Here is a 72,089-nt window from a genome sequence, read left to right on the forward strand (position 1 = left end):
CCTGGATGAATACCATCTGGCCCTGGACCTTTGTTAATCTTAACCTGTTCAAGTCTCTTTTGAATTTCTTCTTGTGTGAACCATGCATCATTAGTTGTATTACTAGAATTGGGAGTGTTAAGAAGGAAACCTTCACTTACTGGTTCTTCATTTGTGTAAACAGATGAAAAATACGAGTTCAGAATCTGCGCTTTTATTTTGTTTTCATCAACCAGCTGATCCCCCTCTGATAGTAAGGGTCCCACCCCTTCCTGCTTCATTTTTTTACTATTGACATATTTAAAAAATAATTTGGGATTTTTTTTACTGCTTGCTGCAATATCCTTTTCTATAGCAATTTTAGCTTGCCTTATAGCTTCTTTGCATGATTTATTGGCCTCCTTGTACCTTATAAATGTTTCGGCTGTACCAGCTAACTTGAAAGCCTTAAAAGCACGTCTTTTCTTACCCACCTCAACACCAACACTTCTATTGAACCAAAAAGGTTTTGCTTTGCAACGACGTTCCTTGCTTACAAGTGGAATATACTGACAAGTATATTTATTAAGCAGCATTTTAAAGACTTCCCATTTTTGTTCTGTGTTTAACCCTGTGAAAAGCATTTCCCACTTAATATGTTGCAGAGATGCCCTTATACTGTCAAAGTTTGCACGTCTGAAATTTAGTGTTTTAGTTACTCCCTTATAGAATTGCTTCTGCAACAGAATCTCAAAGGAGACCATGTTATGATCACTATTCCCTAAATGCTCACCCACACAAATGTTAGAGATGAGTTCAGTATTGTTAGTTATTACAAGGTCCAAAAGAGAGTTATTCCTAGTAGGTTCTTGAACGAGCTGGAATAAAAAGTTGTCATTCAGCATATTTACAAACCTACTAGCTTTTTCTGTCTTAGCAACCCCATTACCCCAGTCAATGTCTGGATAATTGAAGTCACCCATAGCAACAACTTGACCCAGCTGTGAAGCCGCTTGTATCTGCAAGAGTAGCTGGGCTTCATACTCGACACTTATACGAGGTGGTTTATAGCATACACCAATGATAATTCTTTTTGATACCTTTTGCCCAGTCGAAATCTCTACCCAGAGTGATTCTACACCCTCACCAGTGCCAGCTATTTTTATTTCTTTAGCGCATGGCTTTAATTCAGGCTTTACATACAAACCCACTCCTCCACCCTTTTTAATCCCTCTGTCCCTCCTAAAAAGGGTGTAACCATTTAAATTCACAATCCAGTCACATGTTTCATCCCACCAGGTCTCAGTGATACCAATTATATCATAATTTTTAGAGCATGCAATTAATTCTAGGTCTCCCATTTTACCTGACAAACTCCGTGCATTTGCCAGCAAACAGCGGAGGTTACTACTTTTACTTTTGAAATGTGCATTACTTAGTGAAGAATTATACGTTAAGTTAGTATTATTCTGTTTTCCTTGTAACAGAGGGACCTCCTTAGCTGGTAAACTGTATGCCCCCCTCACTCCTCCCCCATGACCCCTTACTAACCCCACTACCCCGTCTACACTAGCTTCCCCATAATCCTTTATCTCACCCACCCCCCTCTTGCCTAGTTTAAACACTCCTCCAACCTCTTAGCCATTCTTTCCCCTAGCACCGCGGACCCCCTTCCATTGAGGTGCAAACCGTCACGGCTATATAGGTTGTACCCCAACGAAAAGTCAGCCCAGTGCTCTAGGAACCCAAACCCTTCCTTCCTGCACCAAGACTTGAGCCACGCATTAAGCTCCCTAATCTCCCGCTGTTTTCCTAAACTTGCACGTGGCACAGGCAAAATTTCAGAAAAGATTACATTGGAAGACCTTTCCTTGATCTTAGAGCCTAGATCCCTGAAATCATTCTTTAAGGTCTTCCATCTACCATTTATTTTGTCATTAGTACCGATATGCACTAAGACAGCTGGGTCGTGCCCAGCCCCACCCAATAATTTGTCTATCCGATCAACCACATGCCGAACCCTGGCACACAACCTCAGCAGGTCCGAAATGGGGATTTTCGGATTCAGGCTTTTTGCTGAATCACAAAAAATTTGAGTTTTGCCCCCAAAAAGCCCTACCGGAGTTTTGTAAATAACCCTAAGGGTGATGACACCTGTGATTTCAGTGGAAACATTGTCATATCAAAAAGGGTTTTTTATCTTACAGCAATAACACTTGATATGACTATGAGGGCTGACAGGGTTTAGCATAATGATTTATTTTCCACATGCTCTGAATTTCACTAACCTTTCACTAACGTTTACTAGGAGGGGCTTTGCTACATTGAATATAGTCTATTATTAAAGTATTGCTATTTCATAAAATGAACTACAGTGCCGAAGTACTTTCTTTCAACAGCCTCCATACATGTATAATAGATATTTCAATCACGCAAATCACTGCACACAAGTATTTGCCAGTGCAGATTAATTCAAGTTTTTCTTCTGGCTGCAGACAATGTACACTTCAAGGAATTTATAAGCCAGGGCTGATTACATTACCTGTAACCTTGTTAATATTGATATGACATTTGAAAAGATAATGGTAAAAAGAGCCCTCTTTTAAATGTTCATTCAGACAACTTTGTATTTGAAATTGTGTAGTATTTAAAGTACTTCCAGTAATCCACATATTTTTCTTTTATTTCTGGGTGGTTATGTCTGTGTTAATATACTTAGTCATAGCTATATGCTTTACTTTAACCAATACCTCTGCTACTGCTCAGCAAAGGAAGGATTAACTACTTCATTTATGGTGTTTTTTTCACACAAGGACCTTCCTGGCAAGTTATTTCTGCACATATTGAATTGTTAAAGCACCAGACAAAAGGACCCATTTAAAAAACAACGAGGGTGCCAAGTGCACTTTTTAACCCTTTCCCTGCCAGCCGTTTTGTCCTAGATGCGAACATCTACTGCCAAGCAGTTTTTAGATATTTTGCACTCTTTCACTTTAAGGGCCTTTCCTGGGGTGGTCTTTTAGTTAACCCAGGAAAACAATGTATTGTTTTTTTCAGGACAACCTGAACTTTCACAATATGCAAGAATTTTGGTGTAATTCTACTTCTCTAATAAAATATTGGATTCTAAGTGTCAAATAAAATGAAAAAAATCATGTTGCACGAAGAACAATCACATATATCAGAAACATCATTCATTTTATGTACGAGAACACAGCCGATTTAGAAAGGTCTATGTCTCCTGAATGCGACAATACCAAATATATATAGTTTTATGGAGATTTCTCACTTGTATAGCTCAAAATCTACAAGCAGTACACAACCAAATTTCCAAAGCAACACTTCCCAAACGGCATACTTTTGATTTCAAGGCCAAACATTCCGCTAACAGTAGGTTTACCCTAGAAAACTACCCATTACTAGAAAGAACAGATTCTGGTGAATCAAAAATGGGTAGAAATATCTTTGTACTCCAAACCACCAAGTTGCAATTGTTTCCTAAAGTTATAATGTTTTATAGAAATTGGTGAATTTTTTGAAAAATGACCTCAAAGCTTCCACTCTACAGCAACATATCTCCCACACATCATTAGGTATCAATGTAAAACACCCCAAATATAAAATCCTGGGTCCACTGAACAGTTTGATGCCCAATATGAATAGATGTACCCAAGCACGTGGCATAGGAGGCCCCAAAAGGAAGACCCCCCATTTGTTCTGTCATTTCAGATACTGCAAAATCAACACATTTACATCGTTTTGGGGGGCGGCAAAGGTAGAAAAAAGTATGTTCACCCCAGAAAACCATATATTTTCGGAAAGTACACATTCCCCTGAATCCAAATTGGGTATGCATGTCTTTCTACACCAAAGTACCAAGCGGCAAACCATTACTAAAGTTGGTGATTTTGGCGACATTTCCAAAAATCACTTAAAAATTTCTACCCTGCAGCATCGTATTACCCACATACTTTTAGGTATCAAGACAAATCACCCCAAATATGAAAGCCTAGGGTCCTCTGAACAGTTTGATGCCCAATATGTATAGGTGTACCCAAGCAAGTGGCATATAGAGGCCTGAAAAGGAAGACCCCATATGGTCTGTCATTTCAGATACTGCAAAATCAACACATTTACATCGTTTTGGGGGGCGGCAAAGGTAGAAAAAAGTAAGTTCACCCCAGAAAACCATATATTTTCGGAAAGTACACATTGCCACGAATCTAAATTGGGTATGCATGTCTTTGTACTACAAAGTACCAAGCCGCAAATCATTCCTAAATTTGGTGATTTTGGTGACATTTCCAAAAATCACTTAAAAATGTCTACCCTGCAGCATCGTATTTCCCACATACTTTTAGGTATCAAGAGAAATCACCCCAAATATGAAAGCCTAGGGTCCTCTGAACAGTTTGATGCCCAATATATATAGGTGTACCCAAGCACGTGGCATATAGGGGCCCCAAAAGGAAGACTCCCATATGGTCTGTCATTTGAGGTACTGCAAAATCAACACATTTACATCGTTTTGGGGGGGGGGCAAAAGTAGAAAACAGTAAGTTCACCCCAGAAAACCATATATTTTCGGAAAGTACACATTCCAACGAATCCAAATTGGGTATGCATGTCTTTCTACGCCAAAGTACCAAGCCGCAAATCATTCCTAAATTTGGTGATTTAGGTGACATTTCCAAAAATCACCTCAAAATATCTACCCTGCAGCATCGTATTACCCACATACTTTTAGGTATCAAGACAAATCACCCCAAATATGAAAGCCTAGGGTCCTCTGAACAGTTTGATGCCCAATATGTATAGGTGTACCGAAGCATGTGGCATATAGGGGCCCTAAAAGGAAGACCCCCATATAGTCTGACATTTCAGGTACTGCAAAATCAACACATTTACATTGTTTTGGGGGGGCAAAAGTAGAAAACAGTAAGTTCACCCCAGAAAACCATATATTTTCGGAAAGTACACATTCCCACGAATTCAAATTGGGTATGCATGTCTTTCTACGCCAAAGTACCAAGCCGCAAATCATTCCTAAATTTGGTGATTTAGGTGACATTTCCAAAAATCACCTCAAAATATCTACCCTGCAGCATCGTATTACCCACATACTTTTAGGTATCAAGACAAATCACCCCAAATATGAAAGCCTAGGGTCCTCTGAACAGTTTGATGCCCGATATGTATAGGTGTACCCAAGCACGTGGCATACAGGGGCCCCAAAAGGAAGACCCCCATATAGTCTGTCATTTCAGATACTGCAAAATCAACACATTTACATCGTTTTGGGGGGGGCAAAAGTAGAAAACAGTAAGTTCACCCCAGAAAACCATATATTTTCGGAAAGTACACATTCCAACGAATCCAAATTGGGTATGCATGTCTTTCTACGCCAAAGTACCAAGCCGCAAATCATTCCTAAATTTGGTGATTTAGGTGACATTTCCAAAAATCACCTCAAAATATCTACCCTGCAGCATCGTATTACCCACATACTTTTAGGTATCAAGACAAATCACCCCAAATATGAAAGCCTAGGGTCCTCTGAACAGTTTGATGCCTGATATGTATAGGTGTACCCAAGCACGTGGCATACAGGGGCCCCAAAAGGAAGACCCCATATAGTCTGTCATTTCAGGTACTGCAAAATCAACACATTTACATCGTTTTGGGGGGGGGCAAAAGTAGAAAACAGTAAGTTCACCCCAGAAAACCATATATTTTCGGAAAGTACACATTCCAACGAATCCAAATTGGGTATGCATGTCTTTCTACGCCAAAGTACCAAGCCGCAAATCATTCCTAAATTTGGTGATTTAGGTGACATTTCCAAAAATCACCTCAAAATATCTATCCTGCAGCATCGTATTACCCACATACTTTTAGGTATCAAGAGAAATCACCCCAAATATGAAAGCCTAGGGTCCTCTGAACAGTTTGATGCCCGATATGTATAGTTGTACCCAAGCACGTGGCATACAGGGGCCCCAAAAGGAAGACCCCATATAGTCTGTCATTTCAGGTACTGCAAAATCAACACATTTACATCGTTTTGGGGGGGGCAAAAGTAGAAAACAGTAAGTTCACCCCAGAAAACCATATATTTTCGGAAAGTACACATTCCAACGAATCCAAATTGGGTATGCATGTCTTTCTACGCCAAAGTACCAAGCCGCAAATCATTCCTAAATTTGGTGATTTAGGTGACATTTCCAAAAATCACCTCAAAATATCTACCCTGCAGCATCGTATTACCCACATACTTTTAGGTATCAAGAGAAATCACCCCAAATATGAAAGCCTAGGGTCCTCTGAACAGTTTGATGCCCGATATGTATAGGTGTACCCCAGCACGTGGCATACAGGGGCCCCAAAAGGAAGACCCCCATATAGTCTGTCATTTCAGGTACTGCAAAATCAACACATTTACATCGTTTTGGGGGGGGGGCAAAAGTAGAAAACAGTAAGTTCACCCCAGAAAACCATATATTTTCGGAAAGTACACATTCCAACGAATCCAAATTGGGTATGCATGTCTTTCTACGCCAAAGTACCAAGCCGCAAATCATTCCTAAATCTGGTGATTTTGGTGACATTTCCAAAAATGACCTCAAAATATCTACTCTGCAGCATCGTATTACCCACATACTTTTAGTTATCAAGAGAAATCACCCCAAATATGAAAGCCTAGGGTCCTCTGAACAGTTTGATGCCCGATATGTATAGGTGTACCCAAGCACGTGGCATATAGGGGCCCTAAAATGAAGACCCCTCCTTGTATGTTCTGTCATTTCAGGTACTGCAAAATCAACACATTTACATCGTTTTGGGGGGGGCAAAGGTAGAAAAAAGTAAGTTCACCCCAGAAAACCATATATTTTCGGAAAGTACACATTCCCACGAATCTAAATTGGGTATGCATGTCTTTCTACTACAAAGTACCAAGCCGCAAACCATTCCTAAATTTGGTGATTTTGGGGACATTTCCAAAAATGACTTCAAAATTTCGACCCTGCAGCATCGTATTACCCACATACTTTTAGGTATCAAGACAAATCACCCCAAATATGAAAGCCTGGGGTCCTCTGAACAGTTTGATGCCCAATATGTATAGGTGTACCCAAGCACGTGGCGTATAGGGGCCGCAAAACGAAGACCCCCATATGGTCTGTCATTTCAGGTACTGCAAAATCAACACATTTACATTGTTTTGAGGGGGGCAAATGTAGAAAAAAGTAAGTTCACCCCAGAAAACCATATATTTTTGGAAAGTACACATTCCCACGAATTCAAATTGGGTATGCATGTCTTTCTACGCCAAAGTACCAAGCCGCAAATCATTCCTAAATTTGGTGATTTAGGTGACATTTCCAAAAATCACCTCAAAATATCTACCCTGAAGCATCGTATTACCCACATACTTTTAGGTATCAAGAGAAATCACCCCAAATATAAAAGCCTAGGGTGCTCTGAACAGTTTGATGCCCGATATGTATAGGTGTACCCAAGCACGTGGCATACAGGGGCCCCAAAAGGAAGACCCCCATATAGTTGTCATTTCAGGTACTGCAAAATCAACACATTTACATCGTTTTGGGGGGGGCAAAAGTAGAAAACAGTAAGTTCACCCCAGAAAACCATATATTTTCGGAAAGTACACATTCCAACGAATCCAAATTGGGTATGCATGTCTTTCTACGCCAAAGTACCAAGCCACAAATCATTCCTAAATTTGGTGATTTAGGTGACATTTCCAAAAATCACCTCAAAATATCTACCCTGCAGCATCGTATTACCCACATACTTTTAGGTATCAAGACAAATCACCCCAAATATGAAAGCCTAGGGTCCTCTGAACAGTTTGATGCCCAATATGTATAGATGTACCCAAGCACGTGGCATATAGGGGCCCCAAAAGGAAGACCCCCATATGGTCTGTCATTTCAGGTACTGCAAAATCAACACATATACATAGTTTTGGGGGGAGCAAAGGTAAAAAAAAGTGCATTCACCCCAGAAAACCATATATTTTCGGAAAGTACACATTCCCACGAATCCAAATTGGGTATGCATGTCCTTGTACTCCAAAGTACCAAGCCGCAAGCCTTTCCTAAATTTGGCGATAAAAGCAACAGTTTTTACATTTTTGAAAATTGCCTAAAAATATTGCAATTGGCCGCATTTATCTCACCCAATTTCTTACATACAATTCTAAAACACCATAAATACTGATGCCAAGGGTCAATTGAACCGTTTGATGCCCAATATGCATTGATATACCAAGGCAGCTGGCATGTGCGGACCCAAAATGAAAATAGTGCATATGATTTTTCTCTGCTGCCGATTCGCCTTCTGTGAACATAGACCCTTGACTTCATATTATATGCCTCAAGACCCTCCTAACAGCAAAGACCCCCCCAAAACCATATATTTTTGGAAAGTACACATTCTGACGAATCCAAAAAAGATAAAGACGTCTTTCTACACCAAACTGCAAAGCTTTTCTAAACGCAGAGGTTTTTACATTTCTGAAAATCGCCTAAAATTGTTGCAGTTTGCCGCATTTATCACACACACTGTTTTACGTATAAAGAAAAATCACCCTAAATATGGACGTCAGAGGTCTACTAAATAGTTTGATGCCCAATATGCATAGATTTACCAAAGTATGTGGCGTGTACAGACCCCAAATGAAAAACATGCCTATGAATTTTCACGCTAGCCAACTAAGCTGCAGAAAAGAGAGCCCCAACTGTGCGTTATGTGCCATAAGACCCCAAAACTGTAAAAAGACCCCCAGAAACCCATATATTTTTGGAAAGCATATATTCTGGCGAATCAAACTAAGTAAAATAAATCTTTCTATACCAAAGCACCAAACAGCAAAACTATACTAAAGATACATAAGGAACAATAATGCATGGATAAAATTGCAATAAAACCACAAAAATAGCGTAAATCAATGAAATAACAAAATAATTGATCCGGCAGCGTAATTAGTGGCCGAAATCGATTATCCAATAGTCACGCTGTCAAAATAACATGCTTTTAGGCAAAACAAACAGTACAATGAATAAGTAAAAAAAAAAAAAAAACCCTGTTTGTGAGTTTTTGTGTATACATATTTGTGCACTAATAAAAGTTGTCTGAGTGTGCAAATACATGTAATTAAGTGTAAATAAGTGTACAAAATCGACTAAGTGTGCTAAAATAAAAAAATAAAAAATAAAAAAACACAAATTTTTACTAAAATGTTCATGTAAGTGTATAAATGTACTGTAGGTATGTGTAAGTGCAGGTAAGTGTGTAAAAAAAAGTGCACTTACCGTTTTTGTAGCAGGAGGATCGCTGGAACCGAAGGACGACTCCTGGCAGCGTGTCTGCAGAGTTACTGCGCAGCAGGAAGTGACTGGGCGCGTGGTGCGACGAGGAGGAGGTAAGCCAGCAGCAGCAGCGCTTACATTGCGCTTCTGCTACTTTGAAGTCGGATCTGCGACAATCGCGTCGCAGATCCGACTTGACAGCCCCCCAGCCACGTTGCCCAGGGGGCTGTCTACCCTCCTGACTCTCTGCAGAGGCGGCAAAAGCCGCCGATGCAGAGAGAAGGGCTCAGCTGCAAAAGAACGTACGAGGTACGTTCTTGGCAGCCTGAGCCCTGAACCGCCAGCACGTACGCCGTACGTGCTTGGCGGTTAAAGGGTTAAGGTTCATATTGTTATTTTTTCTGCAATACAAATTTCCAAAATTCCAGTGTCATTTATGTGCATATGTTATGTTGCATTTTGGCTCAATTGCTAATTAGTATCCAGCAGAAGCAAGCAATTTGTTTGGTGAAAGTCAGTTGTATCTATTGATGCAACATGCCAAGGGAACCCAGTCATTAGTAAATACCTCCAGGCTGGCGATAATTCAAGGCATCCTTTGGGCAAAATTAGTCATAGTCTGGGCAAGTGCATTGGTTCTACCCACAAGAACTCATAACTGCAAAGAATGTGTATGGGAACAAATACCTTTTTGGAATGTGTCCATTTTTTATTACAGGTATGAGACCTGTTATCCAGAATGTTCGGGACCTGGGGCTCTCCAGATAATCGATCTTTCTGTAATTTGGATCATCATACCTTATGTCTACTAAAAATCATTTAAACATTAATTAAACCCAATAGGCTAGTTTCACTTCTAATAAGGATTAATTATATCTTAGTTTGGATCAAGTACAAAGTACAATTATCACAGAGAAAAATTAATAATTTTAAAAAATTTGCATTATTTGTATAAAATGGCGTCTATGGGCTTTTCTGTAATGCAGAGCATTCTGCATAGCGGGTTTTTGGATATTGGTTCCTAAAAGTACTTTTGCAAAAAGGGTCTAAAACTGCCTCTCAGTTCTATTCAGAGAAACTGGGGCCCTATAATACACTGTTAGCAAATCTATTAGACCTCTGCAAATTAAGAAAAATGTGGCTAAAATCTTTCAAAAAACAAAGCTCAAAGCGATAGAGTTCACTCCCCTGAACAACTCTATCCATTCACACGAGACGCCCGGCCCCTTTTTAGATCCACAAACTGCTATGGCCGATTGGGCCCCTAACAGGCCTAGTACCTGGCAGGTCATGATCAGTAATACGGCATACACAATATCACTGAGAATCACTTTATGGCAGACAATGTACTTTTAACCCCTCCCCCTCACCCTACCACAGGTACAAAACTCCCTCATGTCCCACCATGTCCTGCCTGATAACAACTATAGAAATCCCCCTGTCTGCAGCCCAGCACTTACTTCAGGCAGAACAGGACTTCTGTCTAGACAGGTCTCCCTCTGCTCTCTCTGGGCTTCTCCCTCCCACACTCAATCTCTGGAATCACTGCAGGAAGCTTTCTCCCATTGGCCAAAGTTACAGGAAATTAGAGTTGAGGCAAGACTCCCTCTCCCATTGGCTAATGTTACAGGAATTTAGAGCTGAGACAAGAGCTTAGCCCATTGGCTAAAGTTACAGGAAATTAAAGCTGAGGCAAGACTCCTTCTCTCACTGGCTGCGGGATACTCTCTTACACTGGCTAAAATGACAGGAAGTGACCATTTGCAGCCATGATGCAAGATGCTGCTCTCCCATTGGCTGCAGGTTACTTTCCTCCCCCTCACTGGCTAAACTTGCAGGGGATGGCTTCTCTCACAGAAAGCCCTCCATAATGTGCTTGTGTGTGACACAGGAGTGGGGGTGGGACTGTATGTGTTACTTTTATACCAAAAAAAGCATAAAACTGGTGTAAAATTTAAGCTATGTTTATAAAGCTGCATCGTGTGAATTAACCCTGCCCTTTGGCAATAATTCCATATAGTAAAATTGTGAGGCACTTGTTTATAACCCTGCGTATACCAGAGTTACACCAGAAATTACACAGAGCCCTTGTATATCAAAATACCTGCACTTACAATAGATGTTTTCTATCTGCCATAACACTGATGTATATCAAGAATCATATACCTGCCGTCTAATCTTGTAAAGTCTTTCATTGACTTTTTAGTATAAGCCCTTTATTTAATGCCACCTTTATACTTCCATTAATATCCCCCTATTCATGTTATCCTCTTCCTCTGCTGGGCAGAACTGCCATACCACTTGCCAATGTAAGGGCACCAGGAATGCTGCTGTCAATGGGCACTGGCAATTTACCTCATACAAAGTGTAAGTATACTGTAGTCAGTGTTGGACTGGCTCACCGGATACCAGGAAAACTCCCAGTGGGCCCAGGTGTCAGTGGACCCTAATGCTTTTAAAATATTTGGCCTATTTCATGGCCATTCCCTATTTCTATGAGAACAAAGAGGGTAAATAGATGGAATGTTAGATTATAATATGTAAAGAAAAGAGACGAGGAGAATAGAGGTTGAGTGAGGAGAGGAAGAATAATAGAACTGAGAGTTGGCCCCTGGTCTAATGTTTTTGGGTGGGCCCTTGGTATCCCAGTCCGACACTGACTGTAGTTGGTCTGTTCAATAGAAAAATAAATTAGGAACACAATAATATTTATACATTGATTTATTCATCTTTACTGTAACTCTAAAATCCCTGTGATTTAAAAAGGGTTACCCCCTCAGCAGGTCGCGTTATGAGAAAGATGAGAATCTTCATCCAAGGTGGGAGAGAGCATCACTGCAGACCTTCTATCAACAAGGAAGATCTATTGCAGAGATTTCTCACACCTACTGTGGGTCTGGCGAGGGCACCCTGGGAGATGATACTGTGGCCAATGGAGAACTCAACGAGGCAGATGAGATCTGTGAATGTGGCGTTTCCTCACCAGCCGGAGCCAATTTCTCAGGAAATGTAATTACCCCTATAATGTTCAAATCCATAGAGGTTCATGGGATATTAAATTAGGGTTAGCACACTGTAAAGTCTTATATTGGTAGTGAGGCCATAGCATTTCAATCTAGATTCTGCATGTATATGTATTGCGATGCACGTTTCTCTGTTTTCATTTTTTATTTTTTTTCAATTGTCTAATTTTAAAGACATGTCTTAGGTGCCATTTTCCCAGCCACCTACAGTCACTCTGTCACATGACCTGATTTTTCCTCTGACAGTTATAATAACGGTTTTCTCACTTTCATTTCTGGGATCAGAGGTGAGTGGACACTCAAACACACTAGGGGGATATTTTAACTACATTTACACTAATGAGCTTTCTTTTTTCCCTCAGCGACAAGCGGAATGCGGGTCCCTCTCCGAGACTTATAAGGTGAGTAGAAAAGAGGGTAAAATACATGACTCAGTAACGGTAGGGGCTGCCTGAGCATGGAATCTGGCAGTAGGTTTGGTGATGCCCCCACCTAGTTATAAAACCCTCCCACTTGGCATTTGCCTCTCTATTTCAAGTACCTTATTGCCAATACTCCCCTCTTCCTCTGTCTGTCCCCCCCAGGTAAGTTATACATTTTTTTGATACCCTGTGGCATATGTTATCAATAAAATTCCTCTATTCTATTCTATTCAATGTTCCAGCCTCCTGATGGTCGGCTGACCAAGGACGTGCTTCTCGGAGAGGGTGGAACTGGAGATGTGTTTAAGGTAAGGGGAAAACCAATCACTAAATGGCAGGGGGAACTGGAAGCAACTTCAAAGTGCTAGTGCCATGTTGTGGTCCCTGAATAGAAAAGACAGTAAACTCCATTTGTTCCCAAAATGAATCTTGATATTTGCAGCTAATGTTGAATGTCAGTTAAACCTTTTCTATCTGTGTTACAGGGTCGCCACCATCGCAAAGGAGTGGTGGCTGTGAAGATAGCCAACATCAGCAGGGTAGTGTATTTTTATAGTTCCATTCTCCATATCATTCCTATTTGTGCGGTCGACTATGTGAGCTAAAGTTTCCCGTTATCCCACTCCAGGATGAAGAGTCTGTTTGCCGGGAAGTAAATTTTCTCCGGAAGTTCAGCAGCCACAAGAACATTGGTGCTTTCCATGGAGCCTATTATAGTGCTCCACTTAATGAGTGCTCATCGGAGCTGCTTGAGGTAAGAAATTAGTTGCTGTATCACGTTTATCCCTCTTGTGCCAAAGGGATCTCCATTAAAGGTAATGAAAGGCCTTAAATAATTTATTTCTATTTTTCTACTGCAGATTGTCCTTGTATACTGTGGGGGCGGCTCCCTATATGACATGAAAAATTCCACCGAAGGCCAATCCCTGAGAGAGACCTGGATTGGCTATGTCTGCAAAGAAGTGTTAAAGGTAAGGCCAGACTTGCTTTACACACATCATTGAGCATCTTGTCTGGGTACCCAGACAAGATGCTCAATGATGCATTGGGGGTAGCTAGCAAACGCTGCCAAGAGCCCACCACTGGGAGGGCTAAACAGCCTAGTGTTGTCTTTAGCACTAAATATAACCAACTAAATATAACCAACATACAAAAATATGAGCAAATTTATCAGAAAACAATGGAACATTATTCATTCGTATAATGATCTGGCTAGAATTCTTCCGAATCCCCCACAAGTATGTTATAAACGGGGCACAAATTTGCGGGATATATTGGTCAAGAATGACCCTGTACTGTGCTATAATAATCCAATTCCAAAACGCACTTGGTTAACCAACGATAAGCCAGGTTGTTACAGATGCCCGACCTGTACTTCATGTCGTTATATGTCCCCAGGACAATCTTTTTTACACCCCCATACAGGTAAACGTTATGCTATTAGACATCACATTACCTGCAACACCACACATGTGATCTATTTGATCACATGTCCCTGTGGTTTATCCTATGTTGGGAAAACCGATTTGACATTAAGATTAAGAATGGATGCACATCGGTCCGCAATAAGTACGGCTTTCCGTGACGGGAAAACGGTCAAACCAGTGGCAAAACATTTCCTTGAACAGGGGCATAGACTTCCCACTTTTAAATATATTGGGATCGATCATATCCCACCCCTGAGACGCGGTGGAGACCGCTCCAATGCTCTTTTACAAAAAGAAGTGTTTTGGATTAAAACTTTAAATACTCTTAGCCCATCAGGTTTGAATGAAAATTGTCCACTTACCTGCTTTTTAAAACTAAGATTAATTTAACCGAAACTCTTCTGTCCTGTTGCCAGTTAATTTGAAATATGGATAAGTCGGTATAACGCTTTGCTACAATATGTTACAATTCTTTCTATTTCTTCAATATTGCAATTATGTTGCTACAATGAATTTTCATTATGCCATTTAAACAGGTTTTTTCAGCTGATTGAGTCTAATACTTATGTTGGAAAGTGATTTTGTATTTTAATCTTTCCCTCTTTTACAACAGTTTTTAAACACACTAAATGGTTAATAGACTACTTGGTGATTGGTTCTGTCCTCTTTGATCACATGATTCTATATGCGGCACGTGATTGGGTGAGTGTTTCTTCCCTTTGTCTATTTAAGGGTTTATTTTAAAACAGTTTGTATCTTGATAAAGGTCCTAGGTTCGGACCGAAACGTTGATCAGTTTTAATGTAACCTAATAAAATTATATTTTTATCAAATCCCAGTGTGCACTCATGCTTCTCGGACTTATATATATATATATATATACTTTTTGTAGAGCATTATTATTATTGTTAATGCTTAGACCTATGTCTGTTATAGTCTTATAACATGAATCTCAATTCCCCCAGGCACTCAAGCACATCCACAAGAACAGGGCCGTGCACTGTGACATCAAGAGCCCGCACATAATGCTTACAGAGAAAGGGAAGGTGAAGCTGAGTGAGTAAAACAGTTGATGGAAAGCTTCTGTGAATAGAGTCAGAGGGTTTCATAATACAGGTCTTTATGTTATTGCATTTAAAAATAAATTTTTCATTCATTTGTCATTTCAGTCAATTTTGGACTCTGCTGGGACCAGGACCAACAGACTGGAAAGTGCTAAGAGAGTGAAGGCACTGCGCACTGGATGGCGCCCGAGGCCATAAGGAGGAGAGGCAAACCAATGGTGTATGACACCAAAGTATGTTGTACTTATGATACTTGGTGCACTCACCTTTCATTGTTACTGTACATTTTTCTCTAACCTCTCCCTTCCTGGCTGCACAAATGAGTGCTGCATTCAGTTAACATCAATTTATGTTACAGAAGAGCTAAAATTGAAGCCATAGGGGCCAATTCTTCTGTGTTTTCCATTCATTGTATCAGTGGCGGAACTATGGGGGGAGCAGGGGGTGCGAGCGGGCCAGGGCCCGCACCCCCTCAGGGCCCCCCGGCAGTCCACGCGCCGCTGTGCGGCGCATATTCCCGGCCAGTTTCTGGGTGTACGGAGGGGGGCGGGGGCCCGGCTGCGCGTCCTGCGCCAGGGCCCGCCCCCTCTAGTTACGCTTCTGCATTGTATGTAGGCACTGGTGGAAAAACCAACTGGGCAACAAGTAACTTACAAACCCAATGTCTCCTTCTAATGCTTTTTGGTGTCTTTTTTCCAGTGTGACATCTGGTCGCTGGGGATTACCGCGATCGAAATGGCCGAGGGAGAAACATGTAACTGACTCATAATTGTTGTGGGTCTTCTGCTGCTCCAATGAATAATTGAATATCTTATATAGTATTTGTATGAATGGTCTAATATATATATATATATATATATATATATATATTTTTTTTTTTTTTACTTTTAGCATATGCCAAACAGTATCCAGTGTCAGACCTCATTCTGAACAACGATGCACCAGAGCTTCAATCAAAGACCTGGTGAGTCCTTCCCAGCTCATGATGTGCTTGTGTGTAGTTACTGTGTAAAACCTCTCTGGGAATAATGATCTTTTTCTCACCTATATACTGCTCTCCACTAAATCCTCTACATACCTGAGTCTGCCATCACCACACACCTTGGGTACTAACTGTCCATGTAGCCACAGTTGAACTGGATTAAAGTGGGTACATCAAACAAGGCAATACCCTGCATTTATAGCTAAACCCCAAAGTCATTGCATTTTGATGTTTCATTAGATAAAGCTAAAAGCTGTTCTCATTTCATTTTTTTACAGGTCACAGAATTTTGTGTCCTTTTTAAAATCTTGTCTGGAAAAGGAACCATCAAAGAGGTGGAGTGCAGAAGAACTTCTGCAGCACCCGTTCATTACTGAACTGCCCCCAAAGAAGACCATTAGGGCTGAAATAAAGAAACACCTTCAGGTGCTGCAGAACCATCCGACCAAGAAAGATGAGTGAATCCATTATGTTAAGTTTAAATCCCCCCCTTTTGCATAACTTAAATCAGCATTAAATTGAGAAGCCGATAATGGTGGTCGTATTATATTGGCGCTAAGAATAATGAACATTTTAAGAGGGACTTAAAGGAGAAGGATAGGCTTTATTTACTTTGGAGTGACAAAAATTAGCCACCCCCAAGTGATTGTATATACTTACCTTAATCCCCAGGCTGGTGCTCCTATCAGCAGAAAACTGTACTGGCCCAGGGTTTCAGGAAAGTATACACAATCACTTGGGGTGCCTATATTTTGGCACCCCCAAGTAAATGGCCCTTTCCTTTTCCTTTAACCTCATTACATTTTAGGATAACATTGACAATGGAATTCGAAAACAATTTGCATTTCTTGAACCATGCACATTTTGTCCTGTAGCAATTCTGTGCAGCAATACACACTCACTAGCTTACATCTGTGCAGCACTTGCGTCCGTTTTGATTATATCCAATAAATTAATATTAATTTTGGCTATTTCCTTACTGTGATTTTATTCATTTACACAGGACTGAAGGGAGCAGCTGCTTGGACCATGAAGAATCTGCAGAGTGCTTGTTCCTTCTGCACTCACCAGACATTGCCAGAACAAAGCGTGGCTGAGCAAATGGCACTGGAGGGCTCTTACTGATCTTGTGACGACTAACATCAATGCTCAAGATGAATCTCCTGAATAACATCCAAGGAGAAAAATCCACAGGGAAAGGTACCATCTTCATTAAATATTCCTACATATTGGTCCTAGAGAGCTTTAGGACAATATTTTCTCAGCAGGCGGACAAATCCCAATTTGGTCCCCTTCTATTCTTGTGTGTATGCATTGAGAGTAACTAAATCCACCTGTCACTGTGCACAAGAGGTGGATTTCTGCTACAAAAAGTCATATGTATTTTCCGATCAAAATCCTCTCCATGAGCTAAGTGATAATTGGGTGCATACACACACCAGGCCGTGGTTGATAAATGAACCAACCCTGGAAAAATAACTGATTTGCCATCTTTCCTTTCCTAGTCATCCCTGCAGACTTGGGAGCAAATTAACAGTAAAATTAATGGAATTTATCAATCTGTATATTTTTACGCCATGTGAATGCCAGATTTAAAGCCATTATTTTACATTGCTTCCAGCTTTAAGAAATACGCGCGTAAAAAAATGTACACCATTTTTTTACATGGCGAAGCCTGGCAATGTGTGATATATTATGGTCTATTATCCCGCTGTTTTTTACACAGCATAATAAATAAGCTCCTTATACTTGCACATGTGCGGTAAACTAATATTTTCTGATTTAACTATGCTGCACATGAGCGAATTGTGCCATTACATTTTATTTACTAAAGGAGCCCAAAAAAACAAAACTCCCTAACATGTTAGCACCCCACAGTGAATAAGGCTTTCCTTCTCCATTAATGCCATGCTACTTAATGAATATTCAGACTGTCAATCTTTTCACAGGTCCACTTGCCACACAAGCCGCTTTTTCAAGAACCACAGCTCCACTTGTGATGCCTAAGTTTCCATCTACTATAGTTCCAACAACAGCCTCTTCTCCTTATTCTTCTGCACCTCTACCAGCACATTCTACCATCTGCTGCACCTTCAACATCTGCAGCTCATCATTATGCTCATCATTATTCAGCATTATTCTGGTGTGTTCTCTTCATATTACTGAAGACTATCACCATTTTTTGTCTTTAGATCATGCAACTCCACCAGCATGAATGCGCAAAATATTTGTCGCTGGGCGACTAATCTCCCCAAATCTGAGCGTGTGTCTCTGCCCTGAAACTGTGAGTCTCAGTTTTCCCAATAGACTTGTTTATCTAAAATAGTTAAATGTGTATCTTAACTTATCTTAAATTGTTACAAATGTATCTAAGCTACAGAGTGTTCTGGGCTCTCTACCAAAAAGTCTCTTTTTTTAATTAAGTTTCAAAAAAGTATATTTTTCAGTGCAGGTGATCAAAGAGAAACTCTGAACTTTTTAATAAAAATCCAGGACTGCGGGCTGATATCTAGTCTATAGATGTGTAGGACAACCATGCAGTGTCTAGAAAACAGAATTATACTAGTGGCTTCTATTTATTATTATCACTTGCTCACAAAATAAATGTTATCCCCTGGAAGTATGACATTTATAAACAAGTTCCATCTTGCCTTTGCTTTATTTGTTAACGGACTATTATTGTTCTTGAAACAGGTTTTCATACAGAATATACATAGTTGTAAACCCCTTTTCAGTGTTTTTACTACTTTTGTTTTCTTATGTGTTAACGTTATATCATGGTTTATCAACAGACATAAATATGGTACTTACATTTAACCTTGAACTAGTTGTCTGGCTAGATCTTTTTTCTGCAAGAAGGTCTTTAACTGTGTGTTTTACCCGGACTCCCTGGTAAATTCTTTTATTGAAGTCACTTGGAACTATGAAAACAGATGGTTTTAGTATACAGCACCGAGTATTCCCTATATACTGTATCACAGGTAAACAAACAGCCTATTTTGAATGGACCAACAACTTGACCCAATTAAGAATTAAACTTTTAAAACATTTTGGATAAAATGATGGCCTTTGAGTGGAAAACATTAGATGCAGAAGAAAAAGATTGAAAACAATAAACCAGCATTACCTAAGAAGAACAAAGGTGTGGACGCCATACCCCATCATGAGTTAAATGGTGGGAAGGATTGCAGGTGGATGGCATATGGTTTGAGTTCTGCAGGAGATAGCTACTAGGGTGGGAGGCTGAGGTAGCAGCCCAGCAACACACACTCCAGTTCGACACTATATGCACACATGTTTTGGACACCATATTTTTTTTGAGGACAGCTCAAGAAATTATGTTTTTTTAAATGCTTTCCATAGTACTGAGATAGTAGACTGCAGGATCCATGGGTCATTTGCTATCCTGTTTTTGTTGAGCTTTTCCTTCTGTTACTATATACCTTGCAGGATCATTACTAGCCGTAATCAAGCATGCCTTTTTCACATAGGCCTCTTTGTTCTGACTCAGAGGAGCTAGACAAAGATGCTAGCATCTCTAACACCTCTTCGTAATATTCATTTATGGCTCCTTCATACTACCCAAAGCTATAGAAAATACAACCACAGGCTATCCTAAGTTGCCATTAAGCTGTATTCGTATGAAACACAACCTCTGGCATTTGATGGAAACTGGAATCCAATTGTAAATTGTCTCTGAATATCACTCTCTACTTCTAATTTACAGATCAACAACCCCTGTAATGAGACTTTAGTTCAGTTTAAGGCAGGCCATTATTTCTGATTTTCTCAGACTGCCCTTCATCTAGTATTTTACCAATTGATTGTAAAAATGTAATGCAAATGCAACATAGTTGTTTTGACTTTCTACCTATATTTTGGCAAGGCATTTTCATACAGTGCCAAAAAAACATTGATTTCTAAACTAAGTTCTCTTGTCTTGTTTGGTATGACGTATAGCACTGTGTACATGGATAGAGAATAGGCCAAAAGATTGTGTACAAAGAGATCAGTGGTCAATTATTTTAATATCTACTTAAGTTAGGCTTCTAAGGTTTTCTAAATGGTGTGGCATGGGCTTCTTTTCTGGATTGACTTTTGTTTATTATTTTCCTTTATTACTTTGATGGAGTGTTGTTTTTACAGATGTCACTAAATTATACAAAACAGTATCGTTGATCCATATTTTCACTATGATATTGATCAAGGAACTGGTTCAGTTGAACTGGTTCACCCTTTTGAATTTATAAGGAATTTATTTCTGTCTGGTCTATATGTCTTTCCATAGCAATTACAGGTACCGATTCCTTTATCTGGAAACCCGTTATCCAGAAAGCTCAGAGGACGGTTATCTCCCATAGACTCAGTTTTAATCATAATAAATAATTCTGAATTGTCTTTTCTCTATAATAATAAAACAGTACCTTATACTTGAGTCTGTTACAAACATGCTGTATTTATAAACTATATATAAAAGATAATGCATCGTATAATTCTTTTAGCAAAATAATATTTATTAATATATTACAATTTCTTTCCAGCAAAGCACATTATAATAAAGAACAGTATATGATGTTATATTTTAGAGCCCTTCAATTGAAAGGGTATGACTTAAGACATAGGACTCATTATCTGCATCTTCCTGCAAAAGTTTCTCCATACTACCGATAACCCTTCTTGTATCATCAAGATCTTGCTGCACTGGCTCTGGTAATGAAACGGGTATGGGAACAAACTGGGCTCCCTGAAATGTTGTTGGAGTTGTCTGATACGGAATTGTGTGAGTTGCTCCAGGTAGTGTTGATATTGGTTGGGCCCATGGAATGTAAGTGAGAGGTGCTTGATGATCTGTATATTCTATTTGTGTATCAACACCTGGATTTGAACTTCTTGTCTACAAAACAAAGATAGACATACCATTGAGAGAGAAGAAATATTCATTACTAAGCAAGCAAACATATTAGAGGCAGTAAATTGCACATAGCCATGTTCAACTGTACATGTTACCTTGTTTCCCTAGTTCCCGCTCCCAAACCCGACTCAGCAAGGCCTCTTTATTTACAGACAAACAGTAGAGAGGGGATTGATCAATGCATTTTAGTGTATATGCAAGTTATCAATAGATGAACTTTAGTTTGCTTGTACCTAATTAGGCCAGATCAGTCGCACTTCCATTGTATCTTTATATCTTTACTTGGCCATGGAGTGCTCCCACAACCTCCCTTTTTTTGTAATTTTATACTTTGTCAAAATTATTTTTCAGGAAGTTTAGCAGTTATGCTGCAGGCCAGGCCTCCATGTGGTTGTAGCACCCTCCACACCTGTTGCTCTAAATGTGGTCTTATGCTAAATGTGTGTTGGTCTGGGAGGTATTTTGCTTTTAAAAGACGCAAACAGGGGAGGATTAAGCCTCTGGAGACAATATTGCGGACTTGGCAATTTCTCTCCTTTAAAAGCTAATGGCGGGGGAGGACTAAGCCCTCTGACTGAACCAACCCAAGTCAGGAGACACTTATCCCAAGAAATGCAAACATGCAGGGAGGTGGCAATGCATAGAACTACAATATAAATAAAAGTACAATATATAAAAGTACACACAGGGAAAATAAGCCACACAATACATTCAATAAATATACACAGAGCTCATATAAGGACAAAGAGCCATTGTCCAATGGGTACCAGAATTAGACTAATGTTCAAGTGCTCTAAAAGGTAGATTGAGAGAGAACTCCTAAAGGAAGAATTCAGGATGGAATTCCAGAGGTAAGGAACAGCTAGATAGAAAAGTTTGAAACAAGAGGTGGCAGAGGATGTGGATGGTGTGAAAAGAAGGTGGCTCTAAGAGGAACAGAGGAGAGGACCAGGAACATACAGTGAAACGAGTGAATAAATGTATGAGGAGCAGAGGAGTGAAGTGCTTTCAATTTTAGCAGAATTATTTTATATGCTGGCCCTTGCTTAAAAGGCAGCCAAGAATTGTAATTGGGGTTTGAAAGGTTCCCTCTTAGGAGTGAGCAGGAGTAACTATGGTAGCAATTGTAACAATGGAAACAACAGTAATTATAGTAGCAATGGTAACTATGGAAACAAGAGTAACTATAGCAGCAGTAACTATGGTAGCAGTTGTAACTATGGAAATAATAGTAACTATGGTAACAATGTTAACTGTGGAAACAATAGAAACTGTGGTAGCAATGGAAATTATGGAAATAATAGTAACTATGGCAGCAATGATAACTATGGAAACAATAGTAACTATGGTAGCAATGGTAACCATGGAAAGAAAAGTAACTATGGTAGCAGTGGTAACTATGGAAACAATAGTAACTATGGTAGCAATGGTAGCTATGGAAACAATTGTAACTATGATAGCAATGGTAAATGGTAAACAAAAATAACTATGGTAGAAAAGGTAAGTGATAGCAGTTGAATTGAAAACAAGCACACTGATAATATACTTCTAGAAAACCATAGAAAATGTACTTACTGCAAAGTTCGTTAGAAGAGGTTGTGAGGTATAGGTCAGCACTGAGGGTGGCCCAACCACTGTATAACTTTGGCACATTGGCTGTACATACATATCACCAGTGTATGGGCAACTAACTGTTTCATGTGAAATGTAATCTGGGCAAGTTGTCCATTGAGTCAATGGTTGAAAAGCTGCAGATGGTGCCTGAGAGATCCAGCTAGTATATAAGGCTCCTTCATCATGGATAGGCAGTGCTGATGTGGGTATATCCATATCAACATACGGCAGATCTGTAAGATTAGAAACTCACAAACAATAGAACTAAGGATAAAGGAATAATATAAAATATAATGTTTACATGGAATACCAATTGGTGTGCAGGTTGGATATGTCTGGTAAGATGATGGTACCTAAAACATAAAAAAATGCTCAATCAATTTTAAATATGAAATATATATATATAACTCTTAATTTCAGAAAGAAATGCTTATTTTTAAATAGATGACAAAGGAGGCATTGCAGATTCACCCACAACAGGACATCCTTCAGCAGTTCAGTTTTTATACATTTAGAAAAGAGCTGCCATGTTGCTTGCCATAGCTGAAATATTCTTTACTGATATTGAAAAAACTCAATTTATTCTGACTCATTGGTAAATATCACTGCATATTAACAAAGGTTATTTTGCCATGTGCCAAAGCAAGAACCTTGGCTGAGTATATTGTAAAATATAGCTCTTTTTTATTTATTTAGCACTAAACTACAGCCTACTTAATGCACTAGAGATTATTATTGCTGGAAGAAGAATTTGCAGGGATCCAGATAGATGAACAAGGTAAAGCAGAATATTATTCTGTTCGCTACGTACTTAATACCACTCGTAGAGAATATGAATCGTATAGCAACCAAATCTTTTATTGCTACAGGTTTGGGCCAGTTGTACATAATTCATGATTAAAGAGCTAAACCTATGGTCAGACCCTGGGGATTAGAACTGGGGTCATTTAATTCATATGGTAATCTATTTATGTGCTGCTGGTTTTGACCCACTCAGTTATTACGGTATTCTTGTCAAGTAAAAGGGCAGAAGCATATCGTAGTGAACAATTTCATGAATATATGAGTGAGAGTCATAGTCTTCATTGCTTTCAGATATTTGAAAAAATGTATCTGTAATGTAATACTAAAAAATTAGCTTCAGGAACTTACAGCGGCACATGCAGAATTGGCATTGCTGCAGTTTCCTCTCTTCCTTTTCAGTAGTTCTTTGACTGGTTCCTTCACGCGTACTCCAAGGTATGGATGGGACAGGCTATTTTTCTGTTGCTCTGAATTCACAGCTTAAAGTACAAATGAAACCAGGTTAAACAGTGTATGCCACAGAAATGAGTTTATTCACTTCCAAATATTTGTAATGAATTGTAATTAATGACTATAAGAAAATAAGAAAATACACAAAATCACAAAAAAATAGATTGTTAGGTTAGCAGTGGCGTAACTAGAGTGCTCCGGGCCCTCTTGCAAAAAAATGGGCCCAGCGCACTCTGATCCCCACTTTCCCACCCACTTCCCGCCCTGACTCTGCCAACTCTCCACCCACTCCCCACCCAATTCCGCCCACTCTAAACACCCTGCCGACTTGTGCTCTTACCGGGGGAATGGGGGGGTTTCTTGTTAGCTATAGAGGAAGCAGGCCCCCATTTTCCCTGGGTCCCCCTTTAAATGCGGGGTCTGCTTCCTATATAGTTACGCCGATGTAGGTTAGGTTTATCTAGTGATTGCGAATGTCCAATTCTAAGCAACTTTTCAATTGGTCTTTATTTATTTTTTAATTTTTTTTCCCACTATTTGCCTTTTACTTGTAACTCTTTCCAGCTTTCAAATGGAGGGTCACTGATCCCATCTAGAAAACAAATGTATTGTTATTGCTACTTTTTATTACTCGTCTTTCTATTCAGACCCTCCCCTGTTCATACTGTAATCTCTTATTCAAATCAATGCATGGTTGCTATGGTAGTTTGGACCCTAGTTAGCAAAGTACTGAAATTACAAATTGGAGTGCTGCTGAACAAAAAGCTAAATAACTAAAACACCACAAATAATACAAATTGAAACATAAATTGCAAATTGTCTCAGTACTTCATACTAAAAGTTAACTCAAAGGTGAACAACCCATTTAAGTTGTTAACAATGCAAAACTGCAATAAACTCAGGTGAAATATATTTTATATCTCGTTAATGTATTACTTTGATCAGTAGGTGGCAGCAAACCCTAAATTTGGGCTCTTGATTAGGCCTTCTTCAGAAGTTTCTAGTGAATGAGAGGTCCAAAGGCTTTAACCATATGTGACTCGGTCAGTGTTACTACAATGCATAGCCCGAAAGTCAGGGAGCACAGAAATAAGCATTGGGCTTTTGGTACAGACATACCATAGCCAAGCCTTGGTGTAATGAATGAATGCATATAAACCGGTGCAGCAGATCTGATATAAAAAAAGCAAGCATATTAATTTTTTCTGTTTTTTCCAATACAGTAATAAATGAAATGAGTAACTAATTAATTATTAACAGACATAGACAGAAAAAATGTAATGGTTTATTTATCACAGGGAGGGGTAGAGTGCAAACTACAAACAATAGTTGGCTACAATACACCTGCCCCCCTCTCGTGCCAACGGGTGCAACTTTTTCTACTTCTGGAATGAATTTGCTGGATGCAGTGCAGCTTGCACCAGGAAACGCTGTGTGTAAGAGAAGGCAGCACTAGAGTACCAAAAGTGGGACAAGCAAAGGACAAAGGTGTTTCTTAACCAACAGCAGGTATAAATTCTAACTCTAACAGATGATAAGGGGGCAAAATTGCTTATACGTGGCACTGTGCTAAGCACCCACAGAGCACAAGGGAACTATGTTAATTTTAGTAGATTATACAGCACTTTATACATACCTCCCAACATTTTGGAAGTAAAAAGAGGGACAAAATTTTTTTTCCCGCATGTAGCGCAGCATTTTTTTTTACCACACCCCTTTCTGTGGCCACACCCCCTAATTACAATGTTTGTTTTACAAAATTTGGCAGGTTATGAAAGTTTGAAAATATTTCTCCTTATCTAAACTGTGTTTTTGTATCTCAAAATTGTTACAAAGTATCTTTTTTGCACCTGTTAGCTGTTCTGGGCTCTCTGCTAAAAGTCAATTAAGTGAGAAACTTTGTTTCTTTTTCTGGCTGTTCAGTGCATAGAAAAGAGGGACTTTCCAGAACAAATGAGGGACTGCGGGTTGAGCTGTCAAAAGAGGGACTGTCCCTCCGAAAAAGGGACAGTTGGGAGGTATGCTTTATATCCACTGCCATTCTATTCTGGGATTGCAAAAAAATGTGTGACAGCATCAGGATGTGCCATTAAATTAGCATTGAACAGAAGGGTAGGGAGCCCAGCTGCTCTGCACCAGTCCATACATCCCAACATTCTGGAAACGGAAAGAGAGAGAAAAAAAATTGCAGAGCGCGGCAATTTTGTTTGACCACGCCCTTTTTGCAGCCACACCCCTAATTACCATGCCCATTTTACAAAATTTGCCAGGTTATGAAAGTTTGAATGCATTTCTGTAGTTTTTATGTTTTATTACAGTATTACTAATGAAGGTGAATTGTCCTTTAAGCTGTGAGTCTAGCGTTTCCCAAGGGACAAAACTTTTACCAATGTATCTTAAGTATCTATTCTGGGCTCTCTGCCAAGAGCCAATTAAGTTAGAAACATTGCAACATAAATGTCCATTCAACTTTAACTTCCTGCCGTATGCAAATTAGCCAACGATATCGCAACTTCGCTCTGCTTGCCGAATTAATGTTAGCGTTCGGTGCCCTGGACGCAACGTTGCATGTTAGTGAATTAGCGTTGTCTGAGAGAATTTTCGCCTGGTGTTGCTGCCTGCGAAGCCATCGCTGGCAAATTTTCGCCGCTTAGTAAATTTGCCCCTAAGGTAACATTTGTAAATAGCTAACATTTGTCAATGCTAAACAATATGCGCACTAATAAACCAATGAATTGCTATTTACAGGTGGGTTGGAATTCACTAGTGTACTGCGGGGATTCCTATGAACAGATGTACAGTCAATTAAGGGGACATAACCTTCCCATTGCAATGTTCCTTGCAAGGATTCACTAGAATATTATCTGAGGTTAAAACAAAATATAAAAAAAAGAATAATAATTCTCTTTCTCCTTTTTTTTTTAAACAAAAGTTTGTTCAATATACTGTAACATATGCACCAAACAAATGAAAGTTAATTTCTCTGTATCCAGAACATACTGGTTCACTGCATTTCAAAGAAACCTGCTCTCTACACAGCATTCTGTTCTTTATTGATGCAGTTCCAACTAGAGAAGTAACTATTACAGTTTCACTTACAATTTTTTGTTGAGTTTTTTTAGCTTTCCCAAAAACGACACAAACAGACCACCACTCCTTACTGCCAGGACCTAGAGAAGGGGAAGCAAAGCAACATGGCAAATAACCCAACTAGTAAATATTCTCTAAACATTTCCACACATTACCAGAAGCAGAAAAACTGTCTGATTACTCATTCTGCACAAAATGAAGTAACTGCCTGGTTTTGTGTAACACTGGGTAAGAAATCTAAATGCAAAGCAAATCATAACTAATAAAACGCAGAAAGAACGAGCGATTGTCAGATACAGACTTATAGATAAGTCACAGGCTACAAAAAAATAAAAATTACACATTGACAAATTTAAAGGAGACATAAACACACCATTACAATGTTGCTCCAACCAGATGTTGGTTGACTACAATTCCCAGCATATTCTAAGTTTGCCACCTTAGCCGGTGGATAGACTGGACAAAGGGGCATATGTGATAATGTTGGGGGTGGGGCTATATTGTTTTGGGCTTGGAGTGATAACACGAGGCTGTGACATCAAGGGAGGAGTTAATGCATCACTTGGTCACAATTAGGTAGCCTAGTTTCCAGAATGTTGAAAAAATGGGCAGATATTTCTGAAACGGGCAGCCCCTTGAATAACTGAACTGTCTGATTTAAAACAAGACAGGTGGCTACCCTAGTATACATCTTATTCAGGATTATAAAGCATGTTGGGAGTAGGGGGCAGGATACTTACAGCAATAAATCTTTTCTCAGCTTTTCAGAGTCAGGAGCCCTGCCTTGGGGACAGTATGACTGTGGTACTACTACACACACCCAATCCAGTTACATCCAGGACTGCCCCTCATATCAATTCTAGCACCAGGAAATAGATCTGTGACAAGATGTTAAAGGAAATGTATTTCTAACAAATGAGTACTGCACAAAAAGAACATATAAAACAACCTGGGCATTGTGCAGAGTTCTGAGAAACAGAAACCCCAGTGCCACAAAACACCTGCTTATTCCAAAGATTAATAACCTCAGACAATGCCACAGTGTTCTTTTTTATGGATTGATGGGAAGTGACTCTAGTGGTAAATATTGTTAGGAGCACATCTACAGAAGGACCTCACAAAACTCAGATCACAGAAGAAATTATATTTCTTGTATGTAACTGATGGAAAACAGTGATTTAATGATTAAAGATGTAGTTCACCTTTGAGTTAACTGTAAACCCTGTTCTTAGCAACTCTTTATTTCATCTTCATTTTTTATATTTTTTTATTTTGCGTCTTTTTAGCTTGCAGTTTAGAATTCTTTATAATTGTTGAGGGGTCAGTGACCCTGGCAGACAAAGTTTCAGTTGCAGATTGCCCCAGAATATCACTCTCTCTCTGCACCATACTTCAAGCTCTATCTATTATGCAGAATGCTTTCCACATAAAGTACTGCATTATTATTATTATGGAGAAAAAATCTGGATAAGGATCCCATACCTGGATTGCTGAGGTTACCATCAATTTACTGTGTCTTAATCATTTTTGCATTGCCCGAGGTACTGTTGGGGCAGGTATAGGACCTTTTATCTAAAATGATAGGGACCTGGGAATTTCTGGATGAGGAATCTTTTTGTAATCACCAAACCTTAAGTCTATGTAAAAATCATGTAAACATTAAATAAACCCAAAAGGATTGTTTTGCATTCAGTGAGAATTAATTATATGTTAACTGGGATCAAGCACAAGGTACTGTTTTATTATTACAAAGAAAAAGGAAATCATTAGAGATATTTGCTTAAAATAGACTGTATGGGAGAAGGCTAGTGATTGGCGAAAAATTAGCGAAACGCATTGAAGCCATAATAATTTTGACACGCGACAATTGAGAAGCAAACGTCAATTTTTATACGCATGACTATTTTGTCCAAATGCATTTAAGTCAATAGGCGTCTGAATAATTTGGAAGTGCAATAATTTTATGCGCGCAAATTTTTTTTATGTTGCAGCAAATTTTCAACACCGTTTCGCAAAAACATTTGCGGGCAGAGAAAGCGGAAATTCACCGCAAATCCATGCCTGGCAAATAAATTCACCCATCACTAGAGATGGCCTTCCCAGAATTGAGAGCTTTCTGGTTATTAGTTTTCCGGATAAAGGATCCCATACATGTATAAAGCAGGGCTGCCAAATGTCAAGGGTAAAAGGGCAAGTTTGGAAAAATGAGCTTCCCTATGTGGATAGGCCACTGCACTTGGTCTTTGTCACACTCACAAGGAACACACTTTGCTGTTGAGAAAGCTACAATTCCTAATTTCAAGTGACAAATGGCAGTTACAGAACCTTGTGAGCAGTGCAAACAACCAGGATATTGCGACTCGGTGCCCCAAGTACCCCACTAAATAAATTATGAATATAAAATATAAAAGCACATTTACAATATACATTTATACTGTTAGTATAGTTAGGGTTATGTCTTTGAATGAAAGTCACCCACAAGAGAAAGCACTGGCGAGGGTGTGGAATCTCCATGGCTAGAGCTTTCAGCTGGACAAAAGGTTACAGTAAGAAAATTATCATTGGTATATATTAGAAACCACCCACTATACATGATCCGAATGAAGCCCAGCTGATATTACAAATGGAGGTGGCTCCACACCTATGTCAAGTTGTTATAATGGGCAGTGTGGTACTGGGGTGTCAGAGGCCCCATAGACAAGTAGTGAGTGTCAACCCTCCCCCCCACACATCTCTCGTACTCCTTGCAAATGCAATTGTGCAGTGGGGTCACAATACAGTTTCTAAAGGAAGAAAAGAAGGGGACCTATGTCCGTGGGGGCTGTGGGGAATACAGTTTTTTACCCGGTGTCCTGCCAGTCAACTCTGATTTTGGGTTACTTGAAATATCAGACATCCACACATTTCGTGTCACATGTGATTGGTGGTGGATCAGAGTTTCAATGCCTATGACTGTGTTGTGTTGTGAGAACACAAAATGTGTAAGGCTGTAATCCACATTTGTACTTCAATAAAGACCTTTTTATTACAACTGTCTGGAGGACTGCTCTTTGAGTGCCTACCCTATAAACAATACGGCGATGTCAGCTCCCTTTTGCTGAAGCCTTGGGACAAAGCACCTGAGCCTCCTCATTCACGTGGTGATTCTCTTTAAAAATAAGTTTTTATTTCCGCTAGTTCAAGAACTTACTGAGAATGGGTTTTTTTGGACCTGCCAATGCCTAATAATACCACATTTAATAGAAATCATAACATTATATCCCTTGACATTATGTTAAAGAGACAACCCTCTTTAAATAAGCACAACATTTTAGATTTGCAAACTTTGCCAGTATAAGTCCATCTCTGCTATACATAAATTGGAAAAGGCTTTTCGCAGGGGTAAACACAGGGAAAATAACAGACAAGCTAAAATAGAGATGGAAAGGTATTGCAGCAAAAAGCAAAATTAATCCAAAATTTAATTTTGAATATGTAAATAGTAAAAAAAATTAAGCAATAAAGGATGGGTCCCTTAATATCAGAGGGGATACAGATGGTGGATGAGAACAGGGAAAAAGCAAGCATTCTGAACTGTTATTCTTCATCTAATTAAGGCTTCCTTTATAATAAACCAAGTTCTAATAATATTGATACTTATTGGATAAGCATTAAAAAGAGTCTTGAATATTTTAAGGTAAATAAAAGTCAGGGACTGGATGGTATTCATCCAAGGGTGGTAAAAAAACCTTAGCTCTGTGATTGCCAAACCTCTTTACTTAATTTTTCAAGATTCATTTGGGTCTCACATGGTGCTGAGAGTATGGCAAATTGCTAATGTGGTGCCGATATTCAAAAAGCAATTTTCAGCATGTTGTCAGGGATAGAAAAGATTTTGAAGGAGTAATAAGGGATAAGATACTTAAATACATTGAAAATCACAATAATATGAGTTTGTGCCAACTTGTTTATGCGTAACAGATCTTGCCAAACAAATGTAATTGCCTTTTATGAGGAGGTGAGCAGGAAACTGCTCTGGGATGACAGTTGGTCTAATCCACTTAGACTTTGCTAAAGCTTTTGATACAGTACCATGCAGCAGTTTAACCTCTTTACTTAATTTTTCAGGATTCATTGAGATCTGGCATAGTGCCGAGAGACTGGCGAATTGCTAATGTGGTGCCTCTATTCAAAAAAGGTTCCCGTTCTCAGCCTCAAAACTATAGGCCAGTTAGTCTGACGTCAGTGGTAGGAAAGCTTTTCGAAGGGTTAATAAAGGATAAGATACTGGACTTCATAGCAAATCATAATACTATGAGTTTGTGCCAGCATGGTTTTATGCGTAATAGATCTTGTCAGACTAACTCAATTTCTTTTTATGAGAATGTAAGTAGAGACCTCGATCCTGGGATGGCAGTGGATGTGATTTACTTAGACTTTGCTAAAGCATTTGATACAGTGCCACACAAAAGTTTACTGGTTAAATTAAGGAATGTTGGCCTGGAACATAGTATTTGTACCTGGATAGAGAACTGGCTAAAAGATAGACTACAAAGAGTGGTGGTAAATGGAACATTTTCTAATTGGACCAGTGTTGTTAGTGGAGTACCGCAGGGCTCTATATTAGGTCCCTTGCTTTTCAACTTGTTTATTAATAACCTGGAGGTGGGCATTGAAAGTACTGTTTCTATTTTTGCAGATGATACTAAATTGTGCAGAACTATAGGTTCCATGCAGGATGCTGCCACTTTGCAGAGTGATGTGTCTAAACTGGAAAACTGGGCAGCAAACTGGAAAATGAGGTTCAATGTTGATAAATGCAAGGTTATGCACTTTGGCAAAAATAATATAAATGCAAGTTATACACTAAATGGCAGTGTGTTGGGAGTTTCCTTAAATGAGAAGGATCTAGGGGTCTTTGTAGATAACACGTTGTCTAATTCTGGGCAGTGTCATTATGTGGCTACTAAAGCAAATAAAGTTCTGTCTTGCATAAAAAAGGGCATTAACTCAAGGGATGAAAACATAATTATGCCTCTTTATAGGTCTCTGGTGAGGCCTCATCTGGAGTATGCAGTGCAGTTTTGGACTCCAGTCCTTAAGAGGTATATAAATGAGCTGGAGAGAGTGCAGAGACGTGCAACTAAATTGGTTAGAGGGATGGAAGACTTAAATTATGAGGGTAGACTGTCAAGGTTGGGGTTGTTTTCTCTGGAAAAAAGGTGCTTGCGAGGGGACATGATTACACTTTACAAGTACATTAGAGGACATTATAGAGAAATAGCAGGGGACCTTTTTACCCATAAAGTGGATCACCGTACCGGAGGCCACCCCTTTAGACTAGAAGAAAAGAACTGACTGATTCAGTTAATGCCTTTAAGAGTGGCTTGGATGATTTTTTGTACAGACATAATATCAAGTTATAATCTGCCCACATATATGTGAAGCTCTTAATGTTTCTTCTCTGAGTAGAGGAACCGGAATGGAAACAACTGGTCAATAGCACTCAGAAATGAACACAGAAAGTTACATAAATTCTATAATAAGTAAGCTGATGATTCATTCATATATACGTTCTGATTAACGAATATTTTGGTGAAATCAATAAAGTGTGAATTTTAATGTTTAGAAAAGGAGTATGAAGCATCACTATTAATAATCTGATGATATTTATTGCAAGGACAGAGTGCTTTTGACAGTCCATTTCCATCACTGATTCTCTACTAGGTGGGACATTAATTACCTTGTTATATGTAGCCTGAGCACCACTGGGACTTGCCAACTTTAGCAAGAACATATTAGAGCAGGTATCCTCTGTGCATATGAAAAAAGTATATACCTGTATGGGTAGGGACCAACACTGCTTTAAGAAATAAATATCTTTGGCTTTTGTGAGAGGTGGTTGTGAGTTTTAGTTTGGTGCTTTGCTGAATACCTGAAATTTTTTGTTTACATTTTTTAACTTCTTGATTGTTTGCACATAAAGAATATATACTGTAAGATCATTTCACAAATCATAACAATCATTGTTGGCAGATGTAACTGCTTCTATAAGCTTTACTCAGAGAAAATGAAGCCCTCGCCAATTATGTTTGTATTGAATGCAACTGTTTGATCAAATTTGGTATAATGTCAAAGAAACTGGTGTAATATCGCCCTTTGTCGAATGAATTTCAGGTATCTTAAACCCTTGCTCCCATCCAGAGCTTAAATCAGGAAAAAAAAAAGAATTGTGTAGGGGTAATGATACCAAGAAGCACAGAAAAACTGCTGCTCAAGTGTCCTTTAATCACCACACGACATGTATCACTGTGATTGCTTGTTACACTTGAAAAAGAGCCTTTAAGCTCGAAACATGTCGTGTGGTGATTAAAGGACACTTGAGCAGCAGTTTTTCTGTGCTTCTTGGTATCATTACCCCTACACAATTCTTTTTTTTTTTCCTGATCAAATTTGGTAGTTGTTGCCTCAACTATATATTTGACAGCGCAACTGATGAAGTTTATTCTGTTTTAACACATAATCATCTTTAAAGCAAATGAAAACAAAATAGTTGACTCATCCGATGCAGTTAGGTGACTCAGCCAAAGAAAGGAAATATAGTGGGTGTAAAGCTAAATACGTGTGAAATTAAATATAAATGCAATGTAGATTGGTAGATTAATGTAGTAATAGAAGAAGTAGAAGTAATGAGCATTTAAACACCAAAGGACCATTATGTAGGTCACCAAAGGGTGATCTCAGTTTTGCATTTTGTGATGGGATTCCTAAATATTATTTTATTAAAATACAAATTCTTGCAAGTTGACTAGTAGCGAAAATCAAAAAGTAAAGCTGCACACACATTTAAAGGAGAACTGAAGCTAAAAAATTAAATTGGGTAGAAATGTTGCACAAGTATGGTGTTGGGTTGTGTACCAGCCCAAGGCAACGACAACCATTTAGCAGTAAGAATCTGTGCCTCTAAAGATGCCCCTAGTAGCTCCTGATCTTATTTTCTGCTGCATCATAGCACATACTCTGTACTGCTGTCAGTTACCTGAGCTTAGGAACCATAGGAATGAACTCACAATTTAGCAGTATGTGTATACTATGAATTTCAAAATAAAAGACTGAAGTACATAATTTAGATTTTCATTACATGGCAATTCCTAAACCAGGGGGATTAGCATAAAAATTTGATAACTGGGCCTGTAGGATCATCTTCTAAAACAGATGAACACCACTTTCTGCTTGATGATTTGTGATAACATCTAGCTTAGGGTTTAGCTTAGGGTTTTCCAAAACACATTGAGCATGTGCATGTCACTGACACCCCTAATTAAATGCAAGATGGTGAGCTCCTGTGATAACTTTGAAGGCCTGGATCATTACTGTTATAAAGATGTAATAATGGTTGGTGCAATAAGTTATGTAGCGAATCAGACAAATCCTTCCCCTGTTTTTCTGTCTGTGACATCATCCAGCCCAGTTACAGGCTGGAGAGCCATCCAACTGGCTGGGTGCCCCAGTGCATCCTTGGAAGAGAGGGAGTGCCTGACTTTGGAGCCAAATGTACAGGGTTTCCCACAGAGCTTAGAGAGAATCAAATCTGTGGAGAGTAACACAGTTGATTAAAAGTAGCTTCCAGGAAGAAGTATAAGAAAAGGCTGAATTTTGCTCTGCTGGAGAAAGTATTTGAGCATTAGGGAGAGCCTGTTATATCTCTTGCCTGTGGATATTTTGGCCACTGTGTGTTTCCCTAGGGTGAGGACAGGTCTTGCTCGTGTACCTGCCACGTTGGAGCGGCTACTACTATCAAAGGAAAATGTACCTTGGGGCAGGTAGAGATACCTGGGGACATAAGAGCTCTTTGTGAAGGGACATGGAACTGACCAGAGTGATTCTGCATTTATCCACTTGTTGTGGCACTGTGGCATTGAGAGACTGTGCCTGTGTAGTCCACACAGGTTCCCCAGAGTAAAAGCTATATTGTGTGATTTGCATTTTCAGTTACTAAATACAGTTTACATAAAGTTTATATTTTGTTTTATAACAAACTGTGTGTGTTTTATTTTTCATAGTGGAAATCTCATGACGTGTGCTCCATAGTATTCCCTAGCTGGAGGCACTGCACTGTAAATCCCAGTTCCCAGTACTTTTCATACACAAAAGGGACTCAGGGCTCTGGATTGCCAAGGGTTAATTGCTATTTAAAGAGACAGTAACCAAACTAGGGTTATACATATATAAAAAATTGCATTTTTAGCCATATTCACTGCTGCATATTAGTAAAAATATGATTTAAAATAGAGAATAGGACAAGGAGTATTAGTTAACAAATAAATGTATTGCATACACCAGGTTTGTTACCAATTCGAATGTAGGGGAGCTGTGTATACTTGTCTCTCCTCTGTATTGTTTTTGTGCAAGGAGGGGGAGGAGTCCCATCCCTGTGAGCTAACAGGAATGAGGGCCTGAGGGAGGAAGTGCTTTGAGAGCAGCAGAGTGAAAGCACAGTGGTGCAAGATCTCAGAGATTTCTGTGTGGGAAAAGTCAGTTGTAGAAAAGCGAGCTATCTTTAGGGTGTGGAAGGAAAGGTGAAACAACTGCCATACAAGTAGGGATTCCCCTCAGCAGCTCAGAGATCACCAGCTGCATTATCCTTTGAAGTTGCTCCTGGCTGGCAGGCTGTTTGTATCACTGTAATTTAAAGATACAGTGTCCTGCCATTAAACTTGCTTAATAAATATAATAGAACGTGAATACACCTTAACTATATGATTACGTGATCTTAGAAGTATAAATATAATAGTGGATATATCAATTCATTAAAATGTCATTATTTGATTACAGAGTTTATGGGGTATATTTATCAAAGAGTGACATTAATAGTGAAGTTCCGCCACTAGAGTGAAATTCCGCCACTCTCCATTCATTTCTTTGGGATTTTTTCACTTTCACCCATTGATAAATATGCCTTTCAAAATCCCATAGAAATAAATTGAGAGCTGCGGAATTTCACTCTAGTGGCGGAACTTCACTCTTCGATAAATTTAACCCTAAGGCTTTTAAATTAAAGTGTTAATTCATTGAATTGTTTAAAAAAGACAGACTTAATTAATTTAAATCTATTATAGACCTACCATTCATTTACAATTAGTTCAATTGCAATTGATCCACTACCTAAAGTGCATAAGTGTTAAGAATACAATAAATTAATTATAATACCTTAAAGTGCAAGTGCATTTGTCCAACTTAGGACTTAGAAGAAAATAAGAAGAATTAATACATCAACCAAATTAATTAAAGATAAATCAATTGCCCAGCAACTCAAACCCGATATAAAAGTAGGAAAATTGATATACAAGAAGGTGGAGTTGTCCCATAACTTTGTACCTATTGCATTTACTATCCCTGGGACACCACAAAGCAAAGAAAGGCAGGAAAACCAGGACTGTGGTCTAGAATTTTTAAACTGGCCCTAGTTGTTGAAAGAACTGTAAAGACCTCACAAAACAACAAATCCTGGCCCCCTTGAGAATCCCAGTGCGGGATACAATAGGAAGAGAAGAGAGTGGGGTTTGAGTGCCGAATTCCTCCAGACAACCTCCCCCTTAACCAATTCTAATAGTTATATAAAAAGAGCTTTGAGCTAATATTAAAAAAATGTTTAAAAAGATTTTTAAATAGCAGAGTTCACCAACGCGCGTTTTGCAAGTAAGGCTTTCTCAAGGTGAATCCTTGAGAAATCCTTACTTGCAAAACACGCTTTGGCGAACTTTGATAATTAACCCCCAAAAAGTGTGGTTCAAAATCTTTCAGCTGCTATTGCTACGTGACACAGTGATATTATTGAATAGCTTCATATTCTTTTTTTAAGGGGAAATTCTTGCAGCATTTCAATACCACAAGAAAGACTCCCAAAATGACAGTTTTCTTCAATTACTTCATCCAAGCTGATACTTCATAAGTTTTTACTCTTGAATGTTGTTCGCCTGCATTACTCCAGCAACCATTGCTTTTCTCCAGAGAAACACAGAGAAAAACCAGCACAAACGTTTGGCAACAGAAGTCCACAAGCTGTTACCCTTACTGGGACATCAGAATGCCAACATGCCCTTGATATACCTTTGTCTGTTCAGTGTAGGTAGCTCATCATATACATAGCTTTTTACAGAGCTTAACCCCTTTGTGACCTTTTCTTTCAGACATTATATAAAGAGTCTAGTGCAAATGATGAAGTTTCATATGTGCAGATTGCAGCTGCAAACAAAAGTTGCCAAAAGTAGGACAACAAGAAATGGCAACTCCCACACAGCCATGAACTGTACTGGAGTGAAAACCACACAAATCAGTGAAAGTAGATCTTGTTCCAATTCAGTGTTTTTATTTCAGTGCTATAACAGAATCTGTAAAGCTGTGGGGGAACAGATTATATGTGTGTAACCTATAGCATTTGTGGAAATGAGAACGTTTTGGTTCCTTAACATTTTACTGACTGAGACTTCTGAGTTTTTCCAAGTGGCAATACAAAGCAATGGACCTAGTGTTTTGATGAGGGTCACATGAACATGAGTATTCTGTGTTCTAAACAACTATGAGCAGAACCCATGCATATTTACTTATAGGGGTTGTTCACCTTTAGATTAAAAGTGTTAGTAGGTTCAAGGCAAAAATCTCATTTGTGGGCCTCCACTGCTGCCCCAATAAGTTTGTAATAGGACTACCCTCAGCAGGAGAGTGTAAATTATGTATGACAAACTCAACAAAATGGACGGCACATCTGGACAAGGTTTTATAGGTAGCTATTGTTTGTTTTTTCATTGTAAATTATTTAAGGCAATTAAGAAAAGCTCTGAATAAGACATGAGATATAGGCATGCTGTTGTGGACCAAAACAATGGGAGCTGATAAAGCATTTTTTTTTTTTTAAATAAATTACAGTAATTCAATTTATTTAAATTATCCTGACACAAATATAGCTGTTTGTTACATCCTCCCTATAGTATATACTGATGCGCTGAAGAAGCCAAAAAAGTTCTGATGGCAACACCATCTGCAGCCATAAATTATTCTGCTTTTAGATGCACTAAGTTATTTCAGCTGCAATATGTATGTTGGTACATATGCTTAAATGCTTAAATACAGGAAATACTGCATTATAAAAGCAGGTCAGAGGCTTTAATATACTGTAGCTAGCCCAGATCTATAGATAATGCACCTTTCATATTTTAGTTCCACTCAGTTTATACACTACCAAGGATGACAGTTTTTTTTTTGAAAGATTTTCTTTATTAACTTTTTCCCTTGTTTTTTAGATATAGTTAGGAAGAAAAAGAAAAGAGATAGAGAGAAAAGAAGAAGAGAGATGGGTTCTCCCATTGCACAATTTCCCCAGCTCTCATTTTGACAAAATTCTTTGGTATTACACTACAAGACACCAGTCCGTACAACTATTCTACTACACATCCTGACCTTAACTAAGAAAACTGGGGCCAAGCTTTCATTGCTTGTATATTAAAACTATGCTCCCTTAACATTCAACAATGCCTGGAAAACCAGTGTTGCTTCTATATTAACACTTGAAAATTTGTCCTAACCCAAAAACCAAACCCCACGAGCAACCAATCAAACCTTTGGTTTCACTATTGACAATACAGTTGGTTAATTATCGCAAATTCGTTGCAAAGCGTCACTGCAATAAAGAAAATGTTTCCATTTTTAGTAAATAAACCACAAATTCAATTAATACATTAGTTTTGAAGTATTTGATTTCATATATATTTTAACTGAACTATACTGTATAAGGATTTGTTCTAGGTCTTCTATCACTGCTATCAAGTTTCCATTTACTGTGCATTATGTTCAAAATGTTGTTATCCAGTCATACATCAGTTCAATTTGGTTGAACACTTTTACATTAGGAACTATTGCAAGGGACTGTTTTTTATGTAAAGGAGTGCTTTAAAATTTGCCGTTAAATGTGCCATTAGAATTGATCAACAGTTTTTTCTTTTTTTTCTTCTGGCGGTATTATAGAATAGGCACTATGTAAAACCTTTGAATAGCCACTGCATCTTAAAACACAGTATATAAATCAACATCCAAAAGTATTGCATCCAACTGCGACCTGTCTCTTTTGCTGGGGTGGAGCTCCCTAAAATTGTTTCATTTGCTTCTGTTGGTTTACTTGGAGCCCAGTCTAGGTCCATAGAGCATTTCCTATGCATGGTTCACTTTCAAAGCATTATATGTAATCCTACACTATACACTTTTTGAGGCAGCTCTCCAGGGTTTTCCACACTCTCTTAAAGAACCTGGATTAGCACCAATCCTAAAGATAGTCTGCAAAGTATAAACACTGCCAATATACAGTAACTGCTCACCTCATTATTTGCATTTCAGGTTAGTGAAACTGTACTCTTATGTTTACCAGTTCTTGCTTCCTTAGAATATGTAGGGATTATCTCCTTTCTTTTTGTTCCAAAAAAAAAAATTAGATTAACAGCCGAATAGATAATGTTTCCTGCCATGTTTAAAGGAAGGTTCCACATAGTGAATCATCTTTGCTCAAAACCAGAAAAATAGTTACTATAGGAGTAGCTTTAGAGCAGTGATCCCCAACCAGTAGCTCGCGAGCAACATGTTGCTCTCCAACCCCTTGGATGTTGCTCCCAGTGGCCTCAAAGCAGGTGCTTATTTTGGAATTCCAGGCTTGGGGGCAAGTTTTGGTTGGATAAAAACCAGGTGTACTGCCAAACCAAGCCTCAATGTAGATTGACAATCCACATAGGGGCCACCAAATGGCCAATCACAGCCCTTATTTGGCACCCCAGGAACATTTTTCATGCTAGTGTTGCTCCCCAACTCCTTTTACTTCTGAATGTTGCTCACGGGTTCTAAAGGTTGGGGATCCCTGCTTTAGAGGAAGCAGATCCTCCGGTCACAGGGGGGCCTCGGGAAAAGGTAGACCCTGACTGTGGGGTCAGCTTTCTCTATAGCACAAAAACCTGCTGTGCTGTGGGCACCGGGAAGGGAGCAGAGCAGAAGGCCAACATTGTTCCGCCACTGTACTTGCACCTGCAGTTAGTATGACCCCAAGTAGCTTTATGTTAGTTAATGCTTGTTTCTTTCCTTTAGGTAATTTTGTTATTTTCTGAAAAACAAACCATACAGGCAGGTTAATTGGTTTATAAGAAACTGACAATAGTGAATGTGATAGGGAAGAAATTATATTTGGTGAATCTGAAATTAAGCCAATTTGATGTATTTATGAACCCATTTAATTTATTTTTGGAAGCTTATAAAGAGTTTCCAATAATATTTCTGAAAAAACAAATCACTTAGTCGCTCTAGAAATAGCGACCGCACATGCAGATTGAGCGCAGCTGAGCTCATGGGAGCCATCTTCTTATCTTTGGTAACCTTCGTGTCTTTCAGCGAATGCGCAGTTGTCGCGAACTGAAAGATTGCTCCAACTGCACATGCGCCAATACATTTCTCTAAAACTTTTTTAAAAATCCAGATTTATTAAGTGTAAAAATCTCTAATACAAAAATTTGCCAAATAAAAGCTGTCAAGATCCTATAAAAATCAATGTGAGCTGCACTGATCCTATTGCACCATTTTTTTGGAGACTTTGGAGACTTTCAAAGTTTTCATATTTTTTAGGGCATCATTCAGCTTTGTATTTTTAATTCGTTGCATCTATGCCTGAGTGGCATTTAGACTCATATGAGCAAAGAGCCAAACAAAAGCTGTCCTAATGTGAAACTGTGCTGTGCATGCTGTTACTGCCCTGTTCTTTGCTGAAATGTAACTTTGCATGCAGTAACTTTTGATCATAACCCTAATAGTTGCTATCAAACATCCTAGGTATAACGATATGCTCACAACAAATAATAAAACACCTCTTTTAATACTAAGCACCTACAAGTAAGTTTAAGAACACTAATTATATTAATCGGTGCTTACTAAAAAGGCATTAGACAGAGCAAAGTTGTAAGAAAGATCCTGTTACAATTATACATAAATACATCATTTAAAAAAAATAAATTATATATGAATATAGAAGAAGTAATATATAGTAAATAATGTGCTTACATTATAATTTGTGTAGGATTCTGTACCTATATTTCAATATGTACAGCAAGTGTTATGTGGCTAAAATTGGAGTGATTTTAAAGAGGAATACTTGTTAGATCCTTTCAGCTCCCATCATAAAACGGTATTGGGTACATTACCATGATATAAGTGGTCAAGGGATTAATTATTTTATTGTTCTGAAGTAAAAGACCTTTGTGCCCATCATTATGTTTTGTACTGATAAAAATATGAGACAAGGCTAGTTAAGGGAATACATTGCAAATTTTGGCAAGGTTGGGGAGACTCAGTGGAAGCAGGGTCTTTGTGGATCTGTTCTAGTAATATGTTGATGAAAATAACATGGTTAACAAAGCAACAGACCTAAGCAGTTGCAACGTTTCTGGTCAGGGCCGCTTTAACAATGCAAGTTAAGGGGCGTCTGCCCAGGGCCCACTGCTTTTGGGGGCCCACTGCGCCGAAAAAAAGAGGGGGCGGGGCGAGATGCAGGGAGGGAGACGGAGGGAGGGGACGCACACAGGGAGGAAGATGGAAGGAGGGGACACAAGGAGGGAGGAAGACAGAAGGAGGGGACACAGGGAGGGAGGAAGACAGAAGGAGGGGACACAGGGAAGGAGGAAGATGGAGGGAGGAAACACGGGGAGGTGGGACCGATTAAAAAAATGTCTGCGCGCGCCAGGGGAATGGGGCCCATTAGTTGGCTCTTTGCCCAGGACCCACCAAGGCCTTAAAAATGCCCTGTTTCTGGGTAAGGTTACTGCTTCTGAATGTACTTAGAATTCTTACAAATTATTTTTCTTAAAATTTGGTAAAATTAAGATTTTGTTTATTAATTTGTTTTACTCAATACCTTAATATGCCCAATATATATAGCATAACACATAGTTATCTGGTACTGCAGGATATGTGATGGTCTCCCTTTAGAGACCTTACTGTTGGTAAGGGGTTTAGCATTATTACAGCAACCAATTTAAAATATTGACATGACTAAAAACTGTAGTAATTCTGTAAAAACGCTTGTTAACACAATAGTATCTGTAAATAGATGTGCAAACATAGGAAAAGCAACTGTGCATATCATTCATAACATTGTCAATCTTCCAGTCCACTGAGCACAAATTTGATCTGTCTGTTGATGAGGAAGTTCTGGCTTATGAGCAATACATTTGAAAAATATCAAATGTTAAAATGATTTTAGCTCTGGCTTATGATTCAAATAATGTGCGTGCAATAATGTTATTTAAATGTATTGTTTAAAATTGCCATTCATCAGTGATAGAAGGGGACTTATATGGCCAGATTTTGTTTAGCTGTTTGGCTAATTTAGACCATATGAAATGATGGACTGGGAAAGTATATTAATTTTCAAACTTATGTGATCCTGTTGATCTATCCAGATCTGTCCAATGCACATTGTGGGTGATAAGTACATTGGCAAATGAGAATGTGATCAGAAACAGCAGCAGTTTTGGTCAAGTTGTCAGTTGAAATGAACAGGAATAACAGAATTGAATGTTTATGATTAATTGCATTCATGGTGTCAGAAAGGCTGTTTGTTAAATTGTTTTTATGTAACCTATGTAACCTCTCGCTTACATATGGAGGCTAAACACAATTGCAAGTTAAACAAGAATTTAAGAAAGAACTGAAAAACACACAGCCCTCTGCAGAAGTATCAATATGGGGCAGACAGAATGAAAAAGTCCAAAAGTACGGGAAGGCAAGCTTAAATAGTCCCTTAATTGGGCTAATGCCAGCAGCACAATCATGGGTGTGCAACAGTAAACACTGACAGTCTGAAAAAAACTCCATAAAACCTGGAAGGCTCTACTCACAGTGTCTCCTGTGGCTCAACCCAGGGAAAATGGTCAGTATGCAGCAGATCCCTGTTTCTGTATCAGGGAGTTCTTAGCATATGGGCTGATCGACTGGATACTTTGATGGGTCAGTATATGGTACCTTAAGAGGGAGAATATTATTAACCTTAACTATTTTAAAGAACTGTTTTTGCACTGTCCATTTGCACTGTATACTAGTGACTTTCAGTTTCTCTATGAATTTGCTTTGTGCAATCCAGTGAAATTGAATATATTTTTTTAGAGCTAGATGATGATTAATCTAACTAATAGCAGAGCTTCTACCATATTCCATGTTTAATTTCTTTTCAGCATGAAATAGATATATAAAAGCCTTATCTTTTGCTGTTCGCAGATTTACTCCTTGGTTTCCCGGTTTTTACCCATAAAAAAAAGTTGGACAGCTTGACTTATTTACAAATACTGGGTATTTTGCACCAGTGATGTCATCCATAGCAACCAATTTTATCTCTATTTGCAGCAGACTGATTAAAGCTATTTGCTGCCATGGGTTGTTGCACAATGGCAAAATTGCCCACTGATCATATATGCCATGCCTAAGCCTTAGTGATTTTTGTGCCCAAGACAGTCACATGTTATATTTTTACTAATTTCCCATCTCAAGGTGTCTGTTATATTTTTACTTATTTCCCATGTCAAGATGTCTCCTGGCTAGACTACATTTCCCAGAATGCCCTTTCCTGGAGCTCTGTCCCCTCTGCCTGTAACAAGAGAACAATGGACATAAATAGCATATAAAGCTATATAATAATAGTGCTAAATGTTCAAAGATGGTGGTGTCTCTATAATCCTCTTCATGAATGACAAAGACAGTAGAGCTCTTTTATCAATACTGCAGTTACCTAAGTCACATAAGGGCCTTCAGGACTGAGCAGTTATAAGGCACATACTGACCTATGACAGCAATCCAATTGTTAAGCTCCCACATCTATTTTAAATTAAAAATTTAAAAATGTGTTTTATTAATTTGTAGTAGACCATCAACATACATGCTGTTATCTGCCATCTCTGTACTATACTTTCAAGGAGGCGATTGTCTCTAACATCAGAGGCTGCAGGACAGGACAGGGCCCTGTCCTTTCTACTGACCCTATGGCAAGTGGTAACTATAGGGATGGGCTGCATCACATGATGCTGTGCTGTGCCACTCACTTTGATTTTCCTATCCAGTGCAAGTCCAGTCCATTTTGCCAGGCAGAAGAGCTCTGTGCATGAGCACTAAGGGGTACACTAGTGCACTGCCAACTTTTATCTCAGATGATTAAACTTGATGCACCATAGTGAAACATAGTGAAAAAACTCAATGAAGTTACAATTCCATTATTTTTGTGTATTGTCTTCTCCTGTTGTGAAAATGTTTGTCAAAATAGCCTTTAACTAACAGATGTTAATGAATTAACTTATAAGCAGAATTAAACTACAGGTACTAGAATTTTAAAAGAAGATAAAACACCAGACTCAGTTTTTTCTATTTTAATGGGTGGAGGCGACATCTTTATTGAAACCATGTTTGACATACTAAAGTAACTAAACCGATAACCTGTCCTTGACATATTATACCAAACAGCTGCAGTGGGCATATTAAGGGAAAATCTTATTGACCAAACCCAAATGGCAAGGACCAAAAATAATTACCAGCCAGCAGCTGTGACAAAACACGTATAATAATATTAAAGATAACACAATGCAAACAAGTCCCTTGAAACGTTTTATAACAAAAATATATTATACTAACAGTACAATGGGGGGTGGGATGATCAGCCACCATTATGGGAGACCAGACACACTGCCAAGTCTGCACAGTGCTCCATGAGGGAGGAGAAGGATAAGAGACTTCGGGGGTTATGTAATAAAAGGCACTAAGTTTGCCCATGGGCAGAAACCCATAGCAACCAATCAGCAGGAAGCATTTACTGGGCATCTGTTTAAAAGTAACCATCTGATTCCTTGCTATGGGTTACTGCTCCTAGGCAAACGTAGTGCCTTTTAATACATTAGGGGGTTCCCCTTTTATAGCAGCCCTCCTTTTGAGCCCTTATACAATCCTTCCCTCCTCCCACGTAGACTGTCCCAGAGTTCCCTTTGCTCCCAGCACTTCCCCACAGTCCTGGGCACCCTTAGTTAGCCACTTTGGTGCCATACAGAAAGGATATTTCCACCTTACTTTACAAAGAAGCAACAGTGCTTTTAATACAGTATTTGCATAAGTGTGCATATATGTGACAGTGTTAGGAGAAAGGAATGGGACCAGTGATGTATCCCAACACTTAGAATATGCATCAGAGAAATAAATGTAGGCTACAGGGATTGAATCTATGTCTGAGGTTGTCTGTGTGTTTTGTACAGTTCTGTTACATGTGACATTCAAATGTGTAGGCTGTCACTTTAAATATTACAATAGCTGGCAAGTTTGTTTTTGTCAAATAAAGCAACATTTCCTCTCAGATGTCACACACTAAACCCCAGTAGTTATTTATTGTGGAAAGAGAAAGGTTGACTGACATAAGATAGCTGAAGCCTAATATAATGTAACTTGTTAATTCATTTTCCTCTTGGTGCCCCTCAAACCACAAACTTCAAAGAATGCCTCTCAAACCTGTACCTTGAAACTCATTGCATGATAAAATAAATGGGTTTGAAATTTTATTGCGACCCAATTTTTCTGTGACATAATTTTTAATGCATTTATTGAAGAAGGAAGATGTTGCACAAAAAAAAACCGTGACTGTGCGATGAGAATAATATGTATTAAAGCACCCGTTTGCATACAGACTGCGTTAAGACGTTAGCCAGAAAAAAACATTTCAATAAAATAATTCTGCTTGCTCTATTACCACGAATTCCATTGTAAAGCGCATTTGGTTCGAGCCAATGCTGATGTTGACTGAATAGGATTATTTAAAATGGCTAAAAGAAGATGACTTACATTTTTGCCAGTGCATGTTCTGTGACAGAAGGTTGCAGTTTCTCTTCTTAGAAGAAGACAGTTTGGCTGTTTGAAGTCTTACAGAGTTTTTCACTTTTGATAGTAGTGTGAAAAGTAAATGAGAGAATGTTTCCTTCAGGTTTTATAAGCTCCAAGTGCCCAATACGTAGATGACATCATCACCTATTCTGACCACAAGAAGCCTAGCGAAGCAAAACCTAGGCACATACGAGTGTGCATCTCAATGTAAACTCTTCTAATATGTAATGATCATCCATCTCAGCTCTAATGCTAGCTACAGATATAAATACCAATGACACATTCGCTGTGGATGCTTATATACCCTATATAGTATTTTGAGTCTAATGCCATTTATTTAAGGATACAATATCAACAATACTTCTTCACTAAGGTGTTTGTGTTAATAACCAAATAGAAAAAGTGTGGGACTTGGAATAAAAATACAATTTATGTAAACTGAATAATGGATTTTTAATATATGTAAACTGCAGAACTCATTTCAACTTAACTCTGTTGATTGTGTTTTTGAATACTGGTTTGTCGTTTTCATAAGAAGAGACCCAGTCCCTAGGGACACTGCTGGAAGGAAGCACCTGCACGTTCTTCAAGCACCACTGAACATCAAAAAATATCATTTTTTAAACAAGAACTGCTGTAAAAAGTTTGGTTTTGAGATTTTCATTTCAAACTGACACATGTAAGCTGTATCGGGAAGTGCAATAAAAATAAGAGTTGATTATATGGAATGCTTGTGACTTGGGAAATTCAGAATAAGGTATATTTCTGGAAACTGGAACAACATGTGTGAGAATAAAAATACAAAGGAAATGGCATTGCCAGTTTGCAGAGCATTATGGGTAAATGTTTTTAAGATAATACTTGTACTTTAAAGCATTTTAATCTTTCCACAGACATTATTCATTGCTGGTGTGAATGCTGTGAGAAGAGCTGTAATGCATTTAAAAAGCCGTTATTGAAATCCATATTGTTTTGACCCGATGGATTGATGCCATTTCATATTTACATTGCAGAATAAGCCTGTCTGATGGAGCCTTGGTCACATTCCTCAGGAACATAAGCACTAGGCTTCCGATTCAGTCATCAATGGTGGGCACCTAATATCTGTCCATGTATGGAAAAGCAGAAATGGCCTCTAACCATCCCACAACAGTTCTCAATTCAAATGCCTTTCTCACCTTATATTGGGTCCTGGATTGATTACTTAGCATTTATACCAATAATAACTGCATATGTTTTACTATATTGAATCATCGCATGGTTGTCAATAAGCTCACGATATAGTCGGAATTGATGGAATAAACAGCTTCAAAGCAGTAATTTCAAACTGCATGTGTTTTTATTGTGCAGTGCAACACACTACATGTTTCGGGTAAAACCCTTTTTCAAGTGTAATAGGAAGTGCAATTAAACATGAGGTTAAATACCCTCCTTCCCTCCAGGAACCTCCCCCAATCCAATCAAGATGTAGAAAACTCCGCTGTTTGGAACAATAAATATTGAATAAATATAGAGTAAAAATCGATCTAAAAGTCCAAATGAACAAATCCAAAGTGTCCAAGTGTCATTCCACAGTGTAAGTGAAGTCCATAAGTCCAGTGTATAGTATAAAATTCGTAACCGGGAAATTGCAATTCACAGCCTAACCCTGGTAAAAATACAAGAAATTCAAAAGTACTGCAAACAAATGCCTACTCAAGGGTCACAGGAAGCATGTATATATTCTTATTTAACAAATTTGCATATGTTCATAATAACATGTATTTATTTAATTTATGTTAATAGAATGGGTAACTCCTGTATCAGTACTTTACACTGATAAGAATATGTTAGTAATTACTTACACGGCAGGAGTCCCGTAAAAAATTCAACACCGCTATCTGATACTTAATATCTAAAAGAAAGGAAACAACAATGATAATAGTTAGCATCATTTAGCTCTTAAAGAGCAAGAAAAACATAAAAGGGGGTTTATGGGCTGGAGGAGACATTGTTACATGAGAGGTTATTACAAAAAACATTTAAGGCTGTTATGGTCATTCATACCCTTAGGTTTAATGCAATCTAATTTCATTATCCACCGTGCTTCACTTTGAAGCAGGAGTTTATCCCAATTTCCTCCTCTTAAGGGTCTCTTTACTTGCTCCAGCACTTTCCATTTCATCTGGCTCACATTGTGTTTAGCCTCCGAAAAATGCCTAGATACAGAAGTATCAGTATGAGTCTCAGGTTCATAGTTCCGAATTGTGTTTTTATGCTCCTTAATTCGGATATGTACAGGTCTAATCGTTTTACCCACGTATAACATGCCACAAGGACATTTAAGCACATAAATAACATGGGTACTGGTGCACGTCGCAAACGTGTTTAAAGTAATCTCAGTACCTTTCGTGGGGTGGTGAATATTTGGGCCTTTAATAATAGAAGTACAACAATTACAATTGAGACAAGGAAAAGTACCTGTCTTCCTGTAGATAGTTTGCTCATTTTGTCTCGGTATAGTGGGACAAATCAAATCTTTCAGGGTAGACCCTCTTTTGTAGGAAAATAGTGGGGGGTCTTTAAATAGATGGCCACAATCCTTATCCATCTGCAATAATGGCCAAAACCGTTTCACGATAGATTCAATTGACTGGCTATGGCTATTAAATTTGCTAACAAATGTTAGCCTTTGGGATTCGGGTTGTCTTGGTTTCTGAGTTAATAACTCCCCCCGTGGTGTGGCCCTTACATCATTACATATTTTAGTAAGACTTTTTTTGGAGTAACCCCTTGTGCCAAAACGTTGCGTAAGTTCACTTGCCGCTCTTTCGAATAATAGATCATTGGAGGCAATTTTCTTTGCTCTCAAGTATTGACCCTTAGGTATGGCTCTAATAATTCTAGGATTATGAAAGCTTTCAGTGTGTAGCAAATTGTTACGAGCCATAGGTTTACGAAACAAATTAGTAACAATGTGGCCTTCAATGATTTTCACATTCACGTCCAAGAAGTTAATTTCACTCTTTGAAAACTCTGTTGTGAATTTAACTGTTTTATGGGACGTGTTCGCCACTGTTACCATTGACTCAAATGATTCAATAGACCCCTCCCAGACAATGAAAATATCATCCACATACCGATAATATTCCTTAATATGTTGTGTGTATGATTGTTTTAAGAAAAGTGTAGTTTCAATGTGATGCATGAAAATGTTAGCAAAAGAGGGAGCTACTGCAGAACCCATCGAGGTACCTTGGGTCTGCCAGTAGAATATTTCATTAACTTTAAAGTAATTTTTCTTTAATATCACCTCTAGGCAGTCTAACAGGAAGTATACTAGACTATTCGGTAAGGTAGTATTTAACAATGCTTCCTCTACATATAGTAACCCCTCATCTTGTGGTATTGATGTGTATAAGCTTTGCACATCAATACTACATAACCAAACATTGTCACCAAGTCTACTGATGTCTTTAATCCGATTAAGGAAATCTGTTGTGTCTTTTAAACAAGTAGAAATGTCTAGGACAAGCTTTTGCAAATATTGATCTACAAATTTAGCCAATGGTTCTAAAATGGAACCAACCCCTGAAACGATTGGTCTACCTGGAGGATCTATTAATGTTTTATGTATTTTTGGTAAAACATAAAGCACAGGAGTCCTGGGATGTTCATTGATCAGAAAGTCATGGGTATTTTTGTCAATTATGCCATTATGTAATGCATCTCCTACCATGATCTTAATTAATCTCATAATGTCCCAGACTGGATCATGTGCTATCAAAGTGTAATGGCCAGGGGTATCAATTTGACGTTTAATTTCAGCATCATATTTATCCTTGTCCATTACCACTATGGCGCCACCCTTGTCTGGGGGAGGTTCCTGGAGGGAAGGAGGGTATTTAACCTCATGTTTAATTGCACTTCCTATTACACTTGAAAAAGGGTTTTACCCGAAACATGTAGTGTGTTGCACTGCACAATAAAAACACATGCAGTTTGAAATTACTGCTTTGAAGCTGTTTATTCCATCAATTCCGACTATATCGTATACCTTTGGGAGTGTGGCACAGGCTCCTAGGAATTTGCAGCGATACCACATTTGAATCTACGCGCTGGGACCAGTAATTTTGTACGTCTTTGTCAATAAGCTCATTAATGCTTTTGCAATGGACATCATTCATGACTGCAGTGCAATGATGATAATAAAAAATGTTACTCCATTTTTTCAATAAAATAGATACAGGTATGGGACCTGTTATCCAGAATGCTCGGGACCTGGGGCTTCCCGGATAACGTATCTTTCCGTAATTTGTATCTCCATACCTTAAGTCTACTAGAAAATCCTATGAATATTAAATAAACCCAATAGGCTGGTTTTGCTGCCAAGAAGGATTAATTATATCTTAGTTTGGATATACAAGGTACTGTTTTATTACTACAGAGAAAAAGAAATCATTTTTTTCATTTGGATTATTTGGATAAAATGGAGTCTATGGGAGACAGCCTTTACATAATTCAGAGCTTTCTAGATAACAGGTTTCCGGATAACGGATACTATACCTGTACTGCATTGAGAGTGCCATTTACAGCCTTTTTTAACTGACCAGAACCCTAAAGAAATCATACCTTGCATTATTTAAATGACATGCTACTTGAGCTGCCCTTTTGGGTCTCCTTTATTTCTTGTATGATCTGTTAAACATACTTTACATAAGTCTCTTATTGATATTATAACACAAAAGAAGCGTGTGGGATGTAATAAGGAAGCTTTTAGCTTATTGGGAGGAAGCGTCTCTTAAAGCAAAGGTAAACTAGCAAGCTAAATCATTAATGCCCTCATGGAAGCAATGACAACAAATAAAAGAATATAAATGGATATTACTTTAAAAAAATGCAAATTACAGATATACATCAGTAGCCATTTTTTTATTTTGATCAGTTTCATTTTACATGTATTCAATGATCACAATGAAGTGCAAAATTGCACAATATTGTATGATCCATAAATTAAATCTAAAGCCCTTATAAATACTATGAGAAATGGAACCTGTCTGTATATACTGTACATACAAATTTATCTACAGCTGAACATGCCTAGTCTCATTAAAATATATTTAAGTCCATATTTAAAGAAATTTTGCATATAAATAAAACCTTTTAATGGAAAATGTATTTTAAATATTTTTTAGCAATATGTGACATTTTCACAAAATCAGATTCTTCTTTTTCAGCTAATAAGTTCTCCAAGCTTGTATGTACAACCATAATCACTTTCACACTCAGGAATGGACAGTTTTAACTCCCACACATCTTCCTGTTACAGTTAGAAACTGCATTTCTTGCTCATTGCTGTCAGTTTTACGTTGAGGAAAATCACAAAAGGTAAAAGATGTAAAACAAAACTATTCATTGATATGTTAGAATTGATTACAGATATATTACATGATACAATTGTATAAGCCAATCTGGTTAAATATTCTTTTAAATAACAGATCTCTGTAATACAATCAAATAATGTATTATAGAGAAGACTAATAATAACTAAACTAGTAGGCTAGAAATGTTGTACATTATGTTGTGGGTTTCTGTACCAACCCAAGGCAACCACAGCCCTTTAGCAGTAAAGATCTGTGTCTCCAAAGATGCCCCAGTAGCTCCCCATCTTCTTTTCTGCTGATTCACTGCACATGCTCTGTGCTGCTGTCACTTACTGAGCTTAGGGACCCACTCACAATATACAGAATAGAAATGTCACAGTATAAGACTGATTTGTACTTAATACAGATAATAATTGAATGGCAGCTCAAAAATCAGTGTAATTTGCTTAATAATTTAATAATCAGCCTTGTAGCATCAGCTTATATTACAGTCCTCTGCTTGTAAATTTGTGTCAACCCCATTAACCCGTAACTTTGTATCGCATGTTTATAACTAAGTGGGATTAAACTAGGGGGTACGATGATGTTGTAGTGTGGCTGCTTTTCATGCTCAGAAAAACATGTAAAACAAAAAGGTATTAGTGTCATGCAACAATAAAAATGTTATGATATGCTGCTAAATTATTGCAATGGCTCTTAATGCAATGCAAGTGTTTACCACTAAATCCACAGCTGTGACTGTAATGTGCTCCCACAAAAAGAAAGTGATAATTGTACTAAATATTTAAAGGAAAAAATAGTTGTAACTAGTTATACAGCAGACACCACAGTCACAGGGGGGCCTAGACTGCGGGGTCTGCTTCATCGTAGTCCTCTCTCCCCAGCTGCTTTCTAAACTTTAGTGCTAAGGTAGGCATGTCACAAGTGAGTCTGGAGGGGAGCTGGGGGAGTAGGGACTGTTTGTGCCGGGGCCCCATCAGAAGATTTTTTTACAGAGAGGCTAAAGTTACACATATTATGTCTCCTTGGTAAAGCACAGAAATGTTCTAGATAGCCATCCCTATATAACACTCCTAACAGAAGCTAGTCTGTCACTATATGATCCTTACTCATAATGTCTCTGTTCTCTATGAGTGAAGGGTTACAAATGGATTGGGGTCTCTCTTCACCTCAAGTACTCTGGCACATCCACCTTCCAGTTTAAGCTGAAGTACAAAGAAAAAGATCTAGATGGGGAACCAAAGAGTGAGTTTGGAGATCTAGGCTATAGACTTTAGGGAAGGTCTTCCAACTTAATTGTTTTTGGAGATTTTGCCCGTGCCACGTGCAAGTTTAGGAAGACAGTGGGAGCTTAAGGAGCTAAATGCGTGGCTTAAGTCCTGGTGTAGGAAGGAAGGGTTTGGGTTCCTAGAGCACTGGGCTGATTTTTCCTTGGGGTACACCCTATTTAGTCATGATGGATTGCACATCGATGGAAGGGGGGCCACTGTGCTTGGGGAAAGAATGACTAAGAGGATAGAGGAGTGTTTAAACTAGGGGGGAGGGTGAGCTAGAGAATTATGGGGAAGCTAGGTTAGACTTACCAATGTAATTAGTAATGGATCATGGGGGAGGAGTAAGGGGGTCATACAGTCTACCAGCTAAGTAGATCCATCTGTTACAAGGAAAACAGGCTAATACTAATTTAAGAACTAGTTCTCCATTAGGTAATGTCAGCCCGAGGTGGCATTTGAAATATGACTGGCCGTCACGCTTACATTTATGGGGGTCCAGGGAGGGAGCATCATTAGCGCAGAGAGTGAAATTGCTCTCTCTGTGCTAGAATAGCCCAATTTCCAGTTTAAAAACTGGAAATTCAGCTCTTAAAGTTACCAGAAGTGGCTTTTTGCCGCCCTTGGTAACTTCTGGGGGTCAGCCGTCTGCGCCAAGGTTCTCATCTTGCCTCATGGCAGAAACACCCCTGGGTAATGAAAATACCAGAGAGAAGTAATAATCTCTGATGTATGTTGCTGAATGAAGAGGTAAAATGGGAGAGCTAGACGTAATTGCATGCACTAAAAATTATGATATAATTGGTATCACTGAGACCTGGTAGGATGAAACATGGAACTGAGCTGTGAATTTAAAAGGTTACACACTTTTAATAAAAGATAATATGCAAGGTTATGCACTTTGCCAGAAATAATTTAATTATGAGTTATGCATTAGGGGGCAGATTTATCAAGGGTCGAATTGTAAATTCAATTTTTCAATTTTTTTTTTACTGTCGAATTCAACTAGGGAGTTATTCAAATTAGATTCAAGTTTTTTAAAGAATTTGAATTTGATTTTAGAGATTTATCATACTCTGGCCCTTTAAGAATTCAAATTCGACTATTTGCCAACTTAAACCTGCCGAATTGCTGTTTGAGTCAATGGCAGAGGTCCAGGGATCAATTTGGAGTCGATTGAATTCATCAGAGTTTTAAAAATGTGATTTTTTTTTTTAAATAAATTTCGATTAGTCGAATTTTGAATTTATAGGAGTTTAGGGGACTTTTTTTAAAATTCACATGAATTCAAAATTTTACCTTTGATAAATGTGTCTCTAAATGGCAGTGTGTTGGGGGTTGTCTTAATTGAGAAGGATATCAGGATTTTTGTGGATAACAAGTTGTCAAATTACAGGCAGTGTCATTCTGTGACTGCTAAAACAAATAAAGTACTGTCTTGCATTAAAGAGGGATGAAAACATAATTGTGCCTCTTTATAGGTAACTGGTAAGGCCTCACTGGGGTATTTCGTGCAGTTTTGGGCTCCAGTTCTTACGAAAGAGCTGGAGAGAGTGCAGAGATGTGTATAAAGTATAAAGGTAGACCCTCATAACCCATATCATGAGGTATATCCCAGCCAACGTAATGGACATCTGCACAGTAACACTATCTAAGACAGCCAGCTTTGGGAATTACCTTACCACTTGTTGTCTGTGCCACAACAAAAGTTTAATGTTTGACTCCTTGTAGCAGTACCTAGTGATTCACATGAAGAGCCTGGAACTCTTTATTTATGTCTGACATGCTTAGGGGTAGGGTCGTCACCTGTTCGGTTTTCACCCGGACAGCCCACTTTTCAGAAGGGCTTTCTGGGTGGAAACATCATCGCGTTATGGCGCAAACTTTAAATATGTAATGGGGCTTTGGGCCAGTTGCCTGTTGTTAGGTGTAATTTGATTTGTTCCTGAGTATGATTTGCATCTGTGAATTCTCTGGTTTTGATCCCTGCCTGTCTGACTTTGCTATACTCCCGACTTTTTGCATGCCTATTACTATTGACTATTCTTTGAACTCTGCTTATACCGACCCGGCCTGTCTAAATATTCTTGAACTCTGCCTGTACTGACCCCAGCCTGCCTAACCATGCTATATTGTCTACTCCTTAAAGCTGTTGTTGCCTTCTGTCCTAACCTTGGTAACGAACATGCCCCTTCACAAACGTTCTCGTTCAGAACACTTGCTTTGCTCCTCGCAAGTTAAGACCTGGCTCCTCCTGAGGCCAAAGGCAGCTGCTACATGATTGAGCCATGACCAAGAACTTAGCACTTGTTCTGAATTTAGGGAGCCATACGTGACAGTTGTGTAACTTGCTGGTGCTGGTTTTATGACCCTACACGCAACACCTTAACCCAGTACCCATTATTGCCCAACTTGTATGAGTTCCATAACTTTGGACCCCTGAGCCTGTCTCAACAAACTGGTCTGAGCAAGTGCCGTAACTGCACTAGTACTAGCTGTAAAAATGCTGGGTATTCCAGTACAAGATAGTGTGCTGTGGGGGCCAGAAAGGGAATCGTGGGCTCAGGATAGCTGGGGTCATAGGTCCTTACAGTGCCCCATCTGGCTGGGGACCCCATATGGCCATAAGGAGACAATGAAGATACCCAGGTTGGAAATTAATTACGTAGCTAATAAAGTAGAATATAATTTTTTTTTACAGTATAACAGTTAAATAACAGCATCCCCCTGTCCAGGATTCTTACTGGAGCATCCATCAATTGCGCCATTAGCCCTAAAGGCCTTGAAAAACTTTTGCTTTAATAATCTATTTCTATCGTTTCTAAACTATAGCAACATTTGGGTTGAGTAGCAGTTTAATGGCAGTTTCATGATCCCCTTTATTATCTGTAACATAAAAAATGCACAACAGAGCAAATAAAGTAAAACTTATCAAAATGCGGTAATGTAGAAGAACTGCAATATAGTAACAATAGCAGACATAGCAATTGGCCTTTTCTTGTGCTACCAATACCAATGTATGAAAAAAGAATAAATACCATATGGATGAAATAATATGTTCTATGTGTTTAGGCATCTGAAAAAAACTGATGAAAATAAACAAAGTGCAAAACTCCATAGTGCACATGAGCATGATTTCAATTCCAGCACTTTAAAACACATGTACTTTAAAATTATTATACTTTAAAAGGTATCCTAAATTTTGATGCTTGCCTGCCCTAAGTGCTGCTAAAGATTTTCAGAAATTTGCATAATGCTGCCTCCTGCTGGCTATTACAGGAACGCAGTCATATTTTGGGTGCTAAATACAGTTGCAGCGTGAATCCAACTTTTACGTAAAAATAAAATAATCTGCTAGTGCCAATGTCCTATATCTACTTACAGTATATTGCTAAGTATATATTCTATAGTAAACATAGGTTTGGTTACCCAGGAAACATTCTTAATATTCAGCCAGGTACAAAGTTTATGTTGACTAGTTTGTGTTGCTGATGACAACAATGTGACAAGTAACACAACACGGTGCTTCAAAATATATACAAGGAAATCTTAAACGGTTGCACCAATTGAAGAGGCCTTTGAAAGACAAGCAGGACTTCTGCTAAACAGTATGCAGATACAGATGTGAATCAGTGCTTTCTTATCTGTCTTTCTTCAGACGTTGTATTTTAGAAGGTTTGTTTTAGCAAAGTCTTTGCCTTTCTCAGTGCTACCCATGAGTATAGAGACAGATGCAAGGATTGATCTCTGGCAGTGTTATCTGCAAGTTTAGCCCAGTTTAGGTCCAAATCAGTAGTGATGGGCGAATTTGCGCCGTCGTCTCATTTTTGATGCCGGCGTCCGTTTTTTTGACACTGACGCCCGTTTTTTGACGCCGACGCCCATCCGTTTTTTTTGGACGCGGCGTCAATTCTTTTTGAGGCCGGCGAACTTTCGTCAGCGAATATTCGCAGCCGTTTCGCGAATCGCGCAAATTCACCGGGAATTCGCGCCTGGCGAATAAATTCGCCCATCACTACAAATCAGGGTTTAGGTCCAATCAATTGTAGGGTAAGATGTTTTCTTAAAAGGCCTCATAAAATACAAGCCTGCAGCAGTAAAGTATTAAAATTAAGGACAGAAGGTTTGCATAAAACTAAAATATATACAGTCCTATACATGCAGGCACACAATCACAATGGTACATTACACACTGTTTGGTTCCTGACATACTGTAGCTTCCAAGGTTCCCATCACCTGACAGTACAATTGGCTCTTACTGTCAACCAGTAGTTCCTATTTAAAGTTACCAGAGGTCCTTTGCAGTCTCTTAGTATTTATAACTTTTTTCACCAACAAATTATAATGTACAATGTTCAGATTCATGATTATATAGAAATGTAGTTCTACGTATGTATGCAAAATAAATGGGGTCACTAAAATTTGTACCTCCTACACAATAGCAGAAAATATAACACTGCTACTCCTCAAGCATTTCTCACAGCCAGACTTTTCCACCATTTCCATCATCACTTCAGAGAATGTGTTTGCACTGCTCCAAAGTCCAATGGTGGTGACTTTTACATCACTCCATTCACTGTTTGACATTGCACATGGTGATGTCATGTAAGGTTTATTTGCTATGATTACCCATAAAAACCTCATGTACCCTATGAAAAGATCATTTGTTGAGGCTTCCTTTACAAAAGATTTTTTCCGAAAACTGAACCAAATCTTTAATTTGCAAATGCAAATTAGAGAAACAATGGGCAAAAGAGAAATCAAAGATTAGAAGGTTGATATAGTGAGGTTTTAAGTGATGGGCAAATCTGTCCTGTTTCGCGGATACATTCGTGAAATGGAGACAACTCGTAAAACAAATTGTAGTTAATGGACATTTTTTTCACAGCTACTTTTTCCAAACAATGCAGCTCTTTGTTTTTTCTTTGGAGCCTGAGTGTGGATTTTTTGTGGCGAAACAGTAGTGAAAACTTTCTCCAGAAAATATTTGTTTAATGCTTACTGTTAATATTGTATGAAACATATTGGTTCCAGGACAGTGATCTCCCCACCAAAATACTGCTTTACTACAGCAGGAACATAGAGTGATGTTGTTGTATTACAGCTCCCATTCAAACAGAGCTGCGCCAAATGCACACTAAAACTTCCAGCATTTAAACATTATGCTATATGTAGCTTGGAAAGCATAGAAATGGGATTCTTAAAGCAGCATGCCACAATAAAACTTTCTCCAGTCAGTGGCTCAGGTGCCAAAGTCGGATCTTGAGATGAAAAATTGATCCCAAGTTTTGGAGAGCGAGGAGGAATAAAACTCCTTCTAAATAAATACTGTAGGTATTCAACTCTTAAACAGGTGTGATGCAATATAAAAAAAGCATCCTCTGTTCCTACATTAGTAGAAAGTAATGATGGTGGTTAAAATAAGCCAACTGAAGTTCAAAATGAGCTTTTTAGCCCTGAGGCCATATGTAGGATATATTTCAATATAATATTTGGCACAAATTAGTCTTTTTGGTTTATTAGTTAACCTTAGGCCATGAAATAAGTGATTAAATTGCATGTTAATATAATATCTTTAGTAAATGAACTATGTCCGGACAGAAGATGCGAACAATACATGTAGTATTATTAATGTATATAGCGCTACAGAGGCTTATGCCTTTCTGTTTATATGAAGACTGAAAATGTACCAGTTTCGTTTTAATATCTGGATTTAAATGGCTTATAATAATAAGAGGAAGTCAGCATTTATTAGCAGAAAAGATAAACATTGTTCATGAACGCACATGAGATCTGCTCATTGTTTCAGCTTTTTCATTTAATTGTTTTGGTTTTGGCCAAAAATAGGATACATTAGGACTGTAGGGTTTACAAATTATATATACTTTTGTGCCAGATCTTGCAGTTTGGTGTCTTATTGTAACTATACTCATATAGAAGTTTAAAGGAACAGTAACATAAAGATATTAAAGTGTGTTAAAGTAGTTAATAAATAATCTAGTGCTGCCCTGCACTGGTAAAACTGGGGTGTTTGCTTCGGACTATTAGGGTAGGACTACAGACGTAGTCCTCCTTGTTATATAAAAAGTTGCTGTGTAGCCAAGGGGCAGCCATTTAAGCACAAGACAAATAGTAGATAACAGACAATCTATGTTGAATCCCATTGTATACTACAGAGCTTATCTGTTTCAGCTGTGTATCCTGTGCTGTTTCTCCTTTTTCAGCTTTGAATGGCTGCCCCCATGACTACACAGCAGCTTGTTTATATAAACTATAGTAGAGTTGCTGAATAAAACAAACTAGTTTTACAAGTGCAGACCAACAGTACATTCTACTTTAATGAATTGAATACACTTTTATTTGTTGGTGTCACTGTTGATTTAATAGCATTAAAGGGGAAACGGAACTTCCCTAAAATTGCCCATTTAAAATCCATAGCTCGGAAAAGTATTACAAATTTAGGTGCAAGAACATTCTCTTTTAACACTCAGCCCTATGTCAGTAATTTCATTGTTATCTAACATACAATTTTTACTTGTCAGTATTACACTGTTATCAAATTTCAGAAGGGTAAATATTGTGCTCAAAGCTGAAAATACATTTGTTTAGTGCCTTTGGCAATGATCATATGGAAGCAAGAAAGAGAGTCAATGTTAAAGAGCAGGCAGGATTCCAGCTGGAGGTTTCTGATTCCTAAACAGGGTTCCTGGCCTTGGAGGACATGGGGAAAAATCTATCTCTGATGATGCTGGACTATGCCTTCCATCATGCTTTAACCACGGATAAAAGGATGTGACTTGTAGCAACACCACAATGACCCATGTATCCCCTCAAGTCACTGATTGGTTACCAATCATTGGAAACCAAGAGAGCTGAAAAGCAGGAAGTAGTGTTCTGGCTTTTATGTTAGACATCCAGTCACTCCAGCCTTTATACATTACATTTTTGGCTAATTAACTATATTAGAAACATTTTTTATTTTGCACATTCTATCTGTTTACCTAGTTTGTATTTTTACACTGAACAATTCATTAAAAATATCTTAGTGCCTAAAAATACACCATTTTAAGAAAGTCTTTTGTAAACTGTGATACGTTAATTTTTTCTATCTTTCTTTACAACTTTTATTACATTTCCCATGATAGCTATATTTAACCAAGATTTTATTTTTACACAGTGTATATCTTCAGAATGTGACCGAAAAAGGAAACCACATTTGATTACGTGTAAGAATAAAACGTTGGATGAAAAGCATTACGTTAACTTGAACAGATGTTATCAGAGTCTGAAAAGGAAAAAATGCAGAAGTAATGAATTTTGCTATAAAATGTAATGTTCCTCATTTGAAATACAAATAAAACGGTAATCTTGACTTTACCAAAATCAGACAAGTTAAGTGATTACAAGAGCTGGCGCAGATTTTATTTGCCTTCACAGGGTAATAACTACTCATCATTCCAATTACAGGAAGATGGGTGCGGAACTCCGATGCTGTGACTCTGCACTGAGGGGTAAGTAAAAAATTAGGGGCATATTCACGGGGGGGGCAGCTAGGCTGGGTGGAGGAGGGTCTACGTGGGGTGGGGGGTAGGGTTTTTTGGTAAAGGGTTTGTTTCTCCTTTAACTATATACTCTATATAATGTTCTAGTGTACCCTATACTGGATGAAAAGGACCTTCGCCAGCCTTCCAAAAAGATCAACTCTCTTTCATTTTTGGCAAGTGTTAACTTTCTCTCATGTGTGTTTTGTATTTTCAAACGAGGTTTCATGTTTGAGAGCCCAAAGGACTAACATCTAAACCAATTTATTTGTAACCGCCATCATCTACAGCAATCCTAAAAAAAATATACTTGCTTATTTACAACCATTTACTCACCATGTTTAATTTTATTACTTTGTTCAAGTCTAAATATCATTCTGAAGGTGCATTTAAATTCAGGTTGTAATTGTTGGGTTTGTAATTATTTTGTGTTTATGTACATCTCTAATACTAGTTTAGTCTGCCATTACAAACCTGGCTGGTTGCTAGGGCAATGTACTATAACAACTACATAGATGTTGTTAGGAAAAACAGCAGTAGTTTTAATGAAGCACAAAAATAGGGCCAATCATACAAATATGAAGCTAAGTATTATCACCATTCTATTTTTTGTGGAAAGCTTCAATTACATTACATTTTCTCTGTGTAGCCAATGCTATTAGTTGATGTTAATTTCAATGTGTCTATAAGTGTGTCTCAAATGCCTAAACATATTATTTTTTCTCCTTAGCTGACAAAAACCTACCACCAACAGACGTGGCTCACATAGTTCTGTTAGAAGAACAAGGAGTTCTTCAAGCCAAGTCAATCCACCAAGGTCAGAAGGTGACATCCATTCAGACCACACAAATGTCAGCCCGGTGGATGAGGACAATAGGCAACGAGGCCACATCGATTAGCTCTGAAGTAAATTTTGCTCTCATCACAGCTGTCATTGAAAGATATGATGATCTGTTTGGAACTGGCAAGGTCCATACATCCTAAAAATCATCCAGCTGGAATGAAATCACAGCATCTGTCAACAGCATGAGCACTGCACGCAGAAGCACCAATGTTTAATGATTGCAAAAGAATTGTCAAACAGAAAATGTCGGAAGAAGCCCTTCAGGCCAAAAAAAATGGAGGAGGACCAATTTAGCCTGTTCAGGTCTCTGCGTAAGAATCGTTGCTACGGTAAAAAATGTCTTTATCGGCCATTTATGTAGGGTACCTTGTGGAGTGGATACAGAAGATCCATCCAATTATCAAACACCTGTTAATGTATTTTAACCTAAAAACCTAATTTCATAATTTTTGTTTTATTTTTTTTATATATTTTCCATTAACTTTAATATTTATTCTGTTGTAAAGATTGTCTCATTGGCACTTTGCAACTGGTGTTGTAGTTGTATTGAGATTTGGCTAATAACCTTTAGCATCACATCTCCTATTTTACTGTTAGCATGTATGTGCTTTCTCGGGTCAAATGGAGCCTATCAATTGCCCAGTGTTTGGAAACACAAATATGGCTAAAGGATGTATTACATAGAAAGGCAAGTGTGAATACATCATAAAATAATTAAAATGTGACCCTCACACAAAAATGTTGTTGTTGCAGTCACCCCTATTTAAAAAATAAAATTATTGTTAAGAGTCAGGAATGCAATGAACATTTTAACATCCAAATGAGTCCCATCTTATCTTTCTTAACCCTCACCAAAAACAATTAACATTACTAAATGTAAAGTAAAGGTCAATCAACCATTGAAATTGTGTGTGTGATAGCCTGTCTAGCGGCTCAATAATCTAGGTAACGATATAATCTATTAATCTAATCCAACTATGTAATCTATCCATCTACATATACCTAAAGAATAGGCAAACACAGCTAAGATGCCATAATGAGATGGTTTATTTGCATCATATGAGAAATGAATAAATTATATTTGCAAGAATGGAAAATCAGAATTATGATTTGGCTGCAACACTGAAAAGAATGGAGCACAATCAAACTGAACTTCTCAAGCAAAATTTGACCACACAGCAACACCTATTTGAAATCAGTCATTCATTGGCAGATATCGCTTCCAGGCCCGGATTTGTGGCGAGGCCACATAGGACCGGGCCTAGGGCGGCACATTCATGCTGCCCAGCTGCTCTGTGGGCAGTGGCGTAACTAGATGTTGCTGGGCCCCACAGCAAATTAATTTTAGGGCCCCCAACATATCCAGTGTTTGTCCTGTTTTACCAATATATGTTCAAATTGCTCATCAATGAGAGCCTCATGGGGCCCCCTGTACCTCCTGGGCCCCCCTGCGGGCGGGCGATAGGACCGTGCAGAGCAGGGCCGGACTGGGACTAAAAAGCAGCCCGGGCAAAAAAAATCAAAGCAGCCCACATGTAAACACTCGATGGTCTTGTACTCGTCCACTTATATATTGGGGTAAAACTGCAAAAAATTATGTTCATAAAGAGCTGCCTCTCTTATTTAAAGTGATACTGACATTAAAAATTTTAATTTCAAAATATTAATCTACAATAAAAATTACATATAGGTCAAGTTGATGATACAGTAGTTCTTAGTAATTCTTCTTTTGTAATTAATTAGTACTTGAAGTTCCCAAACCTGACTGTGTTGCCAATCTGACTGTCCCATCTCAGCCTGTCAGAGTCTCTAATGCTAACGGACTCCTGCTGCACAAATATGGCAGCCCCCTCATAGAGGAACATGGGGGCAAGAAAAGTAATGTAAAAGCATCAGGCAAATAGTTTTATGACAAATTATAAATAGCATTCAAAGATAATGTTATGATGGATATTAAACAAGGTTATGTAATGTAAAATATGTTAAAGATTCCGCAGCCTTGTGCCTTTATATGGCCACGGAACCCCTCAGTGACTTCTAATATACTTATCATTTACAGTAGGGGGTACATTATGCCTTAAAATACAGGAGTGTACTGGGCTTCATATATATTTTCCCTATTATTTACATTGACAGGAAACATTGTTTTTACTCCATTTACTTTTCAGTCTGACTGGCTTCAGTGCAGCCAGCTCCAACACTGACATATCCTGCACATTAATGTCCGACTGGGGTGGGGGGCAGGGGCCACCAGGGCTGCCACATTAGGCCCCCAAGGGCCCCCCTCCGTCGCAGGGCCCCACTGTAATCCTCCCCCACCTCTCCTCAGTCGCAGGGCACACTCTGTAATCCTCCCCCACCCCTGCTGCTCGCACATACTGTACTTACTTTGCACAATCTTTTTCATGCGATCAGGCAGGGGAGGGGAGGTGAGGAGCGTCTGCTCTGTGCAGTGGGTCTGAGCCGGCACGGCCCACACATGCTGCTGCACATCCTCTAGATGTCGCCACCATGTTTTAACTACTTACCAGCCGTGACTATGGCTCCCTGTGTATTTCCTTGGCAGCTGGGACTATTGATGTTGAGAAGGCAGGCACAAGGGGCGTGTCACATGGCTCCGGAAACAGCCGGAGACACTCACTGCAGCACAGTTTATGATTAGGAGCGAGAGAGCGGGCCGGCCCACCTGAATGAAATTTAAAGCGGCCCTTCGGGCAATTGCCCGAATCCACAGATCGTCAGTCCGGGCCTGGTGCAGAGTGCACGGCCTAGGGGCGCCCGCCCAGCGAATCCGGCGCTGATCGCTTCATCAATGAGTAAGCTTGTAAAAAAACAATAAAAAAAGCTACCATATCTAGTGTTGACAAGACACCAACCACTTGTGATTTGGTAAGTGACACAGTGCCCAAGGCAAAAATGAGATTATGCCAACAAGATTGCCTGTGTTATGTAACCAGCAGGGAGAGCCTATCTTTAAAACTCAAGCTCAATGTTCTTTGTTTCTGCAAGTGGACAGTCTACCATGTAAGAGGGGCCGTCCTCCTATACCCCAGGCACCGTACGTAACTAATTGGAGAGGCCAGGTGTGCGTGTGCAACTTCTTGCCTAATCAGTCTACCATGTATCAATGCATGTTAGACAAGAACACACATTCAAAGCCATTCCAATCACCTGTCAGGTATAAATCAATATTCATATTAAGATGCAAAATATTCAACTGATCAATATTCAACTGAATCCATAGCATCTCACTCAGTTGACTTAAGTTTCCTATAGCACCTACATCTTGGTCGTGGGATAATCTCAGTTACTTGGACATTTTTCTTGTTCCATAAGGTCATTCTGTTTTGAAAGCCCCCATCTCAAATAGGTTTGATTATTCCCCAGAACTGGCCAACCAAACTTAATAAGAAAACTTCAGAATATGTAAAATACTCATTCTCTTGACCAGTATTTTAATTCTGACATTTTTATGTAAAAGGACTGAAATTGCTCACTTGTGTGTTCTGGCAGACTGCTGTTTCTCCTACTCAATGTAACTGAAGGAGTCCCAGTGGGACATTGATTTTTACTTTTGAGTGCTGTTCTTATATCTACCAGGGAGCTGTTATCTGGTTACCTTCCCATTGTTTTGCTGATGAGCTGCTGGGGGGTGGGATAAGGGAGGGGTAATATCACTCCAACATGTAGTAAAGAGTGACTAAAGTTTATCAGAGCACAAGTCACATGACTGAGGGTACGTGGCATACGGACAATATGTCTAGCCCATGTCAGATTTCAAAATTAAATATAAAAAAAAATCAGTTTGCTCTTTTGAAGAACAGATTTCAGTGCAGAAATCTGCTGAAGCAGCATATTAACTGATGCATGTAGAAAAAAAACTTTTGCCTGTTACAGTTTCCCTTTAAGTCTTTAGTACATTCATTGCCTGGAGGAGGCAATCAAGTTAGAACGGTAATTGATGACTTACAATATGTCCTCTGAGTTCATAAAATGGCTGCAATGAATTAACTATTACAAAAGAGACATTATCTTTAGTAAAACTTTAGAAAAGTTTTGTGCAACATGGGGAGGCCCATTCATCAAAGGTCGAATTTCAAATTCATGTGATTTTTTTTTTTAAATCCGACTATACTCAATTGATTTGGAGCTTATTTAAGAAAAAATTTGAATGTCTAATATTCAATTGGATGGTTCAGACCCAAAAACAGAACAGACCTCTGTCATTGACTTGTAAATTAACTCTGCAGGTTTTAAGTGGCAAATAAATGATGGACTGTTTCCATGGGCGAGGGGTGATAAATCTCACATTTGAATTTACATTTGAATAGGGGGATTACAATTCAAATGTGTGAATTTTGACACTTGAAATTTCAAATTTGAATTTACTATTTGACCCTTGATAAATCTGCCCCACAATGTGTGTTTTATATTATGTGCATGCCAGGTAAGTTAATACAGCCCATACAATGTTAGAGGGACCTGAACTTCTATGGGCATATTTACTAAGGGTCGAATAGAGGGTTAATAAACCCTTGAATTCGACCCTCGAGGTAAAATCCTACTAATTAGACTTCATAGGAGTTACCGCAAATCCTACGATCGAATGAAAAATCGTTCGAATCGAAGGATTTTAATCGATCGAAGGATTTTCGATCAAAAAAACCTTAGAGTAATGGGGAAGGTCCCCATAGGCTAACATTGTACCTCGGTAGGTTTAGGTTTAAACTACCAAAGGATGTAGTAAGTTTTTTTTTTTTTTTTTTTTTTTTTTAGCGACAGATTAAGATCTGTTATAGTACTCTCTAGGAGAGTAAGACTTCCCAGGCTGTAAGATTGCCTACAGCGAAGGGACACAGTGGATAGGGTGCAATAGATTGTCCTCCCTTACTACTCCATTGGGTGAGATCCAGACCTCTTTCTGCCTGGAGGTGTGCTGTACTACCTTGACTACATCTGCAGGGATTCACATTCATCGGTCTCTGACCGTCCTAGCCTTGTGAATATCTATTCTGCCTATGTCTTTGGATTTGTAAGGTAGATCATTTCTCTGACAAATAAACAATTTTGTTCTGTTTTATTGCAAAAACCTCCTGGTGTCCTTTTATCATTTGTGTATATTAGCCTGTGGGAAGTGCAGTTGGCACTTTATTCCTGAACCAACAAGAATATAATTTTTACTTGAAATACTGGTGTGTAGCCAGCTATCTCAGGTCATTCTGCCTGAAACTGTATTTTTAAAAGAGCCAGCTCTTCTTGATTAACTACTTTCAGAAAGACTATTGTTCCTCCTACTCAAGATAACTGAAGGCGTCGCAGCAGGACTTTAATTTCTACAATGGAGTGCTATTCTCAGATCTACCAGGGTTGTTGTGTCAGGGAGCGGTTACCTTCACATTATTCTATTGTTTGGCTGCTGGGGGGGTGGAGGAGGAAGGGTCGTCGTCATCACTCCCAATTTGGAGTGCAGCAGTAAAGAGTGACAAGATTATCAGCACACAAATTACGACTGGGGACACCTGGGAAACTTGCATTATCTAGCCCCATGCCAGATTAAAGTTAAATATAAAAAAAAAAAATTTGCCAAAATTTGTTTTTTTTTAAATTGTAGATATACTTTACAATGCCTCTGGCTAAAAGGCAAGATGGCATGAAAGGAACCAGCTAGTCTGGTGAAATAGTTAAGTGGCAACCCTAGTGCATTTTGCAAGGTCATGCACTTCGTGTTTGGCACTTGCCCCAGTAAGTATAGCTTAAAGCTATGGGCACACAGGCTGAGAGTTCTGCTGCTCTCAACCAGAGAGGAAGGGGATCCACTCCATTGATCTAAAAAATTATATCCTCCTGTGTACACATGTAGTAGAAGTCAGTTGAAATACACACAAGGTGGCATCTTCTGGTCAACCTCTGCTCTATGTGCGCACACATGTGGAAGCAGCTCAGATGGAGCAGTGACAAGGAGCTTCTCAGCCTGCAAGAGTGTATGGGCCTTTAGACCCTGTGCCCATAGCCTATTAAGTAAAAGCAGTCCTGCACTTCTTCCAGAGTTCCTCTGCACTGGAATGTGATCTTAATCACATATAGGGCAGATCCAATAGTTGGCATTGGCCCTGGGGATAGACCATATACTGTAGCCTATGGAGTCCTGCATAAGTGTTCTACTTGACCCAACAGCATTTTTTCAAGCCTGCCTGACACACATTTTTATCCAGATATATTAGTTGGGCAGGCCCAGTTGCAGGCCATTAAAGTCCCTTGTTTATCAGCCAGTGTTTGGTAACCCAAGTTTTAAACTGAATACAGTCTACTAAAGTGGATTGCATTCTATTTTAAAAATTAATGAAAAAGGTATGCAGAGCACTGGATGATTTGTCTGTGGGCACATTTGTACTTTGTGTCCTGGATCTACCATAGTCAATCAAGGATATGCTTTGACATTACTATCCACCTTGGATTTCTAGGATGGTGCTAATATGAAAGCTTTGTGAAGTAGTAACATTTAAGTGGGGGGGGAGGAGAAGCGAGTACATTGTACCAATACAGCAGCCAAGACCAAGAAGCATAGTTAGGTTACAGATTTTCCCTTTTATGCTTAAAATACCAAACTCTAATAACCAGAAACAAACTGCAGATTAATAAAACAAGTTAGTTAATTTATTCATTTTTTAAAATAGCCATTGGATAGATTGGAGCATGACAAACAGATAAAATTATTAAAAGCTTATCATAAAAACAATATTTCATGAGTTAAAACAAGAGACATACATTAAGTGCTGTGATATGGCCATCAGCGTTTCATATTCACCCAATGGTATCTATCAACACGAGGGCCTGAAAAAGTAGAAGCAGACCGCCTGAAGGCTTTGTAAGGTTTTTGCTGAGGATAATAGGGCATAGGCTGGTGTGGATATCCATCATTCTGATAGTTCTTTCTGCGAGGATACTGGGACCAAGATGGAATGGCTTGAGTGTAGTCTGCACACTAGGAGATAAGTCACAATGAGATTTCTTCATGAGCAACTACTTTTATGGTGTCACTGTTCCTTTAAAGTAATAGAAATAGTCATGCTGCCCTGCACTTTAGAAATACCGCTATAGTTTATATAAATAAGCTGTGGTGTGGCCAGGAGAAAAGGCACAGGATACACAAACAGATAACCAATAAGTTCTGTAGTATACAATGGTATTCTTCCAATCTGATCTGTTATCCATTGTGTATCTAGTGCTAGAGTGGCTGCCCCCCCCCCCATGGCTACACTGCCAATTGTTTATATAAACTATAGTACTGTTCCTGAAGCAAACGCCACCAATTTTACCAGTGCAAAACATCAGTCCATTATATTGCCATTCCTTTAAACCACTCATTTTTTTTTGGGTTACTGTTCCTTTAAAGTAAGAGGACAAAGTTAACTGGCTTATACAAGACAAGCAATTACAATCAGGATTATTAAAAAAAAAAAAAAAAAAAAAGTCCAGTAAAACAGTATTCTAGATTATTTCCCCCTGCACATAGAGTTCATGCTTGACTGAGTGAGTCAGCAGGCTCTACTGACCACTAGATATTAAATTGCCAGTTAGAGTTTTAAAACTAGCAACTCACTACGTGTACATGCAATTAATTTGGCAGGAAAAAAAATAAGTTGGTAGACATTTCCATGTTACCTGGTAAATACTGTTGGGATTGCTAACTTTAGGAATGGTCTTTGGCTCTTTGTTGGTTGGTTCCTCATCAGAAGAGGTGCCAGAATGATAATCAGATGTGGCCTTCTCAACTGCATTGCTAATTCGTTTAGGAGCATTGTAGCCATCTTTGCCTTTAAAGCTTGCAATTGTAAATGGATCATTTTTTTCTCCATACCTAAAGTGAAATCAATAGCCTCAGTTACAGCAACTGAACCCTACAAAATTCCCACACCATCATATTTAGGGGCAGATGCATGTGATATTAGAACTCACCCATGTTCTATTCATTCCTATGGGATTTTTAGAATCGTATTATCAATGCCATTTGCCAAACCTGCCCCTTAATCTGTATTGCCTACCTGCAACATACTTCAAATGGATCAACCCATATAGTCATCTCCTTCGGCAGGCCAAGTTCATTGAAGTCCACATTACTTTCTGTGCATGCTTTCTCCAAGACTGCATCTAAAGCTTGGCATTCGTTAATCCTTATACAGCTTGAAAGAAAGGAGACAATTACAAAATAAGGTCCAAACTATGGCAAATTTGTTTATTAATTTACCAGTTAGGCAGATTACAGAAACTGCATACAGCCAGCTAATGAACAATGGAGCTATATTTATGGGAAACCATGTTGCATCTCAAGCAGGTATGAACCATGATCTTGAGTTCTTTAAAGCAGGTACCCACCTTTGGCTTCAAATGCATTATGGTTACCATGAAGCTTAGATACCCTTCCTTGAACACCCACACCACAGTCTGTGCATACAAACAAACCATGAGCCTACAAGGAAGAGGTCAGAACAAGTATCCCAGATTACCCAAATTGCCTTAGATTTAAAAAGTTAAATTGGAAATCCTGTTTTAGAAAACCAGCACAGAATCTCCAAGATATGCCAACTGGGTAATTCTGTACAGAGCAGCCTTATTAAAAAAGGAGAAGGCCAAATTGGGGGGGGGGGCCTTTTCCAGATTTATGTAGTGCACTAGACAATTTGCACATTTCCAGGCCCCATCTTACCGGAATGCTTGTCCTTTTGTTGGGTTCTCTGCATACCAATGAGTCTTATATTTTGCAAATAATAAAGTTGTTAATTTAGCTGCAAATTTTTCAATTTTCTGCTTGCTCAGCTGCTTGTGCTTTTTCACCAGCATTGTCAGGAACACAACAGTGGCGGCAATTTCTTCTTTCATGGTTACTTTCTAATAACAGCACAGAGGATGGAAAAGCTGTAAAAGCAAATACAGATGGGTGCTAGTTGAGAGGGCTGGGCTATGGATCAGTTTAGCTTAATCCTAACTCGGATAGTTGCAGTTACACAATTTTGACAATTAAATTCAACACCACTTCCATCAGTTTATATTACAGACAACCCTTATTTCCCGCTTGTAATTTTGTGACAACCCCTAAAGCTTAGCTTCTCAACAGATTCTCAGAGCATGCGAGTGTCGCAGACGCTTCCAAGGATGGTGACCCCCCCGTGACAAGTTTAAAGTTCTGGATCATTGCTGCTATTGAGAAGCTGAAACTTTAGGCTGGTGCAATAAGTTCATATATAAAATGGCATTTTTGCCACATTGCTTTTTAGGGTTTAGTTCTCCTTTAAGTCTCCAACCTTACCCATGTCATGGCCCCATCTGTATGGAACATTACACAGAGGTAAACAGTGGGAGTGGAACCCAATCTATTCTAAACACAAGGACTAATAAGCAGATAAAGTCCTTCCCACAGGTAAAAAAGTGCTGTATCTAGCAAAGTATTCCAAAATCTCTGCAGCCCCTGGAAAAATGATACACTATAGGTCAGTGATGTACTACCCAGTTTCTATCATACTACCACAAAGTTGTTTTAAAGAATATAAATATTGCAGAGCCACAAAGAGGTTAGTATAGCCCTATACTTCCAAGTAAGTTGACAATATTGTGGTAGCGTCTTATTTTAAAGCAAATGTTTTAGATTTAAAGTTAGTATGTAAATTTACACATTACATTGTGCTAATTTACATATTTTTTCCTACCAGAAATGTCAATGGAAAATTGTTATATTTGTTTAGCTAAGCCAAACATAGCTCTCCAGGACTTGCAAACAGTTGCATATCTAACTAAATTTACCTAAAGTCAAGCTATTGAGCAAAGGTTACAAACTCTGCTGTGATTGAGGAGAGAGGGTAGAGGACAGTTAGTTTTCAGTTAGTGTGAGGGAGTTTCACAAGACAGTCCCATTTACATATTTCTGTTAAGTGGCCGTTAGGCTGGCATAAAATATACATAATTTGTTAACATATACATACACTACATCCTCCAGATAAGTGCCCCAGTTCTGGATACACTGCAAAGACTGGTTACACATTCATAAACTCCCAACAAGTAAAAAAAGTCATTAGAGCCTTTCCTAACTGGCCATTCATTCTTTTCTCCAGCACGTCCTACAGACTAGCTTTTGAAACCATTACAGTAAGTCATTACCAAGGTAGAACACACCACATTCTGAAAACAGATCATGGCTAGAACCCAAGAAAACTCCACAATCTAGGATTTAGTGCAGTTTAACAGTTAAAACTACATTGCATGCTCACCCAGCACCACAATTAGCTCTCAACTGAAATCAAAAGTTTAAACATGATTTAACAATTTGCTTAAAACCCAACACTGATGCTGTACTGCACCCAAACCTCTCCACACCAACCTGAGTACAAGCTTCCTTTGCAGAACAGTAACTGCCACATTCAGGATTAAATAGTCTAGGCGCTGTCTATTTCCTACACGACAGGTGTTCTACATATCTGTGATTGGGAGTCAGGGGCAAATGCATTGTATTCTGTCATTAACTCTTTCAGCTATTTTGCAAATACAGGTATGGGATCTTATATCCAGAAACCTGTTATAAAGAAAGTTCAGAGTTACGGAAAGGCCGCATCCCATAGACTCCATTATAATTAAATAATCAAAATGTTTAAAAAATTGTTCCCTTTTTCTCCGTAATAATAAAACAGTACATTGTACCTGATCCAAACTAAGATATAATTAATCCTTACTGGAAGAAAAAACAGCCTATATGGGTTATTTTATGTTTACATGATTTTCTAGTAGACTTAAGGTATGAAGATGCAAATTATGGAAAAATCCATTATCCGGAAAACCCCAGGTCCCAGGCATTCTGGATAACAGGTTGCATACCTGTACAGAGCAGGATGTCATTTAATTGCAGAAAGAGGAAAGTAAACAAAGATATGGGACCAACAGAATCCAGAATTCTTGGGACCTGAGGTTTTCCAAATAAGGTATTTCTCCGTACTTTGGAACTTCATACCTTAAGTTTGCTACAAATAATTAAAACATTAAATACACCCAATTGGGTTGTTTTTTCCCACCAATAAAGATGAATTATATCTTAGTTGGG

At 38.6% G+C, this 72,089-nt stretch overlaps 2 protein-coding genes across 2 annotated transcripts; both read right to left on the reverse strand.

Moving 5' to 3' along the window:
* Positions 1–20,714: 20,714 nt before the first annotated feature.
* On the reverse strand, positions 20,715–46,245 carry pou2af1.S (POU class 2 homeobox associating factor 1 S homeolog). Its single transcript, XM_041571388.1, has 5 exons — positions 45,949–46,245; positions 23,890–24,020; positions 23,048–23,090; positions 22,699–22,970; positions 20,715–21,105 (listed from the first exon to the last, which is right to left on the reverse strand). The coding sequence occupies exons 1-5, from the start codon at positions 45,962–45,964 to the stop codon at positions 20,794–20,796; spliced, it is 774 nt and encodes a 257-aa protein (XP_041427322.1). The 5' UTR covers positions 45,965–46,245; the 3' UTR covers positions 20,715–20,793.
* A 21,393-nt stretch (positions 46,246–67,638) lies between these two features.
* btg4.S (BTG family member 4 S homeolog) lies at positions 67,639–69,922 on the reverse strand (the record flags this gene model as incomplete). The annotated part of the gene is given in 4 exon segments (NM_001088080.1): positions 67,639–67,988; positions 68,669–68,864; positions 69,049–69,186; positions 69,711–69,922. Coding segments are annotated over 4 exon segments (702 nt in total). The 3' UTR covers positions 67,639–67,793.
* Positions 69,923–72,089: the final 2,167 nt, after the last annotated feature.

Source organism: Xenopus laevis, chromosome 7S (assembly GCF_017654675.1).
Source record: "Xenopus laevis strain J_2021 chromosome 7S, Xenopus_laevis_v10.1, whole genome shotgun sequence".
Lineage (NCBI taxonomy): Eukaryota > Metazoa > Chordata > Amphibia > Anura > Pipidae > Xenopus > Xenopus laevis.

Excerpts from the sequence above, each read along its gene's own strand:
- pou2af1.S (XM_041571388.1), bottom strand. Across the intron at positions 23,091-23,889 it reads CCAATTCTGCATGTGCCGCT|GTACCATCATCTTACCAGAC; the intron begins GTAAGTTCCTGA and ends TTTATGTTTTAG. Across the intron at positions 21,106-22,698 it reads CTCTTCTAACGAACTTTGCA|ACAAGAAGTTCAAATCCAGG; the intron begins GTAAGTACATTT and ends TTTGTTTTGTAG.